The 61,034-nt window shown below is 37.1% G+C and overlaps 8 protein-coding genes across 11 annotated transcripts; 4 read left to right on the plus strand and 4 right to left on the minus strand.

The window, feature by feature from the left end:
- Positions 1 to 981: 981 nt before the first annotated feature.
- LOC121803656 (auxin-induced protein PCNT115-like) lies at positions 982 to 10,618 on the minus strand. Its single transcript, XM_042203286.1, has 8 exons — positions 8,826 to 10,618; positions 8,066 to 8,266; positions 7,584 to 7,756; positions 7,406 to 7,508; positions 6,986 to 7,319; positions 1,942 to 2,083; positions 1,762 to 1,864; positions 982 to 1,675 (listed from the first exon to the last, which is right to left on the minus strand). The coding sequence occupies exons 1-8, from the start codon at positions 9,039 to 9,041 to the stop codon at positions 1,334 to 1,336; spliced, it is 1,614 nt and encodes a 537-aa protein (XP_042059220.1). The 5' UTR covers positions 9,042 to 10,618; the 3' UTR covers positions 982 to 1,333.
- A 147-nt stretch (positions 10,619 to 10,765) lies between these two features.
- Positions 10,766 to 11,392, minus strand: LOC121803655 (60S ribosomal protein L27-3-like). Its single transcript, XM_042203285.1, has one exon. It carries the CDS (start codon positions 11,324 to 11,326, stop codon positions 10,919 to 10,921), a length of 408 nt encoding a protein of 135 aa, XP_042059219.1. The 5' UTR covers positions 11,327 to 11,392; the 3' UTR covers positions 10,766 to 10,918.
- Positions 11,393 to 13,874: 2,482 nt separating this feature from the next.
- Positions 13,875 to 19,932, plus strand: LOC121802549 (transcription factor bHLH128-like). 4 transcript variants are annotated; one of them, XM_042202237.1, is made up of 6 exons: positions 13,875 to 14,382; positions 17,387 to 17,703; positions 18,022 to 18,147; positions 19,106 to 19,171; positions 19,261 to 19,329; positions 19,533 to 19,932. In XM_042202237.1, the coding sequence occupies exons 1-6, from the start codon at positions 14,004 to 14,006 to the stop codon at positions 19,590 to 19,592; spliced, it is 1,017 nt and encodes a 338-aa protein (XP_042058171.1). In that variant the 5' UTR covers positions 13,875 to 14,003; the 3' UTR covers positions 19,593 to 19,932. The 4 variants fall into 4 exon arrangements, with proteins under 4 accessions (XP_042058171.1, XP_042058170.1, XP_042058172.1 ...); XM_042202236.1 differs by having other exon boundaries at positions 13,876 to 14,382; positions 17,390 to 17,703; positions 18,016 to 18,147; XM_042202238.1 differs by having other exon boundaries at positions 13,876 to 14,382; positions 17,399 to 17,703; positions 18,016 to 18,147.
- Positions 19,933 to 24,214: 4,282 nt separating this feature from the next.
- On the plus strand, positions 24,215 to 25,067 carry LOC121802452 (ras-related protein RABA5d-like). The gene has a single exon (XM_042202129.1). It carries the CDS (start codon positions 24,225 to 24,227, stop codon positions 24,516 to 24,518), a length of 294 nt encoding a protein of 97 aa, XP_042058063.1. The 5' UTR covers positions 24,215 to 24,224; the 3' UTR covers positions 24,519 to 25,067.
- A 1,828-nt stretch (positions 25,068 to 26,895) lies between these two features.
- LOC121805273 (pirin-like protein) lies at positions 26,896 to 28,873 on the minus strand. Its single transcript, XM_042205073.1, has 7 exons — positions 28,627 to 28,873; positions 28,417 to 28,466; positions 28,297 to 28,335; positions 28,172 to 28,200; positions 28,016 to 28,078; positions 27,818 to 27,921; positions 26,896 to 27,707 (listed from the first exon to the last, which is right to left on the minus strand). Exons 1-7 carry the CDS (start codon positions 28,830 to 28,832, stop codon positions 27,224 to 27,226), a joined length of 975 nt encoding a protein of 324 aa, XP_042061007.1. The 5' UTR covers positions 28,833 to 28,873; the 3' UTR covers positions 26,896 to 27,223.
- A 15,781-nt stretch (positions 28,874 to 44,654) lies between these two features.
- LOC121805274 (pirin-like protein) lies at positions 44,655 to 46,645 on the minus strand. The gene is made up of 7 exons (XM_042205074.1): positions 46,328 to 46,645; positions 46,118 to 46,167; positions 45,998 to 46,036; positions 45,873 to 45,901; positions 45,718 to 45,780; positions 45,519 to 45,622; positions 44,655 to 45,434 (listed from the first exon to the last, which is right to left on the minus strand). The coding sequence occupies exons 1-7, from the start codon at positions 46,531 to 46,533 to the stop codon at positions 44,951 to 44,953; spliced, it is 975 nt and encodes a 324-aa protein (XP_042061008.1). The 5' UTR covers positions 46,534 to 46,645; the 3' UTR covers positions 44,655 to 44,950.
- A 5,325-nt stretch (positions 46,646 to 51,970) lies between these two features.
- LOC121802281 (UDP-glycosyltransferase 75C1-like) lies at positions 51,971 to 53,533 on the plus strand. Its single transcript, XM_042201914.1, has one exon. It carries the CDS (start codon positions 52,005 to 52,007, stop codon positions 53,364 to 53,366), a length of 1,362 nt encoding a protein of 453 aa, XP_042057848.1. The 5' UTR covers positions 51,971 to 52,004; the 3' UTR covers positions 53,367 to 53,533.
- Positions 53,534 to 55,714: 2,181 nt separating this feature from the next.
- Positions 55,715 to 57,262, plus strand: LOC121805659 (anthocyanidin 3-O-glucoside 5-O-glucosyltransferase 1-like). The gene has a single exon (XM_042205604.1). The coding sequence runs from the start codon at positions 55,794 to 55,796 to the stop codon at positions 57,153 to 57,155; it is 1,362 nt and encodes a 453-aa protein (XP_042061538.1). The 5' UTR covers positions 55,715 to 55,793; the 3' UTR covers positions 57,156 to 57,262.
- The last annotated feature ends 3,772 nt before the right edge of the window (positions 57,263 to 61,034 follow it).

A 61,034-nucleotide genomic window follows, 5' to 3' on the forward strand; every position in this document is an offset into this window, starting at 1 on the left:
GTGACGCCCACTCGCCGGCCCGTGAGTGGACGTCGTTTATATCCGTTGAAAAATATTCTTTTTTAAATTCCGAAAAAAATATTAAAAAAAAATTCCCCAAAAATACCAGCCGTTTATAGCCGTTTTTTCCAATATTTTAATTTTTTTCTATTTTTTAAAGCCCTCAATCACTTCTATAAATATTAAATCATTCCCACAAATTATCCACAATAAAAGAACTCTTTATTCTCACTCTATTCTCAACTTCAGAAGGATCTAATGGAGCACATTTTGGCAAAATTTGACAACCGTTAGACGACCACCGCGTCACTTTCCATGATTATGCGGATTTCAATAAAATGTAATATTATGATTTCAATTATGTATTTTTCGTATTTTCGGATGTAATTTTCGTGGTTTTTAATGATTTTATGAATTATTAGTATTAATTTAATATTTTAATGAAATATTAATTGAATTTGTTGGAAATAAAAATAAAAAATAAAATTGAATGAATAATTAACGGGTGGGATGGTTACGAGATGGAGGGTTGCAGATGCTGTATAAAGTGCGGTGGGATCCATGAATATTGCATGGATGAGATGGTATTGAGATAGGGACATGGATGAACTAAGTTTCCTTGAACCTTGACCATATGTCGAATGGTGTGTTCATCCAATCATCAAGTATCAGATATTGAATCAGGTTCGAGTATTTATATTTTGGAAAAATCTTGTAACGGATAATACTCAAGTACCTAATTTCACAATTTAATTACTACCTCCGTCGCGCGGAAAGTCCAATCATTTCTTACTACTTCATTTATTCATCAAGTGTTTAGTAAAAATATTTTTTTAATTTATTAAAATACAAAATTCATTAAAAATTGAATTCGACAAATCTAGAAGAAAATAAATTTTTTGAAAGATTGAATAATAAATTTTTTCTAAAACTTAGGAAAAAAGTAGAAGAGAAAATGCAAAACTAATGGAAAAACGAAAGTAAGTAAAAATAAATAACCAAAAACAAAAATGAGTATAAAATTGTGAATTCAATACATTCAGAATGCATCCTAAATATGACACTCGATATATTTCCTAGAGAAACTGCGTATTTGGTCTCAAAAAGAGATTTTAGGTAACAGTTTAAGATACAACAAGATGGCAGGTAACACAGAACCATCTTATAGAAAAAGTTCACACAAATATACATATCAAACTATCTTGGAAGCATTATTCAAACTAGCCATTACCTCTCACAAACAAACAAAAAGGGAATAAGGATAGATTTTCAAGTAATTAATATAGTACAAGAACTATTGGGGGCATGGAAGGAGCAGGTGCAGTCATGCATATCAACCCTCGGGTTTCCACGATTCCAACGGGGGCGTGTCTGCGTCTTTCCATGTGTGCACCGTTGTTATGAGCCTTTCTCCTTTGACATTCTCAGCCAAAGAAGATAGAAGGGTCATCTCTTCTGGAGATAGTTTCACAGACAGCGCTCCTATATTGTCGTTAAAATTTTCGATCTTGGTGGTACCCGGTATAGGAACCACATCATCTCCTTGGTGATGAACCCAAGCCAACGCCAATTGGGATGGGCTGCAACCTTTACTTGTAGCCATTTGACGAATCTTTTCGTATAAGAGCTTGTTGCTTTCAAGATTTTCACCCTGGAACCTCGGAAAATAGGCGCTCTAGCAAATGCAACAGAAATTTTAGACATTATCCTTGTTTTATTGGGGATATAGGAGATACATATCATACACGAACAATCACTAACCTTGCGAAAGTCACCCTCTGATGCCTCCTCTAGCACCTTGGGACCTAATGAAAGGAAGCCGAGTCCAAGTGGACTATATGGGACAATTCCAATACCAAGTTCTCTGAAAATCACAAAACAAACCTATTGTTTTTTTTTTCCTTCAAAACATCATAATTCAGCAAAATGTATCCCTCTTACCTGCACGTAGGAATCAATTCTTCTTCCACATCTCTTGAGAACAATGACCATTCGATTTGAAGGGCAGTTATTGGATGAACAGCATGAGCCCTTCTAATTGTTGAAGCAGATGCCTCTGAGAGGCCTATGTATTTTATCTTTCCTTCTTCGACCAATTTCTTGAGTTCCCCCATCTACGAAATCATGAACCACATTCAGCATTAGGAACAAGGAAAGAAAAATTCAATCAAAGCCATGGCTTTATACTGCACAAAAATTTCTGTTTAAAATACAATCGTCATAATTCATGTCTCATACATAAGCAATTTGTCTATCAGTGCATCAAATTATACTATACATTTTACCAGCATTGAACCAAGTTTTCTTCTCCAAAAATTAACAGGAAAAGACACCACCACAGGCACTGCATATGTTTAAATACACAGTGAAAGAGATAGAAATATCCACTCTTTTCAAGTATATGCTGCTAAAAAAGGGAGTACTCACAGTGACTTCTATGGGCACACACGTGTCAATCCGATGAACATAATAGAGATCAATGAAGTCCACATCAAGACGCTTCAAGCTCGACTCACATGATGACCTCACATATGCTGGGTCACCACGTACCTCACCCTTCCCATCCCGGTATATTATCCCGAACTTAGTAGCAAGTTGCACTTTCTCCCTCATCCCCCCTTTCAAAGCCTGCAACAACTCCCAAACATCAAATCCAGTAACATCGCAACTCATTCAAGTATTCAACACTAAACTCCACACACACACACACACACATGATCCATGTAATGTTTCAGCTTCAACTGGAATAATCTGTAAACATAACATACAAAGGAGAATGGTAGACCTCAACTTTATATGTATAAATAGTCAATCATAACAGTTTCCATCCAATCAAAATTTGAAACATACATATGGAAATTAAGAGCATGATTATGAGTTTGACTAACAAATCAGTACTAACAGTATAGCACAAATTATCAAACGGACAGAACATAAACATTTCACCCTCTCTGATTTGAAAGTAGAAACAGATTAACATCATAGAGCAACTAAATCTAATTTATCCATCTCTTTTCTGGCAAATAAAAACAGCACAGAAGAAAACCCCTAAAATGTGAATCGAATTAAACAGAGATCGAGAAACGCTGACTTTTCCGATGAGGATCTCGTTGGTGTGGGGACCGTAAAGGTCGGAGGTGTCGAGAAAGGTGACGCCGGAGTGGATGGCGTGGTGGATAAGCTTGATCATATCGGCGTCGGGCTTGGGCGGGCCGTAAAAGAACGACATACCCATGCATCCGAGGCCTTGCTTGGAGACCTCAAAGCCCAGCGATCCGAGCTTGATTTTCGGCACATTTACTCCCATTTTGGCGGAATTGGGAATTCGGGTGATGAATCGAAGTGAACTGAACTGGATGGAGAAATAGCGACGTTAAAATAGGGGACAAGTGCGTCATCGCTGCCGTAAACGATTTTGTCGCCACGCAGCTCAAATCTTCCTCCTCCACTCCGTCTTCAACGAATATTCAAGATATGTCAACGTCTGTTGACATATGACTTATCGAAAGTAATTATGTGGGCCCGCCTTTCTCAGCTGCGCGACACACAGCAACGGACTTTACTAAGCTTAGACTTTATAGGAAATGGATCAGTGTTTTGGAGGAGGTGATCCACTCCATATCTCAAATGGTGTCTCCATCCAATCCCAAAATTATCGGATATCATAATTTAATTACTCCCTCTGTTGCTGCTGAAAGTCTGTCAAATATTGTTAGTATTTCATTTCTCTCACATTTCATGTTTATGGAGTATTTTTTTATTGTAAATCCCGCATTTCACTTATTAATTTCATATTACATGTTATTATTATAAAATTATAATCTACATTTCACTACCTTTTTAATCTATTTTTTCATTATCCCTTCTCCTTTCTTTGCTAATTGAATTGCTTCTTTTCAGCATAGAGATTATAAAAAAAATATCTAGTGTCTTAAGTGGAGGAAAAATAAAACAAGTGAGAATAAAATAAGAGATTGTATTACTTTTTGCCAAAATAAAAATTACTCAATTATTTTAGAATGGTAAAGTTTACGGGATGTAGACAGTCCTATTCAATGTTTTAAAAATCGGATAGGTGGACGAACCAGCACAACATAGCTACTGGATCACGGTTTAACTTGTGCGACCGATCGAACTACTGATCGAGCCGAAATACTATAGCAACACTAATCATATAAAAAAATAAATAAAATTGACATTATAATGTATATTTTTTAGCATTCGTAACGTGAAATATCAATAATCCTAAAATATATACGTATAACAACTTCATAATCACATAAAGCTTTTGAAGAAAAATATTATGTGAAATAATAAAATATAGTAGGAGTAGTAACTAATATTTATTACTTCCTCCCGTCCCACAAAGTTTATCTGGGTTTGACTTGGTGCGGATTTTAAGAAATTATTTGACTTTATATTAAATGGATTTGTATAGGTACTTAGACGTGTCACCGTTTGTCCCAGTCGGTTCTATTAGTACTATTTTACAGTTTATGTACTTCGATGTGTCACCGTTTCTCTAATTATCTTTATTCAGATGTGTCATTGTTTCTCTCCCACTATTCCACCTTTTTTCGTTTAGTTTGGAGTTATATACTCCCTCTGTGCTATTAGAAATGAAACGTTTTCCTTTTTGGTCTGTCCCATTAAAAATGAAACGTTTTTAAAAATAGAAACAATACTCTCTCTACTTTTTCTTGCCTCTTACTTTACTCCCTCTTCATTAACTCACAAAACAACACTACATAAAATCCCGTGCCGAAGAGCAAATGTTGCATATTTAATGGGACGGAGGGAGTATTTTTTATAATACTGATACTAGTACAAACTCTGACTCATGTAGAGATAAGATAGTACACATGGTTGTAACTTGTAAGTGAATATATAGTATTATTTTATTGGAAAAGTGGGATTTAATAAATCCATGTGACATTAATTATATCCCCCTTAGAGCATCTCCAATGCTGACGGACGTCAAATAGCCGTCAAATAGCCTTCACACTGCCACATCATCAGCACTACAATTCTCCTGCCACATCAGCTTGCCACATCAACTGGACATCAAATAGCCATCAAATAGCCTTCACACTACCTATCCACATCACTAATAACAATTATATAATTTAATTTACACTTGTATCAACATACGGAATTTAAATTACGAGACAAATACGGAAAATTCGAATAATAATATTAAAATTTTTTTATTACATTAATATAAAAAAAAGTACAATAATTAAAAATATTACATTTAAAAAATTACATAAATTTGCATAAAAACTACCGCCTTGCAGTCCTCAGCGCCCACAACTCTTCAACTAAATCATTTTGCAGTCGAATATGAGCCTCCGTCTGACGCATGTCGGCATGTGCTTGGAGGAGGGCTTCTTCATCGTGCGGTACCCCACCTCGTACGTTGGCGGTGATGACGCCTCATCCTAAAACGACGCCTGAAATGGTTGGCGTCAAAACGCGGCTCCTCTGCGAAGTAATCTGTGAACAGGCGCTGATGTGCAGCGTCATGATCACGATGCACCACTTGTCGACGGTGGACAACTGGTCGTGGGCGAGGTGCCGCCGGCTGCATATAACTCTGCATCCATCGATCAACCTCACGGCTCGTATAGGCATCAAGCTCTTCGTTCATCATACGCTCGTACTCATCCGCATCCCCACCACTACCACCGGCATTACTCATTTCTTAAATTGATCTTGTACAGAAAGTAAGGTAGAGAGAGAGTACTCGTTAAAACAAGTGGTGCGAATGAAAATGAGGTTCAACGCGCGTATATATAGTGTTTTGCGAAAAAAAAAAAAAATATTTAAATCCGACGCCGGTTTGGCGCCGATCCGGGAGCCACAATGGCGCCCGTGAGGATCGGCGTGGGAACCGGCGTCAGCGCGGGAATCGGCATGGCGACGCCGATTTTGACGCCGATTTCGCCCACGCCGGTTCCAATGGTTCGGCGTCAAACCGGCGTGGGCGAAAAATCGGCGCTCCGGTGGTGACGCCGACCATTGGAGATGCTCTTACATACAAGTTTTCTGATTGTGAAGCTCACATCCAATTATCAGTTCTCTATTAAGTCTTAACATTATTTTCTGCTCAATAAAGTTAGTAAATGACACTACTAATAACACTGGTTTCTGTTCATATTTGGCTCGGGCATTTCGGATACCTTATTGATTGGGGTACAAATACCTTCATCGACTAATTAGGTACCACCTTCGTTTCATAGTAATAGAATCATTTCATTTTGCGCACTCATTTTGAAAAAATAATTATAAATAGTTAAAGTGCAGAAAAAGTAAAAGAGAAAGAATATTATAGATAAGACTCTTCTCTACATTATTCTTTCTCTTACTTTATTTTCTCTCTACTTTAACTATTATCATTTTTTCAAAACAATTGCAGAAAATGAAATGACTCTATTACTGTAGATCGGGGGAGTATCTAATATGGGTTTTTGGGTCAGATGTTAGATATAGACTTGGTCAAGTTTTCGGATCAGGTACATAAGGATACTCGATTTGAGACACCTAGTCATGTCCTATGTGTTGCGAGAGAGAGGTCGGATGTGCTAGGTTGGATGTAGAACCGCATGTCGTGGAGGTCAGGTGTGGGTTGCGGTCTGACCCAGCTATGGCTCCATTTGGTTGTGTGGAACAACACATCCCCATTATTACCTTTTAAATTGCATTTTATATATTTTATAGTATTTTCTTTTATGAATACGATTACAAATAATTACTGGTAATATAATTTATCTTTTTGAGACAAAGTTCACACTAATACACAGTAAGAAAGCATTGGAGTATCAAACTATCTTGGAAGCAAATATTATTACCTCCCTTATTTCGCAACTCAAACAAAAAACTCACAAACAAACTGAAAGGGAAGACGGTAGATTTTCAAGTAGTTAACTATACTACAAGAATTATTGGAGGCATGGAAGGAGCAGGTGCGGTCATGCATATCAACCCTCGGCTTTCCACGATTCCAACGGGGGCGTGTCTGCGTTAGTCCATGTGCTCGCCATGGTTATGTATCTGTCTCCTTTGACATTCTCAGCCAAAGAAGATAGAAGGCTCATCTCTTCTGGAGTTAGTTTCACAGAGAGTGCTCCTACATTGTCGTTGAAATTGTCAATCTTGGTGGTGCCGGGTATAGGAACCACATCATCTCCTTGGTGATGAACCCAAGCCAACGCCAATTGGGATGGGCTGCAACCTTTACTTGTAGCCATTTCACAAATCTTTTCGTATATGATCTTGTTGCTTTCAAGATTTTCACCCTGGAACCTCGGAAAATAGGACTAGCAAATGCAACAGAAACTTTACACTGTGCCCTTGTTTTTTTGGGAGATACAAGATACTTATCATATCACGAACAATCACTAACCTTGCGAAAGTCACCCTCTGATGCCTCGTCTAGCAGCTTTGGACCTACTGAAAGGAAGCCGCGTCCAAGTGGACTATATGGGACAATTCCAATACCAAGTTCTCTGAAAATCACAAGACAAACCTATTGTTTTTTCTCCTTCAAAACATCATAATTCAGCAAAATGTATCCCTCTTACCTGCATGTAGGAATCAATTCTTCTTCTACATCTCTTGAAAACAATGACCATTCGATTTGAAGGGAAGTTATTGGATGAACAGCATGAGCCCTTCTAATTGTTGAAGCAGATGCCTCTGAGAGGCCTATGTATTTTATCTTTCCTTCTTCGACCAATTTCTTGAGTTCTCCCATCTACAAAATCATGAACCACATTCAGCATTAGGAACAAGGAAAGAAAAATTCAATCAAAGTCATGGCTTTATACTGCACAAAAAATTCTGTTCAAAATACAATCGTCATAATTCATGTCTCAGACATAAGCAATTTGTCTATCAGTGCATCAAATTATACTATACATTTTACCAGCATTGAACCAAGTTTTCTTCTCCAAATGTTAACAGGAAAAGAAACCACCAGAGGCACTGCAAGTTTGAAATACAGTAAAAGAGGCAGAAATATCCATTATTTTCAAGTATATGCTGCTAAAAAGAGAGTACTCACAGTGACTTCTATGGGCACACTGGTGTCAATTCGATGGACATAATAGAGATCAATGCAGTCCACATCAAGACGCTTCAAGCTCGACTCACATGATGACCTCACATAAGCTGGGTCACCACGTACCTCACGCTTCCCATCCCGGTACATTACCCCGAACTTAGTAGCAAGTTGCACTTTCTCCCTCACCCCCCCTTTCAAAGCCTGCAACAACTCCGAAACATTAAATCCAGGAACATCGCAACTCATTCAACACCAAACTCAGACAAAAAAACTCCCACACCACACATGATCTGTAAACAAATCCACCTACATGTCTGTAAACAAATCCACCTATCGACTCTTTATATGTATAGATGATGAGTCTCAATAGTTTCCAGCCATTCAAAATTTGAAACTTAAATATGGAAATTAAACAAGGCGAAATTCTCTTGGAAACAAAGTAAATTAACAGCATAAACATTTCACCCTCCTTGAAAAGAAAGTAGAATCATGGAGTATTAAACAGCTAAACATATAAGAACAAGAGTTGACTTATTAATACTCTTCTAAAACCCGAAAATACCGATATGAATTCTGATTATCAGAGATAAAAAAACTGAGAAACTAAATCCAATCTCTTTTGTAGCAATTAAGATCAATATAAAACAAAACCCCTAAAAGCTGAAACAAATCAAACAGAGATCGGTGCCACAAAATCCAGCCAGAGAGTAATAGCAGAAAAAAATAGACAGAAGGAAGAAGAGTAGCAGAAAACGCTTACTTTTCCGATGAGGATCTCGTTGGTGTGGGGACCGTAGAAGTCGGATGTGTCGAGAAAGGTGACGCCGGAGTCGATGGCGTGGTGGATGAGCTTGATCATATCGGCGTCGGGCTTCGGCAGCCCGTAAAAGGCGGACATACCCATGCATCCGAGGCCTTGCTTCGAGACCTCAAAGCCCTGCGATCCGAGCTTGATTTTGGGCACGTTTACTCCCATTTTGGCGGAATTGAGAATTTGAGTGATGAATCGAACAGAATTGAGGAATGGTGAGCTTAAAATAGGGGATTGGGAACTGGAAGTACGTCATCGCTGCCGCAACCATTTGACCCGCGTTTGTCCTGTTTCTCCGAAGATCAATGTTAAAGACTTATTTCAGCCGCCGTTCTCAGCTGCTCGACACGTATCAACATATTCATGCGCCGGCTTATTTTTTTTAAGAAATTACTAGTATTTCTAAAAATTTACTATTTTGTTCTAAAATTTTAGTAAAATCACATAATCCCAAAATCGTCCTCATTTCTAATTTCTTTCTAAAATTCAATTTTAAAATTTTAAATTATGTTATTATTAGTATTTAATTAATAGGAGTATAATTTAAAATTATTATGAATTATTTTTGTTATTTTATTCCATTTTTACAAGTAACGAAAATTGTTAAAATTGGAGAATGTAGAATAACATGATTTTTTTAATTATTGTATGGTTTGGGGTATAAGATATAGTTATATGTATTATGTTACGATGAGTTTTGAATGAAATTTTGGCATTGGATTTTGAAATGAAATTGAGATTATGGAATAATCAAAACAACTACATTTCTGTCGAATTCGTTCTTTTGATTGTTACTAGTATTTCCTAACAATTTTGTTGACAATCCTTGACTTTGGTCATTAGATGCATTGGCTACTTCCCATGATTTCCACTTATGTTTCTAGCAGTATACTACTTTGGTTTATATAGTAAATAACATACGGCTATTTAGGACACAAATTTTTTATTTTAGCAATAATGTATCAGGTTTGCCTTGATTCAATACAGTAATCAGGTGTACAAATCATGGGTGGTGGATTGTTGAGCACCTTGGTTTGTTTATAATTAAAATTAACAATTAAACATGAAATGTAATCAATTAAACATTTTATTTACTAGATAATATCTCAATTCATAGAATTCCAAACAAGTGTATCTCATTCCAAACAAGTATTTTAATTAGCAATCAAAATATTCTAATCCAATATTTTAAAAAATCTAGCTGATCCCCACATTGAAGAATAGACTTATTAAGAGAAATATATTGAGATGGGGAAAAAGTGAAGCTCAAAACAAGACAGAAACATGCAACTTTACATTAAAACTCATTATTGTGTAGCAAAGAATGGAGAAAGTATATCCACCTTAAAAATTCTACTCCTACTACTTAAAAAGGGTGATATCTTAACAAGGAACTGGATAAGTGTCATATCATCAGTGGGAAAATGTACATCTTTTAACTTTCACTATATTTCCAGAAATCCATAATGAAAAAAATAAACACAATTCACTCCTTTCTATCAAATCAAACATTTTACCATATATTTCTAACCTACCAATGTTAGTTGAGTAATTGCGATTAAGGGTATTAAAGTTACTTCCTTACTGTTAAGGCTTAGCTCAATTCTAGCATATCTGACATTCAATAATTGTGAGGATAAAATTAGAAGAAATTTTCGGCTATCCTACTGAGGTCTATATCAGAATCCACAAAAGGCTTGGCTCAATTCTAGCATATCTTCCGTAAATAATTATTCTCATTACACACACATTTGAAGAATTTTCAAATCAAGTTCATTTGCCCAGCTAGATCACACAGCAACTTAGACATAAGTTCAATCAATAATCACTCAAACTAAATCCAGAAATTAAAATCCACCCAAAAAAACAATGCATCAACAGAAAACCAATTAAAGTTCAAAGCATCTGACATTTAAACCAGACTGATATTCAAATTCAGAGACAAAATCATCTCCTTCAAAACAAAATATCGCAAAATTACTCAATAAAAAAGTAGCAGGCATCAAATCAATTTAAAGCCCTATCAAAACACGATACCACACTCAGAACCTGAGCTTGGTGAAGAACCAGCGGTTTTTCCCTGTCTTGAACCGCTCCTCGAACCGAGCCTTGGTCTCCTTGGCCGCAGTCACCTTCTTATCCTTCGACAGCAGGCAATCCGCGGTGACGACATCCTTCAGATCCACGTCGAGCGTGTAGCGCGTGGGCATGATATGGTTGTAATTCACGAGCTTGATGAAGCACTTGACGCGCGACTTCTTCGCCTGCTTCTTCGCCGAGTCCTTGCGGATGACCTTGCGAGGGTACTTGGTTAGCCCCACGACGAGGCAGTGGCCGTAGGGGCGGTCGCGGGTGCCGTCGTCGAATGAGCGGACGATCACCGCCTTGCGGCCGGCGTAGCGGCCTTGGAGGACCACGACGGCCTTGTTTGGCTTCAGGAACTTCACCATTTCCGCCGCTCGCTAAGCGTTCTCACTTTAGACTCACCTCTCCCTCACTCTATGGAGACTGAACGCAGGCAAATTGAAAACCCTAATTAGATATTTATACTGATATTTGGGCTTTAGCCGATCCATATGGGTGAAGTGGGCTATTTACTAATTTTACGACTGGGCGGGCCTATGGCTCTCCACATTTGGCAGTGTTTTTTTTTCATAATTGTACTTAAATCATAGTCCCTCACAAGATCTATGAAAGTGGGGTAGTATTTAATGATTATTTTAGGCATAAGATTTATGAGAATAGTGTTTCATTATTAAGTAGTGAGAATAAAATATGATATTCAACATAATTTTGCCATAAATAAAAATAACTAAATAATGCGAAACAATTTGAAATTGGATACTCTCTCCGTTTCCTAAAAATAGAAACTCTTTTCATTATGGGGTAAGCAAAAAAACCGAATATCCAAACAGAACCAAACCAAAATTTTAAAATTCGGTTCAATGTTTTCGGTTTGGTTCGGTCTTAAAAATAAAAAAAATTGATTTTTCGGTTCGGTTCGGGTGAAAAAAAAAAACCGAAAAACTGAATTATATTTTAAATATAGTACTTATATATTTATTCTATTAATTTAATATTATATATATATATTATTTTAATATATTTTATATAATATGTATTATATATATTCTACTAATTTTATGTTATATATATATATATATTAATATTCTATTATTATATATAAAATAAAATATTATATATATATATATATATATTAATATATAGTCCATATTTTTTCAGTTTTTCGATTTTTTTTGGAAAGTTTCGGTTTTTTAGGTTTTGTTCGGTTTTTAAGTTTGGTTTTCAGCTTTTCAGGTTCGGTTCGATTTGGGTTTTGAACTAAATACAGTTTTTCGGTTTTGGTTCGGTTTGAGCAAAAAATCGAACCGAAACCTGAATGCTCGCCCCTACTTTTCATGTTGTTCCGTTTCTCAAAAGTAGAAATTTTTTATTTTAGAAATTGTAGGACTTATTTTATACCAATTTTGTATTAAAATCCGTATAATTTTAAAAGTTCCCATTTTCAGAAAAGGTAGTTATAAGGTTGAATGGAGGGTTTATTGTTTAAATTTTTTTATAGTATAGTGGATTATAGTATAGTATAAGATCTCGAAAGTGACTCAAACCGGCCCAATCCACTAATTTTTTTTATTATAGTACAAGATCACTTAAGCATCTTATTCATTAGTATTATACTCCTACAAGATTACTTGGGCTTCTTAATCTTAGCAAATTTATCTTTGTAATCGTTGGGTCAAATACAATTGTTTCGGTCCTAATTAAAGACGCCACCCACCTTTATATTTCATATTTTTGTCATTTTATTGAATTGTCTAGTTCTTTGTTGCTCACTATCCACTTTCCAGCAGCTAAATAAGATGTTGATATGTTTTACCACCATCCATCTTTTTTATGCTCCCATTTTTTTGTGAAGATCAACCAAAGCAAATTAATTGCACAAGATCAAGGAAGCAACTATATTTAATCCACTGAGTTTATTTTATTATTTAATATTCTCTTTATATGTTTTTAAAATGATAGTATTATTAGTATCATTATCTGTGAGAAATTATATTGTTGTATTATATGTGATGAAAAGTAATCTAGACTTTCGATATTTTAAGTAATCATTCCTCTAACTGTATACTTCAATTATTTGTACTGAAAATGCTTTTGGTAAGGTACGGCTTTACATAATTAGTTGATGTATGTATTGATAGATCTGGAGATGTGCAATGTTACATGATCTAGAATAGAAGACCAAATTAGACGATCCATCTAAAGATTCAGGAACCTAGTTTGTTAGTGCATTCATTTAATTAAGTTTCTTGGAGTTGTATAGTTAGTTGTGTTCTAGACAATTATGTTCATGTAGGATTAGGCATGACATATCCTGTGTACATAATAGGTCATTTAGAAATCTTGAATTAACTATACATACATCGAATTATATAGCTGATATAGTTAATGAAATCTTTATCTTACCATTCATTTACCTGAGTGTTTCATTCTAATTACTAATACTATTCTTCAGTAATTAAATATATCCTCTATACAACTTATCTTTAGATAATAAGATATTCAACTTGCATTACTTCGAGTTACAAATAGTCCGTATGGATACCATACCAACACTTATTTGTCTACATGCAATCGATTTTAGTGCTGGTAAATATAGTGCGTCAAAGATATGTTTTAATGGTTGAGACCGTGCATAACTTTAATAAAGTGATTACCGAGTGCATGACAGGATTTATCTGATCTCCTTGTTCACGCATCAAGTACATTTTAATGAATAGGATCGCATAGAATCAAATCTAACAAAAAGTCATGGACGATATTTTACATAAGAAAGATTCAAATTAATGAACAACCCCCTACTCATAGTCAAACATGGGATTTTAACCCTAACCCTTAAAGTTATAAATTTATAGAGACAAATGACAAGTTGCAATATAGTAAGCTATTTAATCAAGTGGTCTCTAACAACACTCCAATTCTTGAAACACCCACCTCTACCCCAATCACTCTTCCTAGACTTTTCCCTTGCAACTTGCAACACAACCCCACTTTTTAAATATCCCACAACCTCTCTCCCCTCTCTCTCTCTCCCCCTAACCGAATATGCATCCATCCTCCGCCTCCTCCTCCTCCATGAGCAGCGGCGTCGCTAACAACGGCGGCGGCCTCATGCGCTACGGCTCCGCCCCTGGCTCCCTCCTCACCGCCGCGGCCGACTCCGTGGTCGGCCCCCCGACCCGCGAATTCTCCGCCCTCGGGCCTGGCCCGGCCCGCTACTTCCACCACGACGCCTCCGATTCCGCCGCAATGCAGCGGCGCGGCGAGGAGGAGCACGGTGCGGCCAACACGACCATTGGCTTGCAGCCGTCGTATGGATTCGGAGGCGGCGGCGGGGGGCCGTCTTCTACGGCGCTGCTGAGGCAGAGCAGCTCGCCGGCGGGATTTCTCAATCACTTGGCGACGGCGGCCGGAGATAGAAACGGTATGTGTATGTATATATATATATATATATATTAATATTTTATTTATTCTATGAGCATTTTTGCACTGTATTCGTTTCTCATTGGTTGCTTGCTGAAATTTATATGATGCTTCTTTGTTTGACGTTAAATTACCATTTTGTCCTTCCTATTTTGAGCTTTGATGTTTAAGGAGTAATCGCTAATTTAATGAGTGATTAATTTTGTTGTTTGATTTTTGTTTGTGTCTGCATGCAACTACGAATATTATGTTCTTTTGTTACTTAGGACGTGAATAAATATGATATGATCAGTCGAGTTCAAGAATTAGGGAAATAATCGGAAAAATATGTTGATTTTTTATTTTTTACGTCCAATTGGGAGGTCAATTGGGTCGATCCAACCCATTCTGATTGTCGGGCTATTCAAATTATGATTTTTTCAGGTTAAAAAATAAAGCCTAATCCTTCGGATTTCGGGATAACCCTACTTTACTCATAGTAGGTGTCATGAAAAAAATTATAATTTGCCACTTGACATTTATTCATTTAGACAGTGCACATTAATATTGTTGCTTTTATAAAAAGTAATGTCAAATAATCACTCAGGTATATATTCCTTTTAAAAGATATAGATATATGCAGCTGCTACTTATTTAATTTAGTATCCAATTATCAAATTAACTTAGTGTAATTGTAGAGTAAGTAAGTGAAGGGGCAAAGTAGTAAATTCAGATGGGGTTAACACCAACTTGTCTCACAATATGTGACAAATAGTGGAAGACCCAACACCCGATATTTAGTAGTCGTACTATAGTAATAAATATTGACTTAAATAAACCAAGTCGCTTAAATTTTAGTTATATTTTTTATTATTTATTTTCAGTGAAAATGGATATATATTTTAGTATTGATCTGTACCATACTTAGAATCCATGATGGAAATTTTGAGTTTTCTAATATTTAAATTTGTTATTGCTGTTATTATCTACTCGTGAGTTTGATATGAATATATAGTTCGACCTAAAAAGTATTAGAACTATATAAAAATTCTTGACTTTTAGGTCTCTCGTTCCGTCAACTTGCTCACCTTGAATTGGCCAATTTTTATTAAATGGATAAAGTATTCACCACTTGGGCAAATTAAAAGAGGCATATGTAGGATGAGATTTTTAATTATTTTATATCATGTACTATTATTTTTATTTATTTATTTATTTATTATTATTATTATTATTATTATTATTAGTACTCCGCATTTTCGTTGTATTGCTCGTTGCAACAAAAAAATCATGCAAGAAAATTTATGTTGTCTTTCCCATCTTTTATTTATGATGAAATTAACTCATATTTTAACTTATTAGACAACATTGCAATTATATATTTGTGCTAAAAATAGGATTTGTGTTATACTCATTGAAGTAAAAACTTAATTCCTTCATATATTGTGTCAATATACATAGTATAATTAAACTCCTGATTAAATTTGTGATGAATCGTGAAAATGATCAAATTAAAATAAATTGTTTTCTATCATATATATTGTTGATAATTCAGAATCTTAACTTATTGATATTCCTGAATAAATTGTTTTATATACTGTACGTATTATTTTCTGTATCGATTTTGTATCTGGAAAAAGAGTAAATTACAGTCCTTTTGCTGTCACTTTTACGACATAAAATTAATTTGGCATTGCAAGTGGAAGATTTATTGTTTTTTTTTTAATTTTAAAATTTTGAAGGAATGCAAGTTGCAGATTTAAAATTCATACAAGGGGGTTACGCCCATAGATGACTGACAGTTGAATTTTGCATGGATGGTATAGATTTTATATAAATAATTATAAATAATCACTTTGTTCAATAATTCAAAGATACATTGTATTTGTATTTAGTGAGTGCCTCTCACGTGCCTTGCAAGTGGCCTAAACCACCATCATCAACCCAACGTTTTCTTACAAAACACCCAACATGTATATACAGTATAGGAGTACGTATATAATAGTATCATAATTAGTTGTATTTGTCCATATTATATTATATACTACTAAAATGATAAATATAGCTGAGTAAATAGTTATGAAAATTTGTAAGTACTATTGATTTATTGATATATAGTAATATTAAAAAAGGCACTCTTAATTTGTTGTGATTGGTTTGCTTTTTAATTTGTTGTAGAGTTGTTTGGCATAATTTATGTTTCAAGTGTACATTAAAAGAATGTTAGATTAGGGTTTTTATAATTTGATCACCTAATTAGGCTAATCTAATTGCAATTATTAATTCTTATGACCTTTTCGCTTAAATTGAGCGCAAATTCAAGTTTTGTGATACGTGAAACCCTAAATGTATATAATGGTAATAGATTTGTTTTTTAATCGATTGAATATAATCCTTAGTCCGTCATTAAATATTTTTCATTTTATTTTTACTATTTTTAGTGAATGAAACTTATAATCCACTAATTCATTCCACTCTCATTTTATTTGTAAATAAATACTACTCTCTCCGTTCCAGTTTAAGAGTCCTGTTTTGCCATTTCCGTTCGTCTCAGTTTAAAAGTCCCATTTAAAATTGACCATATTTGGACATAAAATTTAACCTCATTGTTGATGAAATTTACGCTCAAATGCTATTACTTTCATAAAAATAAAACAAAACAAAATCCTAAACATACAAAAAGTCAAAAGGGTCTCACTTTCTACTGCCCCACTTCAATTATTACACACTCCAACAACCACTACTTAACTTCATTTATTACACACTCCATTAATTTCTTAAAACCCGTGTCATAACTAAATCTTACTCTTAAACTGGGACGGAGGGAGTATATACTACTATACAGAAGTAGAATCCATGTTCTACTGACTTTTTTTTACCAATTTCTAATACATCTCTTAGAATCAAAATGTAACATTCATTAGTTTTATGGAACAGTAAACCCTAATTTATATCCGCGCAATAGAAGTACATTTCGGCACAAAAAATCAAAATAAATGAATACAGTATTATATTGACAATAACAGCAGGGTTTTCAGTCACGAGACGCATCAGCAGCTACAACTCAAAGGGGATAGCCGAGACCACCGGCGGCGGCGGCATTTCCAGATTGAATTCACAGCTGAGCTTCACCGGAAAAGAATCACTCTCTCGCATCTCGGAATTAGAAGCTGCTGAGGCCGCCGCCATGGACAACCACCACCAGAAGAAGTCGTACGCCACCACCAGCGGCGGAGGCGGCGCCTTTGGAATGTGGGAAGCAAATAGTAATAATCCTATAATGTTTTCAGTCGCGCAGCCGAATCGAGGCAAGCACGTCGCCGACAGTCTTGACGAATCTCAGGTGTGTATTTCGCAACATACTCCATCCGTTTAGTTCCATTTTTTTTTATTTTGGTCTGTCCATTAAAATTACCTTTACTTTTATTTATAGAAACTTTGTTCCACCACTATATCTCTTATGTTACACATATTATATGTTTCTCCTTCGTACTTTACCATTCGTGCATTAAAATTTATATCGTCTAAAAAATGATAATTTTTTTTTGACCGAGAGAGTATCTCTATTTATTTTATTCGTTACTTTCTCTTGATATTGGTCATTATATATGAGATTCAATTTACAAATATTGTTGCATTGACTCTGCGATTGTAGTTTCAGTTTAGCATTTCGCAAACAGCACAAGACATGGAGAAGTTGATCAACAACATACCACAGGATTCTGTTACGTGCAAGATTCGAGCTAAGCGTGGCTTTGCTACTCATCCTCGTAGCATTGCAGAACGGGTATTTTTTATTTATTCTCTTTTAATTCCTCCATATTTTAGATATGCATATAATTAGAACTTCAAGTTTTCATCGTGCATGGGGTATGCTGCATGCATAGTTGCATAGAGCGAAATGTTAGATTTCTCTGGAGTCAAGTACGATCTCATTCATTTAAGCATATTAGATACGTGAAAGAGAGACCAACTAAACTCTAGTGAGGTTCCATCGTGAATAGGAGGTCTACTAAACTCTAGTGAGGTTCCATCGTGAATAGGAGGTCTGTCATGGATAGGGGACCGACTAAATCCTAGTGAGGATCCGTTATAAATTAATTGGTGGTAGGAGGAGTCACTCACCAACTATGCGAGATACTTTGCGTGTGAATATATCAACAGCACTGGTCTCACATATGAGACCTTCATATTTGTTAATATTTGAATATGATCACTCATGCCGCGTCATATTTGATGGCCCATTCAGCTTGATCATGGTCTACTCTAATACTAGTATGTTATATTGTGAGTTATTCGTATGTGTTAGCATGATCACGCATGCTCCGTCACCTCTGAGGCTCTAACGGCACATTCAGCCCGAGCATGGAGTGTTCTCTAGTACTAGATTTTCATTGAAGTGTACTTCATACTTGAAGTTGAGACTAACCAAACCATAGTTATGATCTGAAACCAATTGGTGAAAGAAGAAGTGACTCATTAGGTATTTAGATTAATTTATTTTACTTTAAATTTTCGATGTATAACAACTAATATGTGAATATCTCAACACGCCAGATCAAAGGATCTATGGAATATGATCCGAAATATGTTCATTAGTTATGATTTAGAGTTGATAGCATATATATGTAAGTATATATAGGGATACATAGTCATGCATGAGTTCAAATAATGCCTTTAGGTGTCTTAGGAAATACTATGACAATGTTTCAATTCCTATGAAGTAGTTTTCGTGTATTATGTAGGAGAGAAGGACACGAATCAGCGGCAAGTTGAGGAAATTACAAGATCTTGTTCCAAACATGGATAAGGTTGAACCTCTCTCTCATTCTTTCAGTGTGTGTGTGTGTGTTTCTTGTTCTTGGTGTTTTACATGTATATATATATACGTTGGCTGCAGCAAACCAGCTACGCCGACATGCTGGATCTAGCAGTGCAACACATCAAAACCCTTCAAGATCAGGTTGAGGTCAGTATAAATGTCCCAAAATCAATTCAATAAATTGCTGAAAACTTTACTATAGTTGTGTTCACATTTCCACCCTTCTAAAATAAGAATAATAGTACTATTAATTAGTACATTACATGAATGTTTTGTTTCTTACAGTTGTTAATTCAACATAAAACCATCTGTTCAAATATCATAAATTAATTTCTGTGATAATTTTCCAGAAATTGAACCATGATCTTGATAACTGCTCATGCGGGTGCAAGAAGACGCGGGACAACTAGCTAGCACGATGAATGAAGACAAAGAAACGTAAGAAGATCTGTAAATACAGAAGCAACTCATCATCTAAAGCTATAGCTATGAGGAAATCTCTATGTGATCTTTGCTTCTGAGTTTTGGGGAATTTATGTAAATTTCTTAATCTAGTTTTCACTTAAGAATTCTAACTCTTGTTCATTAACAAACTTTTTCATTATTTAAAATTTTCGATTTGGTTGGTATGAGATTTTTAGAGGGAATGACTCGATCTTGTTGTTTACTGTCTACTGAGGTTTTGGTCTTAAGTATTCGTTTGAGTTATGTATTTTTTAATAAATGTGGAGTAGTATTAATATTGACTGATATCTTGGTATATTATTTGCCTCGCTTTATTTAGGCATCTATAGTTGGAATTACTACGTCTTTTTTTTGTTTTTAAGATTTGAAGAGATTTTTATGTTCTTTTTTTAATACTGCAATTATTTTCTTTCTATTTTTTAATTCTATTAATCTTATATATTGACACTCATTTTTTTTAAACAATTCATTTAAAATGATAAAATAGATAATAAAAATCAATTAAATTCAATTCAAATTACTCATTCCAAACATAAATATCAAAGTAAAATTCTGGGATTTTCAACTACGATACATATATACACCTTAAAATTAGTTGAGACTATGTATATAATAAATATAATTAAATATCTATCTATTTAAAAAAAAAAAAGATGTCAACCTCACTAATATTTTCCCATCACTATGTAAATAAAATCATAAATAAATGGAATTCAAAACATATAAAAATATATTAGTGACCAAAATTTTTAAACTTCACAGGTTATTGATATACTATTATTGATCTTATTCAAGCTTGTAACTCTTATATTAATTTCATATAAAAAAGTTTCACAAAATATTAATTTTTTTATCTTTATTAAATACTCCCTACGTCCCTAAAAAGTATGAATTATTTTCTTTTTAGTTCGTCCCTGAAAAATATGAACATTCTAATTTTGAAAATTCTTTTTTCTCTAATGAGATGAGACTCATTTTCTCACTAACAATACTTTATAAACATTTTTCTATCTAGCTATGTAACATCCTTGACCAAAGTATATATCTTATTTTATATTTTTATATATTATTTTTTCCTTAAAATGACACAACATTTATATGCAATGGCAACAAATAATTTTTGATAATTTAGTATAATTAAACTAAGTACATGCAAAATATAAATGTGTATGTTAATTTAGAAAGGTAATGAATATGCATACACTTATGTTGTAATGTACATGTCCGGGACTTTTGTCCAATATTTTAATACGATACGTATTTATATATGTGTAGTTTATTTTATTATAGTGTATATATATTAACTTGTTATGTAATAGGACACTTATTCAAGTTGATATATATATGAATTGGAATTTGGACACGTGTAAAAAAAGGAAGGAGATGGCACGTCTCATGCAATTGACGTGTTTAGTATATAGGTTAGGATGAATAAGTTTATGTTATGGATAGTAATATAAAAAGAAAAGAAAATGATAATAAATAGATGGAGGAATATTAGAGAAGAAGTAGGAAAAAAAATATGGTGGAGGGAGCGAAAGAAACGAGTTCGGCAAAGAAAGGAAAAGGAAGAAGGTTCGAGAGTAAGCAAAGCAAAATAAACTTGGAATTTATGGGTTGCAGAATGGGAAGAGGAATTTGAAGTCCAGTTAAATTATCTATCTTAATTATCAGCTTAATTATTAGGTAGGTGTGTATAAATCACACACTTTAAATTTTACATATTTTATGTGATTGATTGATATGTGTTAAATTAGAGTGAATATTTGAATTATATGATGTGAGCCTGAAATGGTTATGTGTTATTTGATATTAATGGTGTAGTACGATGTGGATATGTGATTTGTATAATGGATATGTTTATCTATAATATTGGAGTTAATTGATGGTATATATGGATATGTAATTGGTGCAATTGTTATGATTGATGTATGGTATTGGAATCATTCGAATCATGGGATTAAAAAGGATATGTGACGGTCTTGCTCTAGATCTGATATACAATGCAATGGACCTACGGATCGTATACAATGATAATAGACCTACGGATCAAAGCAAAAGAGCAGAGAGTGGCCTTCATGGAAATGTCAATACAAATAGCAAAGAAGGGCATTCGTGGAAAGGTCAATACAAAGAGGGGCATTCGTAGAAATATCAAATATCAAAGAGGGACTTTCGTAGAAAGATCAAATAAATAAAAAGGACCTACGGGTCCTATACAATGAAAATCTCTGGCAGATGCCAGACTTGATCTGTCACATAATAATAATAATAATAATAATAATAATAATAATAATAATAATAATAATAATAATAATAATAATAATAATAATAAGAAGAAGAAGAAGAAGAAGAAGAAGAAGAAACAAAGAGGCGTATTCATATGAATATGAAATTGTTTATGCTATATGTTGTATAAATGTGTATAATTATATATATTATTTTGTAAGAAAATGAAGAAAGAGTAAAGCAAGAGACAAGAAAAAGTAGAGATGGGGTTAGTTTCTACTTTAGGAAATGATTTTTTTATGGGACAAAGAGAATATTAATAAATTATAAATGTATACGTTAGAGAGGTTGGGGTGTGACAAGCTATCGCTCTTACTTTTCCAATTATGCGTTAAAACTCGTGCCGAAAAAATATTCATACTTTTAAGAGATGGATGAAGTATGTTTTAAATTTATAAATATATATTTGTACAATATTTTAAAATTACTATTGACAATGTCAATAAAAGTTTATGATAAATCCCCATATTTTCCCCCCACGGGACACCAACAATTTTGTTGTTCACATGAAAATTTTGATCTATAAATTTGAAGTATTAATAAATTTAACTAAATTTGTAGTACCAAACATTATTGAAGTACACATGACAAATTGAATTATAATCTAAAGCAATAAATTTAAGCCACATGCATGACATGTACCTTTTTGGATCAATAGCAAATCACAAACACAATACTTTGGTAAAACATAATCAAGAATAGTATTTCAGAACAAAGTAAGTCGCTTTTTGGCAGAGTTTGAGTTTTCATAATAATCACTTTATTTCAAACTTTATTATTATATATTATTGTACATGAAAACCGTCATGATGATAGATGTCGACCGTTAAGCAATTATATGCATGGGTATTAATTAATTGATAATATGGCTTTTGATAGACAAATTTACGTTGCATTATTGATTAGGATATTATTTTAGAAATACCCTCAAAATATTGATATGTATTCGTCACAAATGTTTTAAAATATTACTACAATTTTATTATATATTTAAACAATTAATTATGTTAATTTGGTACAGCAATTAATTATGTTAATTTGGTACAGGTGATTAGAGTGTATATATAGATTTAATATCCATGGATCATCTTGTAGGGCTTATAATATCATAATCCAAAATTAAGACTAAATCTACCTCCTTGGATTTTGAAATAAGAAAATTAAGACTAAATCTACACCCTTGGATTCTGAAATAAGTGGATGAGATTAAAGCTCACAAATTACAATAAACAGTAGACAAAATATCAACAAAAACGGTAATATCGTCATTATATTATCATATGACAATTTTCGTGAGTGTTTTTTTATATCAACATAGTGTATTATAAATATCATCTATATCACATGAGAATATCAACACAAGTATAATAAAATATTAACACAGTTTTATTAATATTTTACCTGCACTTTATTGAGATTTTACATACACTGTATTGAGTTTTTTTTGTATTTGTTGATAAAATCTGGTTATCAACATGTACGAAAATTGAAATATAATTTATCAAATTTCATCACCCGAACATTGTCGAAACATATGCAATTGAGATCTCGTTGGAATCCTTATATAATTATCTTTAATTTGATATATTATTTGCGAAAAAATAATTTAAATCGAGAAAGTTACATAAATTTAAAGTTTTCAGATGATTTTGATGAGAGAAAATTGACATTAATACCCTTTAAGTTTATTTAATAATTTTTTTAAAATTTAAAATATAACCTATTTGACATTATTTCAACCACTATATAAGATTTGATTTTAATTTGTGATTGCTAATTAATTAGCAATTGATTACTCCACTAGTATCCATTATTATTTAAGATATTGTTTTTGAATACCCTCGTAAATTATCTCATTTGAAATTGACATGATTTTAAGAAATCTTTGGCACGATTAAAAAAATTGAAGAAACATATATGGAAAAAATAATTAAATATACAGTTTCATTTATATATAAGTGTAAGTGTAATAAGTTAATGAAATAATGTGACTTAGTTATTAAGTAGGAGTATAATAAAAATGGAATAAGATATTACTCCATATAAATGAAGTAACAATTAATAAAATTTGGAAGATATTTGAATACCATAATCACAAATGCCGAATATATGATACACGCGATAATTAACTTCAAATTATAGAGACGTTACCATTAATCTCTATTGCAAGAATCGTAATCAAGAAAATTTCTAAATCTATCTCCATTTAATAAACAAAATAAAAATATCAAATACGGAGTATATTTAATTAAATACCGCGCGCGCTCTCTCTCTTCACTTCTTCAGCAATGACGTCTTCTTCCGACGACGAGGGGGAGAAGTACCTCTTCAAAATCGTCATAATAGGCGACTCCGCCGTCGGAAAATCCAACCTCCTCTCCCTCTACGCCAGAAACGAGTTCAGCCTCCACACAAAGGCCACCATTAGGGTCGAGTTCCAGACGAAAACGCGCGATATCGACGGAAAGGAAGTCAAGGCTCAGATTTGGGAAACCGCCGGCCAGGAGAAGTTCCGCGCCGTCACCTCCGCCTACTGCCGCGGATCCTTCGGCGTGCTCGTCGTCTATGACATCTCCCGGTGATCTACCTTCGACAATATTCCCCGATGGCTCGATGAACTCAAGAGTACGTCTCGTTTTCCCCCCCCTTTCTGCTTGCTTAATCTGAATCATCAATTTCGTTTCTCGAAATCGCGGATGCTATAGATGACTTCATTTGTTCTGCTTCTTAATCTGGAATGATCAATTTTGAAATCGAGGATGAGATAGATTTTAGTTCATTTGTTCTGATTGGAAGTAAAATGATAGAATAATCGATTTGCTTGATTGTATACAAATTGCTTGAGGAAATTGGAGTCCGTTTCAATCTCCTGTTGCATAACACACATTCCAGCCAGGGCACAAGTTTGAAACAGATCTGATTTTTTTTGGATGTCGAAAAAATTGAACTATTTCCGGCATTGATTAGTTGCTGATATGAAAACTATATACTCTGATAGAATATATGGTTATGTTTGATTATCTGTCACACATTTATGCTTTGCATATATTTGCAATTTTTTACATTAGAGTGTCAAATCTTTGGTATTCTTCATTTCTAAGTCTTTGTATGAGAAATCATATTGACTATTGTGGTGCATATCTACTTCATTTTTTTTTGGGGGGGGGGGGGGGGGGGGGGCTCATAGATGATGTGATTCAAGATTGGATCATTGGAGGCCTATGCTAGATTGAGTTGGAGCCAGTTTTATACTAGTAAATTGCATTGCATATAAGCTCGAGCCTCAACCTCTATGTTCAAAACATGATCTTGATTTCTTCCCTTGAGTTTCTCAACTAACTTGTATTTTAGCGTGTGCTCTATATAAAAATTGTTGACTAAATAAACTGAATAGAGCACATTTTTTTCTAATGTAGATGCCATCTGCTTTTTTTAATATTCATGACTTTTTTCTTATGATACGAGTATAACAATATTTATTCTACTTATGCTACACAAAAGATCTTTTTTAGTCATTTATATTCTTTTTGATAAACCTTTGTGCTTAGGTCTACTCTGTTTTACATTTGCACCTTCCTTAGCTCATTAACATTTGCTGAATGTGTTGAAAATACAAGAGCACAATACATATATCCGAATCAGAAGGAATGTTTTTCATGGAAACCTCGGCAGTGGACTCGACAAACGTTGAGAAGGCTTTTGATGTAGTCATCCACGATATTTATAACAATGTCAGCAGGAAGGTCTTGAATTCAGACTCGTACAAAGCACAATTGTCTCTCAACAGAGTGTCCCTCGACCACGTCCACGATGACACTGATCAATCGGAGCAAAAGGGAGGATCATCTTGTTGTTCCAGTTGACTCTGAAGCAAAGTGCTCAATCAAAAGCCATGGCATTACATTCTTGATTTCGGTTCTATTTTCATAGAAAGGGATCCTACAATGACCAAATCTGTTTTTTTTAATTGAATTGAATGTTGCTTTATACTTGAAACTTCTTTTCTCTGAAAGTGTAAATTATACTCTTATGGAGTAACATTTATTTATAGAAATCATACTACAGTTGTTTCAATAGCAACTCATTTTAGTTTCTTCTTTGTCTTGATTTGGAGCTCCAACTTTGTATTGAGAATGGCTAGGTATCCCATTATGGATAAGATTGTGCACTCTGCCCACCTCTACCCCACCACCAGACCAATGAAAATAAGTGGATTTTTGGAGATAAGGAATTTTGACATTAGGGTATCTTTAACGGTGCGCGAGCACATCGTTGCGTCTAGTGCGCGCACAACAATTTGTACCGTGTAAAACACAGACGTGCGCATCACTCGCCCGACCCATCCAATCAGCGTTTAACCAGCTCCCCCTTAAAAGGAAATTTAGCTAAAATGTCCAAACCCTCAAAATTCAACTAGTCACCAATATAAATTCTTCAAGATACCCTGTGGCTTAGTGGGCTAGTCACACGACATTTTTGGTGCAATCCCCCATTTTTATTCCACTATTTCTATCAAAATCTAACTTCCAACATTTACAATTTTTTTCTACTTCTGTCACCTCTGTGTTTGTTCCACTAATAAACAAGCAGTTTTCCATTCTATAAATACAAGTTTGATGCATCTTCTAGAAACAATGTGACAGATCAACTAAAATACCACTTTTGAGTTCCACCGAAAGTTGCAAAATGTATCAACAAAAAAACGCAAATGTAAATGGATAGTGTACACTGTTTCAGCACTTGATCAAAGTCAATATCACTATCATTATCAATGAATATCCAATGAAATCTCCAAAAAAAAACTGATTTATTTTCAAATCAATTTTCTGCCACATTTAATAGTCTAAGTGGTTCCACCAATTACTCTCTATCAGTCTATTGGTATGATAGTTCCCAACTCACAAGAAAAGCTTTTTTGTTATCCAAACCGAAAAAAAAAATCATCAGTGGTCACAAGAATAATGCAATTATTAGGAGAAGATCTTATTCCGACAAGAATAAACTTGTAAATCTCAAAACTAATTACACAACCAAAAGAAAAATAATACTACTACAAGAATCAACATGTTCTAGAAGCAAGCTGACCCCATCAAACACAGAATCTCAGTGCTGCATATTTTCTTAGCTTCTAGAAGCTTTCTGTCCACATTATTATGATAAAATCTAGACTCAATGATGATGGTACGTGTATGTGTGTGAAAATGTGTTGGTGAAGATAGAGATTGCTAGTGACAGACAGAAACTTTCACAACCTAATTATAATTTGACTTGGTTGTTTCAACAGCACTCACTTAGACCTCCATTCTTTTGCCATCTCAAACCCATTCTTGCCATAGTTGTAGTCTTCAATGGTCTTCTCGATTTCGGCTTGCGTGTTCATCACAAAGGGGCCATTCTGAACCACTGGCTCACCGAGTGGCTCACCACCCACCAAGATGAACCTCAGTGGTTTGGCCGACTTGTTCCACACGCTCAGCCCCTCTCCCGGACCCAAAACCAAAATATGGTGAGCTGACACGGGAGGCGAGTTGGGCGTTCCAAACACCCCTTCCCCTTCAATAATGTACGCAAACGCGTTCCATGACTCCAGGATCCTCTGATGATGCTGAGAGCCGTGCTGGAGGGTAAAATCAAGGTACATTGTTGGAGTTCGCGTGTAGACCGGGGAGTGAACCCCCATGGACTCCCCTGCAATCACTCGAACTCTAACACCGTCTTCCTCTGCACTCGGGATGTCATCCCTAAGCAATTCTTGATATCTAGGCTCAATCCTGCAAAAGTAACAAATTTTATTCATTCAAACATAGATTTCATCAACTTTTAAGCATCAAATCAGTACTACATTTGTGGATAGCATAACAAAAAAGGAAATTGAACTAACATCTTATCCTTGGAAGAGAGATTGATCCACAGTTGGAGGCCTGTGTGAGTACCTTCCCCTGCAGGCATTTCTGAGTGGACTATACCCCTCCCTGCAGTCATCCACTGCACAACTCCAAAACACGAAGATTAAACCCGAAATTCGAAGAGGGAAATGAAACACATAGATAGATAATCAAATAATCAGTTGATCAACTACCTGCACTTCACCAGCATGAATTGTACTCTTATTACCAGCAAAATCCTGATGTGTGAGACCTCCCTATATACAGAATATCAAGTTTAATTTATTTCATTTCATCCAAAAATGGCTACAAAAAGACCTCTCTCAGCTATGCAAACAACACAAAATTACCTGTAACAAATATGTAACAGTCTCAAACCCTGAAAACAGAGCATAAATGTCAATATTTTCTTTTCATTTGTTTGAATTTGCATAAGAAATTTATAATCATAGCAGTATTTGATAATGGTAGATACCACGGTGGGGATGATCAGGAAATCCAGCAGGCGGTGTAACTACAATGAAAATAAGATCATTCAAATTCAATAACATAATTAAATAATTCAAAAAAAATCATCATAATAACAAAATGTTACCAGAAAATTCATCCAGCATGAGGAAAGGATCCAGCGACTTCAATTCGGGTCTACAATTTTTGAGCACCAAATCAAACCAAAATCACGATCCAATAACAACTGATGCTACAAGTTGAAGTAGCGAATTACTTGATTCTCCCATGGAATCAATGATTTTCATCGAAATCAGAAAAATGCCCAATTAAAAAGCTTAGAATTTGAAGAAATTACCTTCCAATGCTTCGTCTAACAACAGCACCTTCTCCCTCGCTCTGGGGCTTTGCCAAGACTTTATTGGCGACCAATCTTGGCTGTTCGAAGCTTTGACCGGATACAGACATTATGCTTCTCAGAGAAGAAGAAAACGTTTGGAGAATTGGAGAATTAGTGATGATGGGTTTGTGATTCAACAATACGAGTTTGGTTGGAGAGATCATATACTATTAAAATCTCTTGTGTTTTGTGTCTACAAAGTCTGCTCTCACATCTCCTATTAATAGACCCGAAATAACGACCTTTTTAAGACGGCGTCAGCTATAGAAAACTTAGTGATGATGTGGCGAATTTTTGATGGGAATAAATGCAAGTAATAAACGATCACAACACGGAAAATTACGTGGTTCGATTTACTGAGGTAAATCTACGTCCACGGGAAGAAGAGAGGGCAAATTTGTATTGCTTGGTCTCGCTTACAGATTACAATACTGATTTGCTATAAGATTCAGGATCTAGAGAGCTTAACCCTGTCTATCTGATCTAAGTTCTATTTATACATTCGAACTAAGATCGTGGTTTGCAGCCCTGGTAGTGGGGTTGATAACTGCTTAATACCACTAAATAGATCGTGGGTGTAATGGAGGTTGTGGAGATCCTGCATGGGTCCACTATCTCCTTGTTCGGTCGAATACTGAGACCGAACTGCTGAACTTTGCCGATCAGCTTTTGCCGATCTGAGAGTTGAGCTCGATTGGTCGGCTTTTACCGAGCTATGGGCTGTGACCGAACTCTTTGGTTGTGCCGATCTGAGAGTTGAGCTCGATTGGTCGGCTTTTACCGAGCTATGGGTTGTGACCGAACTCTTTGGTTGTGCCGATCTGAGAGTTGAGCTCGATTGGTCGGCTTTTACCGAGCTATAGGCTATGACCGAACTCTTTGGTTGTGCCGAACTGATACTCTTTCTTGGGTTTTGGGCCGATGGGCCGTCACTGCTATTGGGCTCGCAATTAGGGCTTAGTTGTTTAGTTCGTATCCCATCACCACCCCCCCCGAAAAGCGAAGTAAATCACTTCGGCATTTTGTAAGGGGGTCAGGAGGCGTGCTCTGCACGTGTCTGCATTAAATGTGACAGCAAGTCCGGCCAGAGAATCCAGAAAAAGGGGGATTTGAAACGGTGCGACGAATTTGAAATGCCTTTGCGAATCTGATAAATATTTCCTCTCTTCATCATTGGAATACTTTTACGATTATTTCTTCTGTATTCTCTCTCTTTTTCGTAAAATTTTCTTCCGCTTCTTCAAGAATTTCTTCAGAGACTTTCGACCATCAAAGAGTAAGAATCATGTCTTCTTCTTCTGAATCTGTTTCTGAATCAGGTAGTGGTAGGAAGGGGGGTGAGGGGTCTTCTGGCCGGAAAAGGTCCGGGGAGAAGACGGTAGAATATTTTCACAGCATTTTGAGTAATGATACTGTGATATCCTTACACGGAAAATATTTTCTTCCTGGGGGGTTAGTGGTGATTCCCGACGACATTCATAGGGCTAACTCGCTGCCGGAGGGTTATGCCACCGTTTACGAAGCCTGCTTAGAATGCGGGCTTCGTTTCCCTCTTCCCCCTGCCTTTGTAGAGCTTCTTGATTTTTTTCAACTTCCTTTAGGTCAGGTGACTCCAAATTCTTGGAGGCACTTATCGGCCTTTGCTGCCGAGCTGCGTAGACTAGAAAAGGATCTGTCTCTGAGGGCAATCCTTAATTTCTTTCAGTTTAAGAGGAAGGGATCCTGGTTTTACTTGATCCCTTTACAGCCCTTCAGAGCATTCTGTAAAACCAAATGGCCGAAGTGGCAAAATCGTTTCTTTTTTTACAATAGGACAGCGGCTCCGGACTTTTCCTGGAGAGGGCCGAAGTCCGTAATTCCTCATCCTCGGGTAGAACCGTTGGACGAGCTCGAGGGCGAGCTCAATAAGATTCCCATGATTAGGAAACAGTATTCGGAATCTGAGCTCGTCAAGGGTGACTTCGTGTTCGATTCCTCGTCTTCGGACGAAGAGACTGAGGGTGAGGATCTCTTTTTTATGCTTTACTGCTTTAGCGGCGAATCCTAACTTTGTTTTCTCGCTTTTTGGCAATGAACATGCTAAGCAGGCTAGGTCGCAAATCCTCCGAATCCAAGGAGCCGGAGAAACAGAGAGCCACCAGCTCGGCGTCTGATGCCGAGAAGAATCCGAAGAGGCAGAAGACCTCTTCGAGTCAGTCTTCGGATCCAAAAAAGCCGGAATCGACTTCGGCAAAGGGGAAGGCGAAGACTCAGAAACCCCCAAAAGCGCCACAGAGAGACATTGTCCTGGGGGGTTGTGGATCCGGAGCGGTTGCGGCCACTTCGGAACATATCTCTGAGCCCTTTTTATGGCCAAAGGACTTTGTGGAGGTGAATTTCCTTCTTGATTTTCTGGTTTTGCTTCTTTCCTATATTTTTTGTGGCCCCTCTGTTGACTTTTTTCCTTTTTCCATTTTCAGAGGAACAATATGCTCTGCAAGCTCGTCACAGTTGAACTCTCTAAAGCGTCCAGCGATTATGATGAGATGCAGAGGAATTTGAATGCTGCTCGTCACCAGGCCGAACAGGCTCGGGCAGACTTTGAGGAGGCAAGGGCCGCTAGGATCTCGGCTCAGGATGAAGCCCAGCGTGCCAAAAACCAGCTCATCATCCAGAGAGAGCAGTCGAAACAGAGGGAGGCTGCTGCCGTGGTTGCTCAGGGGGAGGCTCTCCGTGTTTACACGGAGAAACTCTTTTTGAGCAATCAATTTTCGGCCCTTATCGGCGATCTGCTGAAATTGATGACCGATAACGCTGAGCAGGAACCCGAAGTCGTTTTGCCGCTGTATGGCCGAGAGATTGCAGCGCGCCTCCAGAGTCTGCCGCTCCTTGAGGAGCTTGCGTCTTCATCGGTCCTGCTTTCTGCTGAACGAGTCCGTAATTGCCGGGCTGACCGTGACGAGAACATGGAGGCCATCTTTGCCTCCTTGGGGCCTGTTTCACCCGCTTCAATTTTCAAATAGGGTGAGCAGGAAAATGAGGCCGGCCGGGAGACCGAGCAGAAGGATCAGCAGACCGGCGACGGGCACGCCGAGCAAGAGGTGCAGCAGATCGGCGATGGGGGCGCCGAGCAGGAGGGAGGGAGGAGGGAGGCCGAGGCTGAGACCGAGGTCGACAAGGAGAAAGAAGCTGAAACCCACGGGGAAGCCGGAGACGAAACTGGCGGAGTATGATTTCGTCTCCCTTCTCTTAGTTTAGTTTCTTTCTTTCTATTTGTAAAATGGCCTTGAAGCCCTCCTTGTGTAAATTTTTTCTTGCGAATGAAAAAAATTCTTCTTTCTACACTCGTGTCTTCCTTATGGCTTTTCTTAATCTCTTTTACTCCTATTGTGGTTTACTGCCTGCTCGGTAAACTGAAATGCCGAACTGACATAGCTGCTTCGTATTCTTTACTCTAAGGAGCTGGAGGTACTTCACTGGAAGCGGCTATACTCTTCGGCTTTAAATGAAGCTGAGAAAAAAGCTATAGATGACCAGATGAAGTATGACGAACTCTTGGCTCGTTTAGTGGAGCTGGAGTCCAACAATAAGGACTTAGAGTCCATAAGGAGAGATCTAGAGGCCGAGCTGAATACTGTCATCGCTGAGAGGACTGCATATGAAGACTTCATCAGCGGGCGCGGGGGAATGACTATATCCGAAGTTCAGAATCAAGTTGATGAACTGTGGGAGAAGCTTCATGTACTCCGGAAGAACAATGTGCTGGAGAGCTCGGCTTGCCAACAAGTTGTGAAATCATTGCGGCGCTTGGCTTCTCTGTACGACATCATTCTTTCCCGGCGTCCCGCGATCGAGAGATTCCTTAGCCGTTTCCCGCTAACAGACGCTCACGCTCCAACTCGAACCTCGGATCCACTTACTCAAACTTCTACTCCAAATCAGCACCGGACTCAGGAACAACCGGAAACGTCAAGACAAGAACCTACTCCAAGTCAGCAACGGACTCAGGAGCAACCGGAAACGTCAAGACAAGAACGCCCTGAAGTTCGTAGAGGAGTGGTGAATATGAGTGAGCAAGATCAGCGAATGCTTCGTGAAGAGACTCTTCGCCGCCGAGGTGCTAGAACTTCCCGGACTCAGAGAAGAGGCGGTAGGTCGATCAGAGCATCTCGTCCACCTACTGATTCTTCAACTGCTCGGAACGCCCGAACTCAGCATCATGAGGACTTTTTGGATAGGTGGCTCAACTTTAGCAACCGTAGACAGTAGAGTAGTCCTTTGTAATGGTGTAACGCATTCTCGTAGGGCAGCGGAATTGTATGCCCAACAAGACTTAGTAAATGAAATTTTTTCATTTCGCTTCTATCACTGCGTATTTACAGTTCAGCGATTTTTTATTTCATTTATTGTACTCGTCCTCGGTCTTATGAAGTAAACTCTTCTTTGACCGGACTTAGTTTGTGTCCTCATTTGGCGAGTTTTATCGCTTGGATTGGACTTTCCCTGTACTCGTCCTCGGTCTTATGAAGTAAACTCTTCTTTGACCGGACTGAGTTAGTGTCCTTATTTGGCGAGTTTTATCGCTTGGATTGGACTTTCCCTGTACTCGTCCTCGGTCTTATGAAGTAAACTCTTCTTTGACCGGACTGAGTTAGTGTCCTTATTTGGCGAGTTTTATCGCTTGGATTGGACTTTCCCTAGTTAACCGGAGTGGTTTCCGGCTTATTGCAGTTCGTTTCAGACGAATTGCTTGTTTCTTAAGCTGAATTGTGGAATCTTGTATCTTCCTTAGAAGCTTGGACTCACAATTGTCTTTAATACATGATCTAAAAAAAGGGGATCAGCCTTTAAGGAACAATATACCTCAGTAACATTTGTAAGAGACAAAACGCACATAACCCTAGGACCGAACTAGACACAAGAACAATAAAAATATGAAAGCACATAACCCTAGGACCGAACTAGACACAAGACTGACCGGACCTTGTCTCTTACAAATAGAACTTCTTGAGGTTGGAAATATGCCATGTTCGGGGTACTTGTTCTCCTGACATGTGGGTTAATTTATAAGACCCTTTTCCTAGGACTTCTGACACCCGATACGGACCTTCCCATGTGGGTTCAAGTTTGCCCAGCTTTTCTGCTCGGCTTACTTCATTGTTTCTCAATACGAGATCTCCCACTTGAAACTGCAGCTTTTTCACCCTTTGGTTATAATACCGGGTTACTTGCTCCTTGTACTTGGCTTCTTTTATGAAGGCCAATTCTCTTCTTTCTTCGGCAAGATCTAGTTCGGCTCTCAGTCCGTCGCCATTCAGTTCTGTTGAGAAATTAAGGGTTCGGGGGCTGGGTATGCCGATCTCAACCGGAATTACGGCTTCAGTGCCGTACACTAGACTGTACGGAGTTTCACCGTTGGAGGTTTTTGGTGTAGTTCGGTAAGACCATAGGACTTGAGGAAGATTTTCTACCCATTGTCCTTTGGCTTGTTCTAACCGAGCTTTTAATCCTTTCACCAAAATACGGTTTGTTACTTCCGTTTGTCCGTTTGCTTGTGGGTGAGAGACCGAAGTGAACCGCTGTTGAATATTCAACTCTTGGCACCAATTCTTGAATGTTTTGTCAGTAAACTGAGTCCCATTATCCGAAATGAGGATATGGGGTATGCCAAATCGGCAAACTATGTTCTTCCAGACAAAATCTAATGCCTTTGAGCTCGTTATCGTAGCTAATGGTTCAGCCTCCACCCACTTTGTGAACTAATCCACGGCAACGATCAAGAATTTCATTTGCCGGGGAGCTTGTGGTAGTGGTCCTACTATGTCTATGCCCCATTGCATAAAAGGCCAAGGGCTTTGCATAGCACATAGATCAGTCTGCGGCATCCTTGGGATATTTGCATGGATTTGGCATTTCGTACATTTCTTAACTAGCCGTACTGCTTCTTGTACCAAAGTTGGCCAATAATATCCCCATCTCAGAACTTTTTTAGCTAACGCTCTAGCTCCGATGTGGCTACCGCAAGATCCTTCATGAACTTCTCTAAGGATGTAATCCGTCTCTTCTGGTCCTACACATCGCAATAACGGTTGAAGGTAGGACTTTCTATATAGGACTCCTTCATGAAGTTCATACCGAAGTGCTCGGCATGTGATTTTCCTTGCTTCTCTCTTATCCTCGGGCAGTTGTCCTTGATCTAGATACTTTAATATTGGCGTCATCCAGTTTGGTGAACTGGTTACTGAGTGTACTTCAGCTTCATCAATGCTTCTGTGCGGTAATTCCTCCACCTTTGAGCTCGGATATGAGGCCAACTTACTTAAAGTATCTGCCCGGCTATTTCCCGCTCTGGGAATGCGGATTATCCGAAAATAAGAGAAATTTCGGCTAATACTTTGCGCTTTGTCCAAGTATTTTTTCATCCTTTCATCACGGGCTTCACTTGTACCCAGCATGTGATTCACTATGACTTGTGAATCACAATGAATTTTGAGAGATTTGACAAGTAGACGTTGCGCTAACTGAAGTCCGGCAAGAAGGGCTTCGTATTCGGCTTCGTTATTAGTGGCTGGGAATAAGAACCGAAGTGAATAAGTTACTTCGTGTCCGTCGGGAGCGATAAGTAGAATACCAGCTCCACTTCCTGTCTTATTCGAGGCTCCATCTACGAATCCAATCCAACAGTCCGGCGGCTCTACTTCGGGTTTCTGGGGCTGTGTTAGTTCGTCCTTGGTAGGATTTTTCTGTTCGGCAATAATAGGGATTGCCTGATCGAACTTTGCCTCTACAAGAAAATCTGCCAAGGCTTGTCCCTTGATGGCTTTCCGAGGTAGATATTCTATTGAATGTTCTCCCAACTCTATGGCCCACTTGGCAATTCTGCCTGATGCTTCTGGCTTAGTCAAAACTTGCCGAAGTGGAAGATCGGTTAAGACGCATACTTTGTGAGCATAGAAATATGGCCGCAGTCTCCTTGCTGCATTTACTAATGCCAGAGCAATTTTTTCCAGAGGTTGATACCTTGTTTCGGGACCTCTTAATGCTCGGCTGGTGAAGTAGATAGGACGCTGCTTTAGGCCTTCTTCTCGCACAAGCACCGCGCTAATGGTTTGATCTGATGCTGCTAAATATAAGAATATCACTTCGGCATCTGTTGGAGCAGAGAGAGTAGGAAGTTCGGTTAAATAACTTTTGAGTTCGTCAAAAGCCTTTTTCTGTTCGGCTCCCCACTCAAACTTTGGTGCCTTTTTCAAAACATTGAAGAACGGCATTTGCTTTTCGGCTGCTTGGGAAAGGAATCTGTTCAGTGCGGCTAGACATCCAGTTAGCCTTTGCACATCATGTATGGACTTCGGCATTGCCATGTTCTGAACAACTTGAACCTTTAGGGGATTTGCCTTGAGTCCTTCCTTTGAAACCCAACAACCCAGAAATTTTCCCGAATCTACCAAAAAGGTACATTTTTGGGGATTGAGTTTGAGGTTGGCTTTTTTGAGCACGTCGAGAGTGGATTTGAGATTGTTTTCGTACTCCGAAGTGCTTCTGCTTTTAACAACTATGTCGTCAACATATACTTCAACCTCTTTTCCGATCAGGTGCCGAAATAGCTTATCTACCATCCTTTGATATGTGGCTCCGGCATTCTTTAAACCAAATGGCATCTTTTTATAAGCAAAAATACCGAAGTCAGTAATGAAAGCCGTTTTTGAAGCATCATTCTCATCCATTAAAACTTGGTGGTATCCTTTATACAAATCAAGAAAACAGAAAATTTCGAAGCCTATCAGAGCTTCTACTTTTTTATCTATGTTGGGAAGGGGGTAGCAATCTTTAGGACAGTGCTTATTTAGATCCGTAAAATCTATGCACATCCGCCATCCTCCTTCTTTTTTCTTGATCATCACAGGATTGGCCACCCAAGAAGGATATTTTACTTCAAATAACACATCCGCTTTCAGTAATTGGCGGACTTCGTCATGGATGACTTGATTTCTTTCTGCCGCAAAGAGTCTTTGCTTCTGTTTTATAGGCCGGACTGAAGGATCAATATTTAACCGATGTGTAATTACCTCGGGAGACACTCCAGTCATGTCCAACGGAGACCACGCAAAGACATCTTTGTACTCTTTGAGGAGCTGGATGGTCTTTTCCCGGAGTAGAGGTGTTCCCGCGAAACCGATCTTGACCGTTCTGGATGGATCGTCTTCGTATAACTGAACTGGTCGTGAGTTCGGCTCCGGTGTGACTTCGTTCATTTCGCCTGCCTCTGACTCCGGCTGCTGTGATTGCTATGCTTGATGGTGCCGATCTGATTGTTCGGCACTTTTAAGCGCAATCTGCAGACATTCTTTTGCTCTCTTTTGATCACCTCGGATGACTGCTATCCCTCCTTTAGTGGGGATCTTGATTGTGAGGTGATAAGTAGAGCAAATGGCCCGAACTGTGTTGAGCCAGTCTCTTCCCAGTATAATGTTATACGGGGATCGAGCTTTTACCACAAAAAACTCGATCACCGTACTGGAGCTCGTAGGCGCTCTTCCTACCGTAATCGGAAGGCTGATAATACCTTCAGGGCGGGTGTCCTCCTGGGCGAAACTTTTCAGAGGAAGTGGGGCCGGACTGAGCCGAGCTGGATCCACTTCCAGTTTATCAAAACATTCTTTAAAAAGAATGCTAACTGACGCTCCTGTATCCACAAACACTCTGTGGATCAGTTTGTTTGCCACTCCAGCTTGAATGACAATAGCGTCTTGATGAGGAGAAATGGCCGGGACAGGATCTGCATCTGAAAATGTAATTACTTCCTCCTTCTTCAGCCTTTTATGTGTTGGCTCCTCTCGATTGAAGCCTCTGCGCTCTGATTTTAGAGACGATTTAGTCTTCCCGGCTGGGAGAGCGTCAATAGTCTGGATCACTCCATCATATTGCGGCTCATCATCGTCTTCGGGATCCTGTTGCCTTTTAGGATCCTGAGGAGCGCAGTTCGCACTTCTCTGTTTCTTATTCTTTTTCGGCGGCTTGCTTTGGTATTTTTTTAACGTCCCTGCTTTCACAAGAACATCAATACCTGCTGCCAAATTTCGGCACTCCTCGGTATCGTGACCGTGGTCTTGATGGAAGGAGCAATATTTATCCTGACTTCGGCGCGTGGCCGATTTCGTCATCGACTTTGGTTTTTCGAACATATCAGAATGCAGTTCGAAAATTTCCGCTCTCGACTTGTTCAATGGTACGAACTGAGCGGGTGGTTTCTCAGGATTGAGACGTGGTCCCAATCTGTCTTGTACCGGTGCCCTTTGAATTCTTTCAAAAGGAGTTCGGCGAGGATGTCCCTGATCGCTATGATCGGGCTTCCTCTTGTCTCCTCTGGAAGAGCTGTCTAAAGACCGTTTTCGACGGTCTGCCTCATCAGCACGAGAAAACTGGTCCGCAATGTCCCACATCTCTTGAGCTGTTTGCGGACTGCATTCCACGAGCTTTCTGTAGAGAGCTCCTGGCAGAATTCCATTTTGGAATGCCGAAATGACAAGTAGATCATTGAGATCATCTACTTGTAGGCATTCCTTGTGGAATCTTGTCATGAAGTCGCTAATCTTTTCATCGCGACCTTGACGTATAGAAAGCAGCTGAGCCGAAGTGATTCGGGTTTCCGCTTTCTGGAAGAACCTCCTATGAAAAGCATCCATTAGATCTCTGTAAGATCTAATGCTGCCTTGAGGGAGGCTATCAAACCACCTTCTTGCGTTCCCGATGAGCAGCTCGGGAAACAGCTTACACATGTGAACCTCATTGAGACCTTGGTTCGCCATATTATACTGATAGCGTCCCAGGAAATCATGAGGATCCACTAACCCGTCATAAGTCACTGACGGAGTTCGGTAATTCTGTGGCAACGGCGTTCTGGTGATATCATCCGAAAATGGAGTCTTCAGCGCTCCATACATAGCGAATCCGACATCTCTACGGTATGGTGGAGATGGAGTTCTCCTGTGATTTCGGTAACAAGGAGGAGAAGGAACATATCGGTGGTGAGGATTCTTTCTCCTGGAAGATACGACACTACTGCGGTAGTGACTTTCATGTCTGGAGGGGGAGGGAGAATCCGCCGTTTTCTTCTCCGGCTTCTGGCTCTTTTGCAGGAATGTTAAGAACTCATCCTGCTTCTCAGCCAAGAACAACTTGACAGCCTCATTCAAAGCGAGCTGCTGGGGAGGCTCGGTGCGATGACTTTTTGAGTGGTTTGTTCTTTCACCGTGAGAACTGGAGGCAGATTTCTCCCGAGGCTGTTTTCCAGACCTACGGGCTGGACTAGCTTCCTCACGTTCATCACGGACGGAAGTATGGGTATTATGTGATCTGGTATGCATTTTTTGGTGGAAGAGGATCAAAAACTCGCTTTTATCACAGTTTTGGTTTTCTGTCGTTTCCCACAGACGGCGCCAGTGATGATGTGGCGAATTTTTGATGGGAATAAATGCAAGTAATAAACGATCACAACACGGAAAATTACGTGGTTCGATTTACTGAGGTAAATCTACGTCCACGGGAAGAAGAGAGGGCAAATTTGTATTGTTTGGTCTCGCTTACAGATTACAATACTGATTTGCTATAAGATTCAGGATCTAGAGAGCTTAACCCTGTCTATCTGATCTAAGTTCTATTTATACATTCGAACTAAGATCGTGGTTTGCAGCCCTGGTAGTGGGGTTGATAACTGCTTAATACCACTAAATAGATCGTGGGTGTAATGGAGGTTGTGGAGATCCTGCATGGGTCCACTATCTCCTTGTTCGGTCGAATACTGAGACCGAACTGCTGAACTTTGCCAATCAGCTTTTGCCGATCTGAGAGTTGAGCTCGATTGGTCGGCTTTTACCGAGCTATGGGCTGTGACCGAACTCTTTGGTTGTGCCGATCTGAGAGTTGAGCTCGATTGGTCGGCTTTTACCGAGTTATGGGCTGTGACCGAACTCTTTGGTTGTGCCGATCTGAGAGTTGAGCTCGATTGGTCGGCTTTTACCGAGCTATAGGCTATGACCGAACTCTTTGGTTGTGCCGAACTGATACTCTTTCTTGGGTTTTGGGCCGATGGGCCGTCACTGCTATTGGGCTCGCAATTAGGGCTTAGTTGTTTAGTTCGTATCCCATCACTTAGCAATGCCAACTTTTTAACCAGGATTGAGTCATTGACCGTTCGGTTGCGATTCTCACTTTTTCTCGAATGATCGATGATGGTTACTCATCTACTCTTATGTCTAAAATTTTGATTAATTATCGGAATGAGAAAAGACGAATCGGCGTGTTGTCCGGATTGATTTGGACGTATATATAATCCTCTCCCATTTAGATAATTGAAAATCAAAGAATTCAGTCAATTCGACTGCAATAGGAAAAGAGACAATTATTGATTTTTTTTACTTATTAATATTTGATACTCATTTCATCCCAAAAGAATATTGATTGACACAAATTTTTATGTAAAATTGGTAAAATAAAATAATTGTATGAGAGAGAAAATAATTAAAATATTGTTAGCAGAGAATGAACCATCTAATTAAAGAGAAAAGACTTTTCAAAATAAAAAAAATGCATTCTTTAAAATTATTTCACTAACAAAATTTTGCCCCGCCACATGTTTCTTTTTTTTTTATCTTTCTCATAAAGTCTATCGTGCCACATGTAGACTCACGCAATTAATGTGACAATTCTATTTTTTTAATCTTTTTGACAAGTTTTGAAATTTGATTAAATTTTATTTATCCATAATTTTTAAAATAGTCGAAAGTTTATAAAATTTGAAATTTCTCAACCGTCATATATGATATAACCTCATTAAAATTTATGTTATGGGATAATTGAAAACGAATTCAATTTTTATGAATTTTCTTATACTCAATTTTTAGAGTTACAGATTTGTAGAGCATATCAGAATTTAATCAGAATTTAATAATGCTTTTATGCACATATATAATGACGACAATATATTGTTTTATACGGAGTACTATTATAATCAAGTAAGGCAATAATTGCCACGTGTGATTTAATAATATCGACCCCTTCATAAAAATACAAATATTGATGAAGAATCTTAATTTATAATTCAGCATCTAAAAATGATAATAATATATAGTAAAACATAAAAAAGAAATGCTTACATTTTGTCAAATGCACCTAGACGTGAGGATGGTGTCATTTATTGTGTCATTAACTGGCTATAATTTTTATTTCATTTATACGATTCATCACTTTCATGTGGAGTATAATATATTTGAAAAATTATTATAAAGTTTGAGAGAATCATCTTGTGACAAGTTTGACTACAACTAATTAGAGTTTAAAAAATCCCTAAATTTGAGTAATTTAATGAATTGGGTAGCCAAACCATCTATTAAACTACTTATAGTTTCAATTTTTTAAAATAATAAATGCAAATTAGCTACCTTGTGTGTACAACGATATAATTAGTTTAATAAGTAGTACTGTAGTAGTATGTATTGAGAATCGTATATTATCTCATGGTGATGACAACTATGATGCCTCTCATCACAAGTAACTATAAATGCTCCACTTGAAAGCCACAAACTTAAACTAAGAATCTAAGATTAATAGGAAAATAACAAACTATGTTAATATTATATTGTGTGGGTTCCCATCAAATAGAGTTTTAATTTTACCAGGGCTAAAACCTTATCAAGATTATCGGATAACAATTAAGATTGTAGGTTGTTTAAAGCTTTGCCCCTAATTTCAATGTTTTAAAAGTCAGACTGGTGAGTGAACCGGCGAAGCTACTGGTTCATGTTTCAAAGCAGTCCAACTGGGTGACCAACTGGTCGAACCGTTTTATTGTTACAAATTATATAAATAATATACAAAATATATTCAATTTAATGAATGATAAAATAAACTCTATATATAACAAAACACATTAAATATATAAATATTAAAATATTAATATTAGTAAATGATAAATTTTATTTAATTTTTGTCAATAAATATAATAAAATGTACAAATTACAATTTAGTGTGGACAAAATTTTTAATATTTCAGATATAAAAATAGATAAGTTCATATTAATTCAAAAAAAAGTATATGGCAGAATATATATAGCAAATATATAAGTAGGCATGCTTATTCGGTCGGTTCCGGTTCTAACCGGACTGATTAACTGGTTTTAATTTTTCATAAATCCTAGAACTGGAACTGGTCGGTTCCGATTTGGAACCAGCCGATTAAGAACCGGTCGATTCCGGTTCGAAATCGGAACCGATGTGTAATTTTAATCCGAATTTATTTATAATTTTAAATAGTTCAATACTAAAAAAATAATAATCCAACATCTAAAAATATAACAAATAATACCTAAAAATTCAAATAAATACACAAAAAATACAAACCAACTATACAATACTCCTTCAGACCCTGAAAGTTTGTCTAATTTTTCTCTTTCCTTCCGTCCCACAAAATTTGTCCCAGTTCACTTTTTACCATTTTTTATAGTGGACCTCATATTTCACTAACTCATTCCTACTCACATTTTATTATAAAAATAATATATAAAAGTAGGACCCACATTCCACTAACTTTTTCAACTGACTTTTCATTACATTTCTTAAAACCCGTGCTGGGTCAAAGTGGGACAATATTTGGCGGACGGAGGGAGTAATATACATTTATGGATAAGAGTGGTGCCAAGTGTAGAAGGTCGGACTAGTTTATGTTGACAATTTTTTTATAAAAAAAAGAGTTCTAAAACTTAACAATTTTTTAAAAAAATGAGTTTTAAAATTGAATTCCATTTTCCCCTTTTTTGGCTAAACAAATATTCAATGGAATTTCCAACACTAATTGATCTTCTTGTGACTTTTTGGTTTATAACGGAACAATTAATAAATTATTCACAAACATGTTAAAATCATATGTTAAATGAATTGTTACATAAATTTTTTATAAAGTTAAATTTCTATCATATGAAATGATATTGTAATTGTATAAGTTCTTTTGGACATTAAAAATAAACTTATGATATCCTACTCATAGTAGTTAGTTCATAAAAAATGGATTGGGAAAATAGTTGTAGATTTAAGGTATCAAGGTTTAAACATTTTAAATACTTCAGAAAACAGAGCTCGCAAATTTAATACTATTTAAATAAAAAAATCACTAAATGTTTCAAATTATTTTACTCCAACTCAATATTAATTCAATTAAGTTAGATTTATTAATATATTAAATTATAAAAAAAATTGAGTTATAATCCGGTTTCCGATTAGGAACCATTCGGTTACGGTTAGAACTGGAACCGATTTTATTTTAAAAGTTGGAACCGGTACTGGAACCGGAACCGATTTTCCAATTCCCGGTTCCTCAATTAACCGGCCGATTCCGGTTCCATTTAACCGAGAACCGGAGAACTGTTTAAGCATCCCTATATATAAGTAAATAAGAAATTTATTAGGTAGTTTTGATAAAAATATTTATAGAAAATAATTTATTAAACCTTAGGTATAACTACTACCTATATTATACAAATACTAATAATTAAATTTAGTAAAGAGTAAAAAGTTTAGTAGAAGACAAATATATTATCATATTATATTAATAACTACTCACTAAAATATAAATTTAAACATGAATTATTAGTTTGAGTAGATAAAAAAATTGTTTTAATATAATAATAACTAATGTTCATGTTGTTACCAAGAATGGCTTGTGGTGGATTGGTATTAGTTTTGGTCTCTTGACCAAGAGGTTATGAGTTCGACCAGGGACGAAACTAGAAATTTATATAAGCTGGGGCTAAAATTCTAAAAAATAGTAAACATAATAATACTCCATAAAAATGATATTTTCATAAATAGTATATTTCCTACTTATTTCACAACCTTTAGCCAAATAATCACATAACATTTGAAATCAAAATATTAAATTACAAAATTTTAATTTACCTTTGATATCTTATCCTTATACAAAATGTCGTCTTTTAGTATATTAAAAAACAATATTGTTTCATTAAAATAAGAGAAGAAAAATATTTATTTTAGTAAAAATGCATCGTTTTAAATAGCATCCTAAGTCGATGGAGCATTTTGTACATGGATAAGACAAGTGAAAAAAATTAAAAGCCATAATTTAATATTCTAATTTAAACAATACTTACAAGTGAAAAAATTTAAATATATAATTAAATATTTTAATTTTAGACCTACTAGATTGACTAAAATTTAATTTAGTTTTATGATTTAAATTAATATTAATACTTTTTATATTAATAGAGAAATACAACAAAATCAAAGATATTCAAAATATATTATTAGAATAAACTAAGCAATTCACCTAAAAAATGGAATGCACAATTGTCACATATAATGAACTACTAAATGTCTACATGAATATAAGTGGGCTCTTCAGAGATAATGGGCTTTAATTCAATTTGTAAGATAACTTGTTTGTTACCATACAAATGAATGGGCCATAATTCATTTCGGCCTTTCATTGCTTTAAAGTTTAAAACGGTTTTATTACAAAAAACTAAACTAGTTTGTTGCAGTACATAACTATATGTATTGATGAACTATTGTGATATGTGAATACGAAAAATTGTCATGCTACAGATTTTATTACACTATTAATATAAGAATAAAATTCTCCTTCATCTAATACTCAAATCGTTGACTGACCATCATCAACAAAGCAGACGATGGTTAATTTATGTATTCTTTTTCTTCTCATAGCTATATATAGAGATCAAACTATGCAGCCAACTCACACAAAACTCTTTTATAATAAATACATAAATTGATAATTACCATTACAAATAATTTATTGATATTTAAAAATTCAAATTTTAAATTTAATTTTATAAAATTAAATATAATATTGAAATAAAAAAAAACAAAGTGAAGGATGGCAAAGAGAAGAAGAAGATAATTTTGAAATAATATCAAATTTAGTACATCATTTAAATAATATCATATTAAAATGGTTAAAATATGAAAAGATAAAATTACCCAAATACTCAAAAGGGCATTTTTGGATCAAAATAGCCAAAAGAAAAAAATAATACTACAAGAATCAACATGTTCTAGAAGCAAGCTGACCCCATCAAACACAGAATCTCAATGCTGCATACTCTCTTAGCTTCTAGAAGCTTTCTGTCCTCATCACTATGATAAAATCTTGAATCAATGATGATGGTGTGTGTGTATGTGTGTGAAAATGTGTTGGTGAAGATAGAGATTGCTAGTGACAGGCAGAAACTTTCACAACCTAATTAATTTGACTTAGTTGTTTCAACAGCACTCATTCAGACCTCCAGTTTCTTGCCATCTCAAACCCATTCTTGCCATAGTAGTAGTCTTCAATGGTCTTCTCGATTTCAGCTTGCGTGTTCATCACAAAAGGGCCATGCTGAACCACTGGCTCACCGAGTGGCTCGCCGCCCACCAAGATGAACCTCAGTGGCTTGGCCGCCTTGTTCCACACGCTAAGCCCCTCCCCCGGGCCTAAAACCAAGATATGGTGGGCTGACACGGGAGGTGAGTTGGGCGTCCCAAACACCCCTTCCCCTTCAATAATGTACGCAAACGCGTTCCATGACTCCGGGATCCTCTGATGATGCTGAGAGCCGTGCTGGAGGGTGAAATCAAGGTACATTGTTGGGGTTCGCGTGTAGACTGGGGAGCGAACCCCCATGGACTCCCCTGCAATCACTCGAACAACAACACCGTCTTCCTCTGCACTCGGGATGTCATCCCTCAGCAATTCTTGATATCTAGGCTCAATCCTTCAAAAGTAACAAACCATTTTCTTCACCAAATGAATACTATACATTTTTGGATAGAATAACTAAAAAGGAAACTAAACTAACATCTTATCCTTGGAAGAAAGATTGATCCACAGTTGCAGGCCTGTGTGAGTACCTTCTCCTGCAGGCATTTCAGAGTGGACTATACCCCTCCCTGCAGTCATCCACTGCACACCTCCAAACACAAAATTTAAAACCGAAATTCGAAGAGGCAAACAAAACATATAGATATATAATGAATCAAGTGTTATTCAAATACTACCTGCACTTCACCAGCATGAATTGTCCCCTTGTGACCAGCAAAATCCTGATGTGTGACACCTCCCTATATACAGATAGCAAGTTTAATTTATTTCATTTCATTCAAACATGGCTTAAAAAAAACCTCTCTCAGCTATGAAAACAACACAAAATTACCTGTAACACATATGTAACAGTCTCAAACCCTGAAAACAGAGCATAAATGTCAATATTTTCTTTTCATTTGTTTGAATTTGCATAAGAAATTTATAATCATAGCAGTATTTGATAATGGCAGATACCACGGTGGGGATGATCAGGAAATCCAGCAGGCGGTGTAACTACAATGAAAATAAGATCATTCAAATTCAACAACATAATTAAATAATTCAAAAAAAATCATCATAATAACAAAATGTTACCAGAAAATTCATCCAGCATGAGGAAAGGATCCAGCGACTTCAATTCGGGTCTACAATTTTTGAGCACCAAATCAAACCAAAATCACGATCCAATAACAACTGATGCTACAAGTTGAAGTAGCGAATTACTTGATTCTCCCATGGAATCAATGATTTTCATCGAAATCAGAAAAATGCCCAATTAAAAAGCTTAGAATTGGAAGAAATTACCTTCCAATGCTTCGTCTAACAACAGCACCTTCTCCCTCGCTCTGGGGCTTTGCCAAGACTTTCTTGGCGACCAATCTTGGCTGTTCGAAGCTTTGATCGGATACAGACATTATGCTTCTCAGAGAAGAAGAAAACGTTTGGCGAATTGGAGAATTAGTGATGATGGGTTTGTGATTCAACAATACGAGTTTGGTTGCAGAGATCATATACTATTAAAATCTCTCGTGTTTTGTGTCTACAAAGTCTGCTCTCACATCTCCTCTTTATATACTCGAAATAACGACCTTTTTTAAGACTGCGTAAGCTATAAAAAAAATAAGCAACACTTCAACTTGTTTTGTAACTGCGGTTGACCTTTCAGTTGCGAATCTCTTTTTTTTATACAATCGATAATGATTACTCATCTACTCTTTGATTATTATTGGAAAGAGAAAAAACGTATAATCCTCTCACATTTGGACAACTGAAAATCGAGGACTTCAGTGGATTCGACCACAGGAGGAAAAGAAACGATTATTGAATTATGTTTAACTTAGTAATATTTGATGTTACTTTTAAATATTTCAAGAACAAAATTTATAAAGTAGTTTTGATATTTGAATTTATATGATTAACTTGTAGATTAGTTCTACACCAGTTCTATATAAATATAAACCGATAATTTTTCTACTGCATTTGTCATTTTTTTAGAACATTAGATTTATTGTCAACGAGGGGAAAATATATATTATAGATTAGAAGTTAAATTAAAATAAAGAATGTCGTGTTGGGATTAAGAAAATATATATAAAATGGGCACCCAAAATTTCATCATTAAATGACGTCATACCAATGTCATAATGATGCATCCTTTGATCTAAAAAGAAAATTTGCTTTCTCGACCGTCATATATGATATAAACTCAAAGTCTATCCTGCCAAATGCAGACTCACGCAATTTATGTGACAATTCTATTTTTTTTTATTTTTTTTACAAGTTTTATTAAAAAAAATTCATGAGATTTAATTAAATTTTATTTATCCATACTTTTTAAAATAGTCGAAAATTATAAAATTTGAAATTTCTCGACCGTCATATATGATATAAACTCACCAAGGGGAGTGTTATATTGCTAACTCAATACTTAATTGCTAACTATAATTAAATAATAATTATTAGATATTTAAATTAAGGGCCTACATCATTAGCCCCGAAATCAATAAAAAACGTCAATAGGGGTATTAAGGTCAATTTACAACAAATTAGTTGTAACTAACTTTTGAAAAATATCTCATAACTTTAAAACACATATAACTTTCTCGATCTAAATTATTTTTGCACACAACATATATCAAATTAAAGATAATTTCATAAGGATTCTAATGAGATCTCACTTGCATATGTTCCGATGTCAAAATTTGAATTTTTTTTCAAAAAATTCCAATTTTTTCGTGCAGCAACAAATGTCAACATAATATATAAAATATGTCAATATAATACATGAAGAATGTTAATATAAGCAATGTGTTAACAATCTCAAAGCACTGCGTTACATTCTCAAAACATTGTGTTGATATTTGAAAATACTATATTGACATTTTCATCCAAAACGCTAATTTGATAGTTTTTTTTATCTTTTTTTATTTAATTAATAAAAACTAAAATTACACGTGGCAAATTGTAGACCACAAGTTTTCTAAAATCCTATGGTCTTAAATTAGTTGTAGTTAGCAATTAAATGATGAGTTAGCAATTGATCACTCTCATACTCACTAAAATTTATGTTATGGGATAATTGAAAACTAATTCAATTTTTATGATTTTTCATTTTTTCTATATATTTTTAGTTACAGATTTGTAGAGCATATCAGAATTTAATCAGAATTCAATGCTTTTCCGCACGTGTATAATGACTACAATACATTGTTTTATAAGGAGTACTATTTTATGCCCGCAACGGTAGCGCAGTTGGCAACGGAGGGGCAGATCTTGTTGCAATGAGCAAATCCCACTGATGTCGTGTTGTTGCTTCCATTGCTTCCATCTCTGAGGCACTATTGTTGTTGTGTAGTTGCTTCCATCTCTAAATCTCACTACTGTCGTGTAATTGCTTCCATCTCTCAAGTACTACTGTTGTCGTGTAGTTGCTTCCATCTCTCAGGCACAAGTGTGAAGTCTTGGGCGATGGGATTCTGGCAGCTAGAGGGTTAAGGTCTCCTCTTTAAATTCTGACAGCTAGAGGGTTAAAGTCTCATCTTTAACGGGCTACTGCGTAGCCTGATTGAACCTCCTCACATGATGTCGGGGCGAAGTGTGGGGCGCCGAGACTTATAATCAAGTAAGGCAATAATTGCTACGTGTGATTTAATAATATCGACTTATTCATAAAAATACAAAAAGTGATGAAGAATCTTAATTTACAATTCAGCAGCTAAAAATGATAATAATATAAAACATAAAAAGAAATGCTTACATATTGTCAAATGCACCAAGAGTACTAGACGTGAGGATGGTGTCATTTATTGTGTCATTGACTGGCTATAATTTTTATTTCATTTATACGATTCATCACTTTCATTTGATTACCAGTGATGTCGTCAATGTTATATAGTAGTAGGAGTATTCTATTTGAAAAATTATTATAAAGTTTGAGAGAAGACAAGATTGACTACAACTAATTAGAGTTAAAAAAATCCTTAAAATTTGAGTAATTTAATGAATCGGGTAACCAAACCATCTATTAAACTACTTATTATTTCAATATTTTTAAATAATAAATGCAAATTAGCCACCTTGTGTTTACAATGATATAATTAGTTTAATAAGTAGTAGGAGTATGTATTAACAATCGTATATTATCTCATGGTGATGACAACTATGATGCTCTCATCACAAGTAACTAAATGCTCCACTTGAAAGCCACAAACTTAAACTAAGATTAATAGGAAAATAACAAACTATGTTAATATTATATTGTGTGGGTTCCCATCAAATGGAGTTTTAATTTTACCAGGGCTAAAACCGATCAAGATTATCGGACAACAATTAAGGTTACAACCAAAGACTATTGAAGATGTGTTCATTTTTATTTGTTTTCAATATATTGTTTAAAACTTTGCCCCTAATTTTGCTTGTTTTATGATTTTATTGTGCGCTTTGTTGAAGGAAGTGTCTCATTTTTAGTTTTTTGTTGGTTATGTATTGCTATTAATTAGCCGGCTTTTGCTGCTTTGAATTAAGTTTAGGTTGAGAACTTTTCTACTGGATTGTTTTTGGATTATGAAAAATTAAGCATTTGTAAGTTGATGATCAAGATATAAATTCAGTTACCATTATTGAATTGACTTACTCTAGAATGACTACATTTAGTTTTTCAAATTTAGTGTAGTTTTTGAAGTGGATACAAAATTACAAATCCAATTCCGACAAGTATACATTTATTAATTTGCCCTTTTAAAAAGTACTTAGCATAAACCAATTCTCATTATACAAACACCAACTTTTTATGTGATATGTTAGCATTATTTATGTTTAATCAATATTAAACATAAATGAATTAAATGAGAACCATGCCACAAAGGCACAAATAGTTGTCATATAAGTAGTATTTCAATATACTACTCTGTATATTAGTAGTAGGTAGTACATGTATTAAATTCAACAATCACAACCAAATTGTGAGTGGGTAAAATGGGATGGCATATACTAACTGCACGAGATTCATCGAATCTAGAATTGCGGCAACCCACTTCTATTCAACTAAGTTAACATATGTAAAAAGTTTTTATTTAATTCAACATATAGAATAATGGCCATCATACCCATCCCTTTTTTCTATTGAGATAAATGCTCAATTTGAACAATTGTAAATACCTATGTTGAGAGTTTTTTTTATTTGGTATTTCCTCCTGCAAGCAGAACAAACCAATGCCAACTTTTGCTATTTCTGGAAAAACAGCCCGACTCTAATCATGTCTATCTTGTTTTTATAAAATTTTAATCGAGAATTAGATTCACATTGTAAATATTATCCAAATATACCATTTTATCTTATTATTTATTGATTTTATAAAAGTGTGTATTTTCACAAATTTTAAATATGTTTTTATACTATACTCCCTAGTCCCATAGAAATAGGTCATTTAGGGTTAGAACAAATTTTAATGCGTAATTGGTAAGTAAGAGAGAAGAAGAAAAAATAGTAGAAATTGTTTGCAGAATGGTAGAGTCCATAAATAATAAAATAAAAGAGAAGGAGAAACTGATTGCCACAAATGAATATAAACTATTTTAATGGGACGGGCGAAAAGGCCTGTTTTATGGGGCGGAGGGAATATTATACTATTTTCTCCATTCGTGAAATGTTGTCAACTTTTGGGAAGTTAGTGAAAATTTTCACCATTCTAAAAAGTTAGTGAAATGGTGAGCGAAAGTGGTAATTTGCCAACACGGATTTATGACGCAAAAGTGGACAACAATATAAATGGTGACAAATTTTTAGGAAGTGAAGGGTACATCAGAAGTGCGTCCCTTGCTGTCTAAAAAGTTAGTGAAATGGTGAGCGAAAGTGGTAATTTGCCAACACAGATTTATGACGCAAAAGTGGACAACAATATAAATGGTGACAAATTTTTAGGAAGTGAAGGGTACATCAGAAGTGCGTCCCTTGCTGTCTAAAAAGTTAGTGAAATGGTGAGCGAAAGTGGTAATTTGCCAACACGGATTTATGACGCAAAAGTGGACAATAATATAAATGGTGACAAATTTTTAGGAAGTGAAGGGTACATCAGAAGTGCGTCCCTTGCTGTCTAAAAAGTTAGTGAAATGGTGAGTGAAAGTGGTAATTTGCCAACACGGATTTATGACGCAAAAGTGGACAACAATATAAATGGTGACAAATTTTTAGGAAGTGAAGGGTACATCAGAAGTGTGTCCCTTGCTGTCTAAAAAGTTAGTGAAATGGTGAGCGAAAGTGGTAATTTGCCAACACGGATTTATGACGCAAAAGTGGACAACAATATAAATGGTGACAAATTTTTAGGAAGTGAAGGGTACATCAGAAGTGCGTCCCTTGCTGTCCTCATTAATCGACAAAAAATACAACTGTTAGTTTTTGTATCCCGTTCCTTCATAGAGTCTTATCTCATTCTTCTATTCTTGGCGCTGCCGACCGACCTGAGTGGCTAAACTATGCCCAAATTGATAAAGCGGTAGTTTTGCATATTACATAAAAAATATTTAAAATTTATAAGTATTTAAATTGAGTCTAATTTGTTAAACCAATTAGTTTTGCTCGATGATGTGGCCATGGTCGTTTAAAAACGTTAGCTGACCAAAATTTATAAATAATTAAATATACACTAAATTTGTATTTACATTGAGTTTAAGTCTCTTCAAACTCGCTACAGGTTCGAAATACTCGGAGGCCCAAAGCTGGCCGAAATGTTGGTTCCGAGACAGCCCAGCCCAGCCCAGCCCAGCCCAGCCCGTGAGAGGTTGTTAATATTCCAAGACAGAAACCAACAGAGTCTAATTCGGAGCCTAGTGATACCAATTTAACCATGCATTCCTAATAGTAATACTCATGTGTTGTCATATCATGATAATGCACTATCTATATATACATACCACAACAAATAACTGAGACCACAAACACACAATCACTCTCTGAAATCAAAGTTATCTTTTACTAGCAACAATGGCGGAGAAACACATCCTACTAGTAACATTCCCCGCGCAAGGCCACATCAACCCTTCCCTCCAATTCGCAAAGCGCCTAGCCAAACACGCCCTTATTAAAGTCACCGTCCTCACCAGCGCCTCTGCCACCGCCCGCATGTCCCACACTCTCTCCCCTTCCTTCCACTCCCTAATCGACGTCGTTTCCTTCTCCACCGCCTTCGATTTATCCACACAAGAAGACTTCCCCAAATTCTTCCTAGACCTCTCCCAACACGGCATCAAAGCCGTCGAAGACGCCGTCGCCGCCAAGCGAGCCGAAGGCCGCCCCTACACTCGGATCGTCTACAATCTCCTCGTGCCGTGGGCCGGTCGCGTCGCCCGCCGCCTCGGCGTCCCCTTCACGCTCCTCTGGATCCAACCGGCTGCTCTCTTCAGTGTCTATTTTCATTACTATAGTAAGAAATTTAATCCTTCCGATGAAATGATCGAGCTGCCGGGGCTGCCGCGCCTCCGCCGCGGCGATCTGCCGTCTTTTTTTCTCGAGACGAATCCGAGCGCGTACAATTTAGTGATTCCGACGTTGATTGATAATTTCGAGATTTTGGACGGAGAGGATGAGCGGGCGACGGTGGTGGTGAACACGTTCGACGCGTTGGAGGCTGAGGCTCTGAGAGATTTGGATAAGTACAGAATGCTGGCGATCGGGCCGTTGATTCCTTCTGCGTTTTTGGACGGTGCCGATCAATCCGATTCCAGCTTCGGAGGTGATTTGATTCAGAAAATTGACGATTGCATACAATTTTTGGATTCTTCGGAGAGGGAATCGGTGATCTACGTGGCGTTCGGGAGCTATTCGGAGCTGCCGCGGTTGCAGACGGAGGCGATAGCGGAGGCGCTGGTGATGATCCGGAGGCCGTTTCTGTGGGTGATGAGAGACTCGGAGGAGAGAGAGAAGCTGAGTTGTAAAGAGGAGTTGGTGAAAAGAGGGAGAGTGGTGAATTGGTGCAATCAGGTGGAGGTTCTGTCGCACCGTAGCGTCGGTTGCTTCGTGACGCACTGTGGGTGGAATTCGACGCTGGAGAGCTTGGCGGTGGGGGTGCCGGTGGTGGCGCTGCCGCAGTGGACGGATCAGGGTACGAATGCGAAGCTGGTGGAGGATTTGTGGGGGTGTGGAGTGAGGGCGGCGAAGGGGGAGATTGTGGAGAGCGATGAGATCGTGCGGTGTTTGGAGATGGTGATGGACGGTGGAGATGAGAGTAGGAAGATGAGGGAAAACGCTAAGAAATGGAGGGATTTGGCGAGGGAGGCTGTGAACGACGGTGGAACGTCTCAAGTTAATCTTGGCATCTTCTTGGATCAAATTGTTGGCGGCGGTTAATAAACGGTTGGATTATTACATAAATAAAAGCAAAATTAAATAAATATTATATGTTGTTCGATAATAGTAGTATATGATTAAACAAGATACTAATATTAGTGAGGTGTTTAGTAATTTAGATTATTGAATGGATTAAATTATAAAGATGATAAAAAATTACTACATTATCTTGTTTAATCAATAAATGGTGAATAAAAGAAGGAAAGTAGAGAGGGGGGGAGAAAAAGCCGGTGAGGCGAAGTCGACTGTAGCGCGAGGCAAGGCCCTCGGTGGTGCATAGAGGGAATGAAAAAGAATAACGGACTAGTAACAGTCATGATGAATCGCGTGAGACAAAAATTCGTGCCGGATATACATAAATCATGGATCGCATGAGGCAAAATTCTTGAAATATTCGTGTTTAGAAAATCGTATCTCAAAGATACATAAGTTCTTTGTTTATGTTGACTTCCAAATATAGTTGTTTATCTTGAATACCAAATATAGTAGATTTACACTGTTGGGACAAACTATATTACCAGTATTGATTGTTTAGGACACTCTACCAGTCTACCCAAATATTATTAATATATACACTTCACGTTTATATAATGCATTAATGCATGCCATTGATACGAGGTTAGTTGGAAAAATGTATAAGTACAACGCTAATTGACCCATGACGCGTCTCTTTAACTTTATTTAGTGCGCTAATTAAATAACGCCCCGTCCCATAAATTGTCCCATTTTTTCATTTTCGTTCATCCCACAAAATTTGTCTCATTTCACTTTTTACTATTTTTTGTACTGGGTCTCATATTCCACTAAATAATTTCTACTCACATTTTACTAAGTATAAAATTAATATATAAAAGTAGGATCAACATTTCACTAACCTTTTCAACTCACTTTTCATTACATTTCATAAAATTCGTGCCCGGTCAAAGTGAGACAATCTTTGTGGAACGGACCAAATGTGGAAAAGTAATGTAATGTACGTGAAAATCAGAAAAATATTTTAGAACGGTCAATTATGAATCTCAATTAGGCCAAATACTTAACTTATTCATATCGTATTATCGTTGCACTTAAACAATATTAAAGATTTTGCAATTATGAATCTCAATTAGGCCGAGTACTTATATTTGCCGTGACACTTAAACTGTCACTAAATTTACACTCCTAGTACTACTTAAATATTCACTATTCATTTGATGCGAATATCACGTTCAATATTATAAGTTTTGAGCCACAAACTAACTAAAATCATCATATAAGAGTCTGGATTTGAAAATAATTGTATCATGTCTTACAAGTTACAACAAACATTGTTCATCTTTGAAAAAAAATGGTTCCGTCTTTTAATATGAATCTAAAAGTACATATATAGTCATTTTCATACCCAATTCTTATTGGTGCACATAGAATTACGTTGGCCAGAAATTGAATGCAAGGTAGCTAGAGAAACATAACGGTAGCTGGCATGTGCTTGAAAGATGGGTGGCGCGTGTTTACATTACAAGTTTCCACTTTCATCCATACATTATCACAAATGCTTTGTAAAATTTCTATATAACTTGAGCATAGGTAAAATAAAATACTACTCTCCGTCCCGGAATATGATTTCTATTTAGTTATGGCACGGATTTTAAGAAATGTAAAGAAAAGTGAGTTAAATAAGTTAGTATGTAAAGAAAAGTGAGTTAAATAAGTTAGTATGTAAAGAAAAGTGAGTTAAATAAGTTAGTGGAATATGAATCTAACTTATACTATATATTAGTTTTATAATAAAATATAAGTAGAATAAATTGGTGGAATATGGGGTCTACTTAGGTGGTAATAAAAGTGAAATAGGACTCTTATTTTGAGATGATCCGAAATGGCAACATATGACTCTTTGTGGGACAGTGGGAGTGTATGTAGTAACTTAACCCGGAATAATTAGGTATAGGCATATTAATATTTGTACATTATAAAACCATTAAATTAAAATACTGCGTTAGGTAAATAAAAGGGCAATTTACTCTAATTCTAATTCTGGTCCATTGCACAACTTAATAAATTTTCCGTAAATCACAAATTTGTTCACATCAATTTCGCGAATGATTTTTTTTATTATTATTGTAGTCGATATGTCATTCAAAAATTTATATGTGGATATTACCTCGCGAATTAAGCGATGTTGCGAATTTATAAAGAGAACAAAGTCGTTTGGTACGATCAAATTATTTTGACTTGTGATAAGTGATAACTATGATGAGACACAAATTTTAAAACTTTCTAGTTAAATTTTAAAGTTACTATGTTAGAATTTGACGAATCTTGATAATGAATGCTCCAAGCACTCCTATAGGCTATATATATACATGTATTTTTCTTCTTCACGACATAGGAATCCTCTCTCCACCACCGGGAATTTCCATAAACAACTCAAATAACTCCATAGATATGGGCCGCCGGCGCGTCGTGTTGGCAACATTCCCGGCACAAGGCCACATCAATCCGGCCCTCCAATTCGCCAAGCGACTCCTCAACGCCGGCACCGACGTCACCTTCTTCACCAGCGTTTACGCATCTCGGCGCATGGCCATCTCCTCCGCCGCCGCATCCCCGCCGGGCCTCGACTTCGTCTCGTTCTCTGACGGCTACGACGACGGCCTGAAGCCCGGCGGCGACAGCGGCCGCTACATGTCCGAGATGAAATCCCACGGCCGGGAGGCCCTCCGGGGCCTCCTCCTCCGCACCGACGCCACCTTCCTCGTCTACTCCCACCTCTTCTCCTGGGCGGCGGAGGTGGCGCGTGACGCCCACCTCCCCAGCGCCCTCCTCTGGGTCGAGCCAGCCACCGTCCTCTGCATCTACCACTTCTACTTCAACGGCCACGCCGCCGCCGCCGACGCCGGATCCGACGACATCCGCCTCCCGCACCTCCCGCCGCTTAGGCAGCGCGACCTCCCGACGTTTCTCCTGCCGGAGGCGCCGGAGAGATTCAAATCCATGATGAGAGAGAAGCTTGAAACCCTAGACGCCGGCAGAGCCGAAAACGAAAAAGTGAAAGTGCTCGTGAACACTTTCGACGCGCTCGAGCCGGACGAGCTCAGAGCGGTCGACAGGTACGAGCTGATGGGGATCGGGCCGCTGATCCCCACAGCGTACCTGGACGGAAGAGACCCCTCCGACATATCATACGGAGGCGATCTCTTCCGTACCCCAGAAGACGACTGCGGATGCGCGTCCTGGCTTGACGCGCAGGCGCCGTCGTCAGTGGTGTACGTGTCCTTCGGGAGCGTGCTGAAGCTCCAGAAGGAGCAGATGGAGGGGATCGCGGAGGCGCTGCTGGCCTGCGCGAGGCCCTTCCTCTGGGTGATCCGACGAAACGAGGATGAGGAAGAAGAAGACGAAGAGGAGCTGAGCCTCGCCATGGAATTGGGGAAATTGGGGAAAATGGTGAGGTGGTGCGCGCAATTGGAGATTCTAGGGCACGGGGCGGTGGGGTGCTTCGTGACGCACTGTGGGTGGAATTCGGCGGTGGAGAGCCTGAGTTTGGGGGTGCCGGTGGTGGCGGTGCCGCAGTGGTTTGATCAGGGGACGAATGCGAAGCTGATGGAGGATGCGTGGGGGTGCGGGGTGAGGGTGGGGGGAGGGGGTGGGGGTGAGTTGCGGAGGTGTATAGAGATGGTAATGGATGGGGGTGAGAAGAGCAGGGTAGTGAGGGAAAATGCGAGGAAATGGAAGGATTTGGCGAGGGAAGCTATGGCGGATAATGGATCTTCGTTTAATAATATCCACGCCTTTCTGCAACAAATTTGATTACACATTTTGTAATCACTGTTTTTCATATGGTGTTAATGAGCATCAACTATCATTGTGTTCTCTGAGATCATAAATAGAATAAGTATATCTTCCTTCGTCCGCCATTAATCGGAATATTTTGACTCGGTATGAGTTTTAAGAAAAATAGTGGAATAAGTTAGTGCCTCAATGGAATATGAGTCCATTATAAAAAAAAATAATACTTCAAAAATATAAGTGTGACGAGTATTGACTGGATTCGGGACGGGTTGGGGATGCTCTAAGTGATCGCCCTCTAAGTGATCGATCGCGCACATTATATGTGTATTTAAAAGAAATTGAAGGCCTCTCTCTCTCATTTACTGTGGTCGGTTTTACTCCAACCTCCAACCATACTGTCATAGTTATTCTTTCTTATCAACCAATGAGACAATATAATAAATATTTTGTTTTAAATTTCATGATTCATAAGCTCAACTAGTGGTGATACTTCTAATGAGAAATTCAATCATTTAAATTATCTTTTGATTGATCCCATAACGTATATTTTTCGTTAATTATGTGACATTGACATTTATTTTATGAGACTGACACTTACGTGGAATAAATTAGAGTTACAACCACGCTACTACGTTAAAGTGAGTTGTGAACAGTACTCGTGGAAAAAATCCAGCTTCTATATCACCACCAATTTTTCCGAAAAAAGAGTTTCATGGGATAATTGTAAATTGTATTAGAATTACTCACCCGATATCACTAAAGATTACCCACTTTCCTTTTATGTTTGTCTCAATCAAGATAACTCATTACTAAAATTAAAAACACATTTATCTCTACTTTATTCCCTCTCTCTTACTTTACTCTCTCCACTTAACACATACTACCTTCGTCCCCCAAATATTGTCCCACTTTGACTCGGCACGGATTTTAAGAAATGTAATGGAAAGTGAGTTGAAAAAGTTAGTGGATTGTGGGTCCTACTTTTATATATTAGTTTTATAATAAAATGTGAGTAGGAATGAGTTAGTGGAATATGAGGTCAACTACCAAAAATGGTAAAAAGTAAAATGAGACAAACTTTGGGAGATAGACGAAAATGGAAAAATGGGACAAACTTTCAGGGACGGATGTAGTAAAATAAAGTTGCATAAAATCTTATGCCGCCCAATGAATGGACCATCTTCCTTGGAACGAAGGGAGTACAATTTTGTTCGCATAGTTTAAAATTTGAATGTTAGAAAATGACTAAATTAGATAAAAAATTTATATTTTAAATGATAGTTTTCTCTATTTCGTTGTGAAATATTCCCTTCAAAGTAGAAAATCTTTCCTTTTTAGTTCGTCCTCTAAAGTAGAAACTTTCTATTTAAGAAAATTTCTTTCTTTTAATAGGTGAAACTCATTTTTTTTACTAACATACTTTCATTTCTATCTCTTACTTTACTAATTTTGCATTAAAACTATGTTTCAAAAGTTCTATAGAATGGCTAAATCATCACAAAAAGTCCTGAGAATTACTATCACGAGCCTAAACTATTTATTGGGCTCTGAACTGTTTAGTTTTTAACGTTATGGCCCATATGTTTAAACCCAACTACACATATTGGGCTAGATATTTCTCCTATATTTCTTTTTCTAAACATTTTCTTTCGATGGTAGAATACAAACAATTATGAATTTTTATCGGAGCATGAAATTTTGTTATCATTTCAATGTTCAATCTATTTATACATATGACACGAGGGAGACGAATTTAAGTAGAAGAATAATATATGAATTTTTATGTGGACATGAAATTTTGTTATCATTTCAATGTTCAAACTATTTAAATTTTGTTATCATTTCATTGACACGAGGTAGACGAATTTAAATTTCTATTTAATCTAAATAAATTATAAAACTAGAAATACAAGGACGGGCAAAGCCTATGGATTGGAAGCTACAAGGGTATGTAGAAGGTTCAATGAATTACGTTTGTCAAAGCACCCGCAACGTGTCGCGCGGGTGTCTCGTATCTCGTCCCTCCGAAACGAGACAGTAACGACACACGTTGCAGCGTCCCGTCTCGTCCTGGTCTAGCCGAGACGCCCGTCCCACCGAGACGGCCGGCGCGCCCACTCGCCGGCCTGCGAGTGGGCTTCGTCACGCTAACGCAATAAATCATTTTTTAAATTCGAATTTAATAAAAAAATTAAAAATTCAAACGGTAAGGTTACAGTTTTCGACCGTTTTTTTATTATTATTTTATTTATTTTTTCTTTTTTTACACTATAAATACTCCTGTTTCATTCTCATTATACACACAAACACACATCTATTCTTCCCAAATCATCTTCATTTCATCTCCAATTTTCATAACAAAATGTCCGGCGACGGAAACTCTGGCGGCTCCGACGGGTTTGACATCAACGCGTTTAGCGACTAGGGGGCATGTACAATATCTTGGGTGGTTCCGGTTCCGATTCGTCGACGCCGACGGGGTACCAACCACCCCATTTTGATGTGGATGCATACGCTCGTCCATCCACCCCGAGGTATTCACTGGGATTATCCCAAATTAGGGAGGATTATCCAGATGAACCCAATCCGGAAGGAGGACGAGGCGTTGGAAGCTCCAGGGCATTTGACGCCGTGGAGGAAAATGAGGAGGCGGCCGAGGAGGAGGAGGATGTAGGCCGTCATCCGTACAGCCGCAAGGACACGATGACTCTGTACAACACCTGGATCAGCGTCTCGTTCGATCTCATCGTCGGGAATCAACAATCCCGGAAGTGCTTTTGGGAAAAGGTCACCGAGGCCTACAACGAGATTAAGCCGAAGGGGTCCCGCCGCCGCACATTGAAGATGCTCTGAAGTCATTTTGACCGAGTCGACAGAGAGGTCAAAAAATTCTGCGGCATCTACAAGAATAAAACGGCTCATTACCAAAGCGGAGTCACTGGAGCCGACATTCTAAGATCGGGTTTGCGAATCTATTTCGACGACAACGGCAAAGAATTCAAACATGTCAATGTTTGGGAGGCCGTCAAAGACGTCGAAAGGTGGGCCGGCGGTGTCCAGTCCAACACGGGCTCGACCTCGAAACACACGAAGCACACGGTGGGTGGCCAATACTCGTCTAGTGGGGGCGGTTCAGGCAGCGCTGCACAAGAGGTTGCCTCGCAGGAGGTTGAGGGCACGACAGACGATGCAGGGGGGTCCTCCCGTGTGCGCCGTCGGCCGCAAGGGACCAAGGCGGCGAAGGCGGCTAGAGGGAGGAGGGGCCGAGACGAATCAAGCCAGGCGGGTTCCCAAGGACCGCCCTCCTCCCTAATGTTCATGTACTTCACCGCCACGATGGCGGACACTTCCCGGATGACGCCCGCCCAATATCAAGCCCATCATGCCGGCATTGTGTATCTGGCGGGACAACTTGGTATTCGGCCTTCATTCGGTGCACCGCCACCGCCTTCGGGGGATGATTCGCCAACGGAGTAGTTTTTATAATTTCTATACATTTGTATTTTAAATTATGTCTTTTTTTATTTATTTTGCCACGAATTTAATTATGTATTTTTTTAGGATTTTAAGTTGTAATTTTATTTTATTTAATGAAGTGTGTTTTTATTAATTGAATTTGTTGGAAATAAAAATAAAAAATGAAATTGAATGAATAGTTAAGGGATGAGATGGTTAAGAGACGGATAAGAGATTGAGGGTTGCAGGTGTTTTCTTAGTTAAGAGATGGAGTGAAAAGTACAGTAGGACCTATAAATAATTAAGAGATGAGACGGTTAAGAGACAGATAAGAGACATCGTTGCGGATTGCCTCACACATTTAACCAGATAACAAATAAGTGAATAACTAAATTATACATGATGACATTTGACATATGAAAATAATGAGTAGCCATGTGC

This window comes from Salvia splendens, chromosome 5 (assembly GCF_004379255.2).
Source record: "Salvia splendens isolate huo1 chromosome 5, SspV2, whole genome shotgun sequence".
NCBI lineage: Eukaryota > Viridiplantae > Streptophyta > Magnoliopsida > Lamiales > Lamiaceae > Salvia > Salvia splendens.

Excerpts from the sequence above, each read along its gene's own strand:
- LOC121802452 (XM_042202129.1), top strand. The coding sequence starts at position 24,225 with ATGACGTCTTCTTCCGACGACGAGGGGGAGAAGTACCTCTTCAAAATC.
- LOC121805659 (XM_042205604.1), top strand. The coding sequence starts at position 55,794 with ATGGGCCGCCGGCGCGTCGTGTTGGCAACATTCCCGGCACAAGGCCAC.
- LOC121805274 (XM_042205074.1), bottom strand. The coding sequence starts at position 46,533 with ATGATCTCTGCAACCAAACTCGTATTGTTGAATCACAAACCCATCATC. Across the intron at positions 45,902-45,997 it reads TCCTGATCATCCCCACCGTG|GGTTTGAGACTGTTACATAT; the intron begins GTATCTGCCATT and ends CTCTGTTTTCAG. Across the intron at positions 45,623-45,717 it reads TTCATGCTGGTGAAGTGCAG|TGGATGACTGCAGGGAGGGG; the intron begins GTAGTATTTGAA and ends GGAGGTGTGCAG.
- LOC121803656 (XM_042203286.1), bottom strand. The coding sequence starts at position 9,041 with ATGGGAGTAAACGTGCCCAAAATCAAGCTCGGATCGCAGGGCTTTGAG. Across the intron at positions 7,320-7,405 it reads CAGAGGGTGACTTTCGCAAG|TCCTATTTTCCGAGGTTCCA; the intron begins GTTAGTGATTGT and ends TGCATTTGCTAG. Across the intron at positions 2,084-6,985 it reads GGAATCGTGGAAAGCCGAGG|GAAAGATAAAATACATAGGC; the intron begins GTTGATATGCAT and ends TGGTCGAAGAAG.
- LOC121803655 (XM_042203285.1), bottom strand. The coding sequence starts at position 11,326 with ATGGTGAAGTTCCTGAAGCCAAACAAGGCCGTCGTGGTCCTCCAAGGC.
- LOC121802549 (XM_042202235.1), top strand. The coding sequence starts at position 14,004 with ATGCATCCATCCTCCGCCTCCTCCTCCTCCATGAGCAGCGGCGTCGCT. Across the intron at positions 19,172-19,260 it reads TTGTTCCAAACATGGATAAG|CAAACCAGCTACGCCGACAT; the intron begins GTTGAACCTCTC and ends CGTTGGCTGCAG. Across the intron at positions 19,330-19,532 it reads CCCTTCAAGATCAGGTTGAG|AAATTGAACCATGATCTTGA; the intron begins GTCAGTATAAAT and ends ATAATTTTCCAG.
- LOC121802281 (XM_042201914.1), top strand. The coding sequence starts at position 52,005 with ATGGCGGAGAAACACATCCTACTAGTAACATTCCCCGCGCAAGGCCAC.
- LOC121805273 (XM_042205073.1), bottom strand. The coding sequence starts at position 28,832 with ATGATCTCTCCAACCAAACTCGTATTGTTGAATCACAAACCCATCATC. Across the intron at positions 28,336-28,416 it reads CATGCTGGATGAATTTTCTG|TTACACCGCCTGCTGGATTT; the intron begins GTAACATTTTGT and ends TTTTCATTGTAG. Across the intron at positions 27,922-28,015 it reads TTCATGCTGGTGAAGTGCAG|TGGATGACTGCAGGGAGGGG; the intron begins GTAGTTGATCAA and ends GGAGTTGTGCAG.